At 43.2% G+C, this 72,089-nt stretch overlaps 1 protein-coding gene across 2 annotated transcripts; it reads right to left on the reverse strand.

The window, feature by feature from the left end:
* Positions 1 to 31,144: 31,144 nt before the first annotated feature.
* On the reverse strand, positions 31,145 to 35,882 carry SIX1 (SIX homeobox 1). 2 transcript variants are annotated; one of them, XM_064571137.1, is made up of 2 exons: positions 35,081 to 35,882; positions 31,145 to 32,997 (listed from the first exon to the last, which is right to left on the reverse strand). In XM_064571137.1, exons 1-2 carry the CDS (start codon positions 35,579 to 35,581, stop codon positions 32,977 to 32,979), a joined length of 522 nt encoding a protein of 173 aa, XP_064427207.1. In that variant the 5' UTR covers positions 35,582 to 35,882; the 3' UTR covers positions 31,145 to 32,976. The 2 variants fall into 2 exon arrangements, with proteins under 2 accessions (XP_064427207.1, XP_045756940.1); XM_045900984.3 differs by having other exon boundaries at positions 35,022 to 35,882.
* Between the last annotated feature and the right edge of the window lie 36,207 nt (positions 35,883 to 72,089).

Consider the following 72,089-nt stretch of genomic DNA (forward strand, 5'->3'; position numbering starts at 1 on the left):
AGGAAGAAATTGAGCTGTGATGTAATCACAACTGATGTCTTAGTCCTGCAGGAAGCTCTAGAGTCGAGATGGTCCTCCAGAGTGGTCCTAAATTAAAGCAAGAAAACCAGGCCTTTTTACTCTGTAAACAATCAGTCATTAGATGCATGCTGTGGGTCTGGCAGCTACTGGAATGACTACTTTGGTCGTGAAGGGGAGACCTGGGCAGCACACCACAGCATCCCCCACATCAAATTTCTACAAGAAGCAATGGTGTGGGGGGAATGGAGGGGGCCTATGACAGAGAAGAGGTTTAAGATTTTATTTATTTATTTATTTGAGAGAGAGCATGGGAGGGGGGAGGGTCCGAGGGAGAAGCAGACTCCCCGCCGAGCAGGGAGCCCGATGCGGGACTCGATCCCGGGACTCCAGGATCATGGCCTGAGCCGAAGGCAGTCGCCTAACCGACTGAGCCACCCAGGCGCCCCAGAGAAGAGATTTAAAAGGCAAAAGGACCAAAAGTAATTGTGGGCTTTGCTTTGATCTCCATCCACACAAACCAACTATAAAAAAGCATCTTTGAGATAAGGGGAAAAATTTGCACGTGGAAGGAATATTAAAGGAAATTATATAATTATTATTGATTCTGTTGCACGTGATAATGGCATGATGGTTATGTAAAAAAAAAAAGTCTTTGCCTACTTGAAATGCAGACTGAAATAAAGGTGAAATGACAGGATGTCTGGAATTTGCATGAAAATATTTCAGGAAAATAGTGGAGGAGGGAGGAGATATAACAAGATCGATAAAATGATGATAACCATTAAAGCCGAGTGATGGGTCATAAACATTCATAATGCTATTCTCCCTACATTTGCTTAGAATTTCCACAATGAAAGTATTTAAGGACACGTAATTGGTAGTCGTGGTGTACCACCAACAATTGCCCACGAGCGCAGCAAGATCTATTGTTGCCACTTGAGCCGCAGGCTCCCTTCTGTGGTGTTTCTTGATAGAAAACTCGGCCCAAACTTAAAATACTAGATACAAGTTGCAGGGAGATTCTAACTCTTTAGAACACAACTGTAACTATCAAAGGCTGCTAAAGGCAACACTTTGCTGTGTATTGGTCATCAAATGATACCCAAAGCCTAGCACACTGATTGGCCCAGCATAGGTGATGAATAAATGTTTGTGGAAATTAAGATGCAAGAAATATTCCCTGGCTTCTCCTTCCTGTCACCACCCACCACTCCCTTAGCTTGTTTCTATCCTTTGGACTCTGGATTCTATTAAGAATCTATGCCCAATGGAACAGGGTCATGAGTCCTGCTGTCTTGTTTTTGGCCTTATGTGAACAAGCATTGATGCTTCGTATGCAACCCTTATTCTCATTGCTGTTATCAATAATGACCTCCCCCTCTTCAAAAACAACTCCCCTTCCAAGTGGGTGTTCCACATAACTGAAATGTTGGAGAGGAGCAGTAATAGGTAAAACATGTTTCAGAAAAAGCAAGACAGCAGGAAGTCGGGGAGGGGAAAGCGGAGCTCCACTGCAACCAGATAGAGAAACAGGCAGCGAAGAGAAAGAGAGTGAAATCTGGGCAGATTCAAAAATCCTGAGGAACTGCGGGAAAACGCGTCAGACTTCTGGCCAGGAACTGAAGTGTACGTCTGCAAAATAAGTATAGCCAAGCAACGAACTGCTCCAACCTCCCAATCGCCTTTCTCTAGGCCCTGTAAGAGTGGTTTTCCCACACCTTCCACCTCCTTTCCTCAGCAAAGTCCAAAATCAGCAGTCAGTGTTGACATCAATGTGCAAAGGGCTAGAGCCCCAGGTAAAACAAAAGACGCCTGCAAAAGGCAAATGAGAAAGGAACTCAAGGAAAGTTCACGATGGAAAAATAAACACAGGCAAAACAAACATCCACAGAGAAGACAGAGAGGGAAACCAAAGAGACAAGATCAGCCAGAAAAAATAAGAACAAAAACAATGAGAAAAGCCAAGAACGGGGCGGGGAAGGATGGACTAAAATAAAATACAGACATAATCCTCCAAAGAAAAGTGGAGGAAAAGACAAGGACAGAATTAGCACTGGGGTGGGGGGCAGAGTTAAAAGCTTTTACACACATTATCTCAATCTTCACATCATTTTGTAAAGTGAATGTTGGTAATATTCATTGTGCAGAGGTAAAAATAGAGGCTTAGAAGCTTAGCAAGTTATTTGTCTAAAGCTTTACAGATAGAAAATGGAGCAGAATTTGAACACAGTTCTGCTAATTTCAAACTGTACACTCTTTCACAGGCTATCTTAGGTTTGAAAATATGACAAATATGACTTCTAAATTTGGTTGACTGCATTCATTAATAGTAATAACCTTATGTCCAATTATTCCTTAATTTGGGATCATTTCTGAAAGAGATCCTGAGCATTTTTATTCCATCAAAGATATTATCCTTCACGCCTCACCCAAACTCCTACATTTGATGTAGAAATCTTTCCCCCCCAGGTGCCTGGATTACTCAGTCGGTTAAGTTTCAGCCTTCAGCTCAGATCATGATCCCAGGGTCCTGGTACTGAGTCCCACAGGGAGCTCCCTGCTCAGCGGGGAGTCTGCTTCTCTCTCTGCCCTCCCCTCTGCTCGTGCACTCTCTCTGGGCGTGCAAAAATAAATTTTAAAAAATCTTGAAAGAAAGAAAAGAAAGAAGAAAGAAAGAAAGAAAAGAAAGAAAGAAAAAGAAAAGAAAGAAAAGAAAGAAAGAAAGAAAGAAAGAAAGAAAGAAAGAAAGAAAGAAAGAAAGAAAGAAAGAAATCTCTTCCCCCATTGATAAACCATCAAACTACATCCTAACAGCTAAGGTAAAAGGAGACAACAATACCCACACCTGTTCAGGTCACTCTAAAGCTGTTTTTTAAAAAAATTCCTTTAAGTCCACTCTGAAAAGGCTTAAAATTGCAGAGGTCAAGACTCAGGGGCAACAGGTGAAAATGTCTCCCCTATGAAAACATCCTTGAAGCTGATGATTTAAGAGTAGGAGCCACGGATATGTGGATCTGGTGTGGGTGTTGGGGACCTGAATGCGAAGTATCTTATATCCCCGTTAGATCATAAGCTTCTAGAGGGCAAGGTCACATACTGCACCTTTATTTTGTCCTTAAAATTTATAGGTACTCAGAGATGAGTCAAATAACTAAATGAATATTGGGTGTTACAGTCTTGTGCATTTGGGCAGTATCAGGACACCCTTTTCCTTTTGAAACAAAGTTACTCTTAAATTTTATTTTTAGTTCTAGAAGAAGGAAGTCAGGACATTGCCATGACTAAGTTCTGGAACTAACCCAGCTCCTTTTTTAGCAAAAGGGAAAGTAGCGAAGGTCTGGGGCACTTAGGAGATACCAGGAAGAAGTGCTAACCTGACAGCAGTCACGGGATGTTGAGTTCCCTTTATCCCTTCGAGTTCTTCCCTCCTGGGTTTTCAGTGTGTTCTCCCCTCCCCCCATTGGAGTTCTTATATTTCACATTTAGGGGTAAAGGACACAGAAGCAGGATACAGAGTCAGTGCAGACAAATGACTAGCAAGTCTGGTCTTCCAGTGGGAATTCTTGAGCCTGTGGAAGTTTAGATCCTTCCACAAAGAACCCCTTCTCCAACATGACTTTACAGGCCCCTCAGATTTACTGGCTGAGCTCTGAATACAGTGTTGATTTTCCTGGTTCATAAAGCCAGGCAGAGTTCCTGTTGCCAGACAGGTGTATTTGTTTTTGAATGATGAGGACACTCACTTGCTCTCAGTTTAGCTAATAATAAACACTTTAGACATCCTTCTAAGTCTGAAAGAGGAAAGAATAAAAAACCCTCAGGGGACAAAGTCTGTTAATAGACTCCCATCCCTTAGAGAACATATGGCCTCGTACAAGAGGTGGGTGCTTGCTGGCAAGCACACCCTCTGAATATTGCTTTTGGAAAGCTCTCTCTCATCAGTAGAGGCCTGAGGTTAGTCTCACCTGATTAAAAAAAAAAAGGAGATTTCAGGAGTCAGGAGAAATAGAATAATTAAAACAAGAGTATATTAGCCCCAAAGAAAGACCAGAGGGAGTCAGGGCCAGCGCAGAAACATTTTCACCACTTTTAGCCTCACAGCCTATACACACACTGCCTGTGAGAGTGGAGGTTTGATGAAACCAACCGTAGCAAAAGCAGACACAAGTGCGGTGACGAGGGAAAAATAAGAGTGACAAAGGAAAATTCAAGAAGAAAGAAAACAGTTTCGCTTGTCCTTCAGGCAGCTTAAAAACCTAATCTTTCAGGCTCCTGGGTGGCTCAGTCGGTTAAGCGTCTGCCTTTGGCTCAGGTCATGATCCCAGGGTCCTGGGATTGAGTCCCGCCTCGGGCTCCCTGCAGGAGGGAGCCTGCTTCTCCCTCTGCCTCTCTCTATGTCTCATGAATAAACAAATAAAATCCTTGAAAACCTAATCTTTCAAACAAGGTGGTTTAGAAAGAGATATACATCCATATTCACAGTGGTAGCTCTCTGTGCTTTAGCTATCAAGCTAACCTCTTGGATCAAGTGGTCTAACAACTTGAAGAGGGGGAGAAAAAAACCATTGGCATCCTGGCCACTGATGCTGTAATCCATTCTTAGGTGGACTCAGCTTGAGCCACTCATCTCACTTTTCACCCTTGATTCTCAATCTACCCCACTGTGGGTTTTGTTTTTGCTTTTACCCCCACCAATCACCCGAAAGAGCTTGCTTTGGCTGGAATCTGATGGGCCCAGGGCACCACTGGCTGTAGATTGGTTCCCTCACAGCTCTGGATAGGCTCATGGTTTATCTGGTGAAGGAGGAAGGAACAGCTCTGTCCCTGGAAGAGGTGAGAGAGGTAGAGCGCACGCATCATCTCCTGCGCTGTCTGCAACTGGCCGGAAGCACCGGCCACCAGTGAGACTTGGGCTTTTCTGCTGAGCAATACTTCAGGAACTCTGACACCAATGGCAGGAAGAAATGGCAGCTCTTTTCATGAGATAGGCATGAAGGTGCCTGAGACCAATTTATCTTCTTTTATCTCATCCTTTTCATGTAACTTCATTCTGAGGATTTTAAAGTCTCCACAAATCAAACTAACCCTTCTTTTTCTCCATTGTTCTACCTTCTTTTAATTCACAAAACAACCCTTCTCTGGAATATTTTACTTACACGAACTTCATTTCTTTCCCTCCAGTACATTTGCACTTGAAGATTAAGATTTGTTGTTCTCCTTTCAAAAGACAAAGTTACCCCTAAATTTCCATTTTACTAAGTTTTTTGTTTTTGTTTTTGTTTTGTTTTTGTTTTTGACTGAGAGAGACACAGCAAGAGAGGGAACACAAGCAGGGGGAGTGGAGAGGGAGAAGCAGGCTTCCTGCAGAGCAGGGAGCCTGATGCGGGGCTTGATCCCAGGACCCTGGGATCATGACCTGAGCCGAAGGCAGACGCTTAACGACTGAGCCACCCAGGCACCCCTAAATTTCCATTTTAAATTCTAGGAGACACATACATGAATAGTTATTTTAACAACTTTTCTCTAACTTTTAATGTTTTCATAGTTTAAAAGGAAAGAAAAGGGTAGTAGAAGAAGTTGAAAATGTTTCACATTCTGACTTTTTTCTCTTCCTTAAAGTTAGAATATAGTTAGAAAAATTACTATGTAGAAAATTGAGTTTATGTTTCTGAGCCATGCCTCTCTCTGATGGGAGCTTTACCTACAGAGAGTACAACGCTTTTGGCAGGTATGGCTAGAGTAATATCATCTTTAAGGATGAAGCTGTATGGACACACCCCATTCTGTGCATACTTGCTTCATGGATTCCTCTTGCCTCAGTTTCTTTATAAATCATATTTCTTTTTCTTTCAGTCTTTTTATCATAGCTCTATGTTGCAATTACACAACCACATAGAAATATCTCCTTAAGAGATATATGCTCAAGTATTTAGGGGTGAAGACTCTACAACCTACTTAAATAGCTTGAGGTAGATAGATAGGTAGATAGATATGTGTATATATGTGTATGTGTATATGTATATATGTAGATGTACACATGCATACATATGTGCATATGTGTATATACTCATAAACGTGTGTTTAATGATATTGTATATAGAATGAAAGAAGATAAAATATGTAAATAATAATTTATCGAAATTTAATGGGAGGTATGTGGGGTATTAATTCTTCTCTTTTTCTGTTTGCTGAGATTTTTCATGATTAAAAACTTAAACATGAATAGAAGGAAAGAAGAAAAATGGAAAGAAAGAAGCAGAGTGGGGGAGGAAGGAAAGAAAGGGAAGGAAGGAAGGAAGGAAAGAAGGAAGTCTTCCTTAAGACCCTGAAAGATGTGGGTTCAGCTGGTTTTCTCATTCTGAAAACTTTAATGGTCAACAATGGCTCATAACATTACGTTTTAACCATCCCATGCCCAATTATTGTAGTTTACACAATCATTTTGTGATCACCTGATATCATCTCCCCTGGACTTCTCCATGAACTTTCACAGAGAACCTTCTCTTTGAGAGTCCTCTCAAGTTTAGCTGTAAGGCTCTCTACTGGCTGTTATTCCATGGCTCTGATTTGTAGGTAAGACCTGCCTCAGCATGTACTCAGCATGAGTTCTTCACACCTGCTCTTTTGTGCAGTTACAGGGTATCCTCTTATTGTTGACCACCTGTCTTGAGCTAGTTAAGGTAGGTATTATTGACTGTATGACCCAGTCAACACATGTGAGAATCTGCTGGGGTAGTCCTGTGGATAAGCTCTTGTTTTCTGCATGAAATGGGCCTTTTCACCATTTTGCCCTTAAGCCTTTGCATTTACCCTTCAGCTCCTTTTCCCTTCTTCCTGTATGGAACACAAACATCATGTCTGGAACCACAGCAGCCATCTTAAGATCCTAAGGTGACCATAATAAGAATGTGAAATGGAAAAAAAAAAAGTCTAGGTTCCTGATGGCATCAGTGATCCACCATGCCATCTCAAAATTCCTATTGAGAAAAACAAATTAACACCCTATAGGATTGAAACCTTATAGAAGGGTTTTCCATAATTTGCAGCTGAAAACATACCCAACTGACTTGATGGATTTGCCACCTTCTAGTATATTTGGTCCTGGCATAACGAAAGTCACTCCCAGCCTCATATTACTCACTGATAATGCCCTAATCAGAACTTGGGCTGCCCACAAGTTGCCAAAGGAAAGAGTCTTTCATGTGTCACATTTCCCACACTCCACCGGGGGACAGGTATTAGGCTCTGAGCTTGACTGTTTCTTTTGTTTTCTTCGAATTCTTATTCTGAAAGTACAACATGATTTTTTCAGATTATTGGGCTGGGCCCAATTCTTTCAGAGTAGGCAACCTTGTTACTTTTACCCCTAGAGAATTACCCAAATATTGAGCCGAAGAAATTGAATACAGTCTATGAGTGCTGGTAAATGCAGGCATGAAATTTTTCAAGAAATAAATCTTCCTGTGGTCTGTAGAAACATCTGGAGACTTTGGGAGAAGAATCCTGGTCTTCTTATTAGGCAGGAAGACAGAGAGAAAGGACATACTTTGGTTTTTGTAAACTTCCAAAGAACAGTTTAAGTAAATAAGGCTCAGCTAGTAACTGAAGATAAAATCCCTCACCTTGGCATCACTGAAGTGCAAACCAACACAGAACAACTTTCCCTTACCCTTAGTCCCTAGGCCTCGGCTTTGGACTGGGCCCCAAAATGCTTTCTGTTTTGGAAACCCCAAATCATACAAAATTCAGTAGGTCTGGGGTTTGAACATATGAATAAAACAAGCCAAGTTTCCGCCTGACCTTAGCTAACCTTGAAATCAATCATTCTTCCAGTGCTGGTCTGGCTAACAGTGAAACTTGTGGTTTCATCTTGGTTTTACCACAAAACTTTGTGATGAAACACTAAAACCCACCGAGATTTGCACTTCCATTCCTGTCTTGTTTCAAACTCTGTTTGCAAAATCTGATGACTTCTATAGCATATAACTGTGTAAATCTGCCGTTTCTCTTCTGTTCCACAGGGGGCCAGAACCAAATTTCTGCCCAGCAACATTTTTGGAGAACTCAATGATGAAAAAGCAGAGAATATTAAAATCCATTTAGTGTAAAATCAAGAAGGTTCTAGGTATGATGCAAATCTACATGATAACACTATTAGACCAACTTTAACAAAACTCAATTTGAAAGTCACATTTGAAAAAACTTCCGGGGGTTGCATATCATGGGGTAGAATTGCTGGATGATAGAAACCCAAGCATTGATAAATGTTGTCCCAGACTAAGAGTACAAGAAACATAGAACTGGTAGCATCCTGAGAGGTCCTGAGAAGCCAAAAATCTGAGCATGCAATCACTAGCAAGGACAAAATACCTCAATCTCATGAGCTGATTGTACCATTGTAGGTATAAGAAGTAACATTTCCATTCTGTGTTCTGGCTTGCCATTGACGTAGGTACAGACAAGAGTGCTAAATGTCATGTAATCTCATATGCTATAGTTCTTTTTTTATTGAGGTATATTTGACATATAATATTATATTAGTTTCAGGTGTTCAACATAATGATTCTATAATTGTATGTATTTCAAAAATAAGTCTAGTTAACATCCACAACATAGATTCCTGTAAAGGGTCCATTATTTTCCATCAAATAATGAATTCCAACACCATCGTGTTATCATGGTCCTAAGCTGCACATAACCAAAAATAAAAACAGAAAGCTCTATGTGCCTTGAGCCCCTTCCAAATCTGAATCCTATTTTGTAGTTTTAGAAATTTTAGCCACAAAAATCCATTAACCAACTTTGGAACAAAGAAAGAAAATTTTTGCTTAGCCCAAAAGACTCTTGTGAATTATGCATGATGTTTTTCAGTGCTAGGAAAAGGGAACCAGGGCAGGAGAAATATATGGTACCAGCTTTTGTAAAATCCTGAAAGCAGATAACTGGTCTCCTTATGTCAAGAATATACTAAAGACAATCTTTGGGTCAGTGATAACCTAGGGACAACTTTTTTTTTCTAAGAGCTCAGCTTTTTATTGAACAGGTTACAGAAGAGGTATGGTCAAAAAAACCAAAACCTGGGGCACCTAGGTGGCTCAGTCGGTTAAGTGTCTGCCTTTGGCTCAGGTCATGATCCCAGGGTCCTGGGATCAAGCCCCGCATCGGGGCTCCCTGCTCAGTGGGGAGTCTGCTCCTCCCTCTGCCTGCCACTCCCCCTGCTTGTGCATGCTCTTTCTCTCCCTTTCTCTCTCTCTCTCAAATAAATAAATAAAATCTTTAAAAAAAAAAAAAGACCAAAGCCCATGTCATCCTCAGACTCCTCTGATTCTTCTTCTTTGCTTCCACTTTCTTCACCTCAGCTGGGGCAGCAGTGGTGGAAGGAGCAGGACCTTCTGCTGGTGCAGCACCAGCAGCTGGCCAGGTCCACCAGCCCCTACATCACAGATGAGGCTCCCGATGTTGACATTGGCCAGGGCCTTTGCAAACAAGTCTGGCCAGAAACGTTCAACATTTACACCTGCTGCTTTAATGAAGGCATTGATCTTATCCCCTATGACTGTCACCTCATCATCATGCAGGGGAGCTCCTAGACAGAGACCACGGGCTGGCGAGTGCTGAGCAGGCTCTGTGGGGCACAGTGCTAGTCGCTGAATAAAGTGAGGGCCTCACCCCAATGCGGCCTTAGCTTCCTCGGAAGCACAGAGCACCTTAGCGGCAGCTGAGGAAAGGCCCAACTTAAAAACTTTCTGCAAAAGCGATCAAAATTTTTAAATTTCTGCAAAAGTGATCAAAAATGACCCAAGGAGAAGAAGGCTAGATGATTGTCTCTTTCCCACTACCTCCCCTAGGTAGCTACCACACAAATAATGCTTTGCCATTTTCGTGTCCTTCCCAAGGATCATTCTGGCAGAAACTTCATGAAGCTCCTGATAGACCAAAATGTATTTATTTCCCTTAAAGAGCCATTTGGACCTCTTGCCCTCAATGGAAATCACAAGTTGTCCCAATGTTACTATGAGCCCCCATCTACTGAGTCCATAATTCACAGATGAAGTTATCTTCACAGAGCTCATTAAAGTGAAACAAAGAAACACTTTCCCCCTAAGCCCCAAGCAGTGAGTATGGCACCAAAACTAAAGTTGAAGAGATTACCTATTTAGTACTGAAGCCAACACATGGTTATAGTCAAAGGGTCCCTAATCTCTTACCCTTCTGCAAGATATAGGTACAGTCTCCTTAAGGTAAAAAGCCACCCACCAACTGCCTATGTCACCGATGTATAAAACTCAGTGAGCTCATAATATAAACAGAGAACTATTTACTATATTCTTGGCACTGGCAAGCTTATAAACAATAGCTCAGTGGAATATTTTTGCATTGGATTTGTTTCCTGAGTGTGTTTTTCTTATAAAATCTGCACGTTTACTCAAAGATTACATTACTCCTTAGGCATTACAGCTGTCCTTGTGACCTAAAATCAAAAGGGGTGTTGCCTGGGCATTTTCCCATTAAGAATTGAAAGGATTGGCCATTCTTGGGTTGAGGGACAGGAAAGTTTTTGTGTACAGCATCCAGCAGGTGGCGCTCACATCCAAGGCTACAGGGAGCTTTCCCACGGGCCCCGGAAATCATTGTTCACAAAAGATGGGTTCGTTACTACTTACTAACTAGTAGAAAGATGGCTTCTTAAAAGATCATGAATTTCACTCCTAGCGTCTTCTTAAATGAAGTTTTTTTAAAGATTTTATGTATTTATTTGACAGAGAGAGACAACACAAGCAGGGAGAGTGGGAGAGGGAGAAGCAGGCTTCCCGCCGAGCGGGGAGCCCAACGTGGGGCTCGATCCCAAGACCCTGGGATCATGACCTGAACTGAAGGCAGACGCTTAACGACTGAGCCACCCAGGTGCCGCTTCTTAAATGAAGTTTTGACATGGATGTAAGCAGCCAGTCAATTTATGTGTTTTTTGTTTGTTTGTGTAAAGTAATCCAAGACAGGAGAAATTCCATACTGAAAATATAGCTTTGTAGACATTAAGCACTGAATGTTTATGCCCCCCCAATATTCATATGTTAAACTTTAATGCCCCAATACGATGATATTTAGTAGTGGGGCCTTTGGGAGATAATAGGTTACAAGAATAGAGTTCTTGGGGTGCCTGGCTAGCTCAGTCAGTGGAGCATGCAATTCTTGATCTCAGGGTTGTGAGGTGGAGCCCCACCTTGGATGCAGAAATTACTTAAAAATAAAATCCTAAAAAAAAAAAGAGTAGAGCCCTCCTGAATGGGATTAGTTCCCTTATAAGATGAGGCCAGAGAGCTAGCTTTCTGTTCTTTCTGCCAAGTGAGAACACGCAAGTTTTACAGCCCTCTCTAAAACTGGAATAGGGCACTCACCAAGAACCTGACCATGTTGGCATCCTTTTTTTTTTTTTTTGAGATTTTATTTATTTATTTGACAGAGAGAGAGAGCACAAACATGGGAAGTGGCAGGCAGAGGGAGAGGGAGAACCAAGCTCCCCGCTGAGCAAGGAGCCTAATGTGCGACTCCATCCCAAGACCCTGAGATCATGACCTGAGCCGGGGGCAGACGCTTAACTGACCGAACCACCCAGGTGCCCTGCATGTTGGCATCCTGATCACAGCCTTCCAACCTCCAGAACTGTGAGAAATAATTCTTGTTATTTAAGTCACCCAGTCTATGATAATTTGGCCTAAGATATTTCTGTTGACCCTTTCCTGATTTGACAATATTTGGAACAGGATTAAGGAACCACATACCCCTTTGAATATTAAAAAAGCAAGCCAAAACCATTTTGAATAAGAATGAATTGAGCAGAGGGGAGCCTGGGTGGCTCAGTCAGTTGACCAGATGCCTTCCACTGGGGTTATGATCCCAGGGTCCTGGGATCAGGTCCACATCGGGCTCCTTGCTCAGCGAGAGCCTGCTTCTCCCTCTGCCCGCCGCTCCCCTTGCTTGTGCTCTCTCTCTCTCTCTCTGATAAATAAATAAATAAATAAATAAAATATATTTTTTAAATGTCTTATTGGCTGTATAAGATGGGGAAGACTAATACTACCTAACAATGCCACTCGCTGAGCACTTATTATATATACAATGAAAACCTGCAACATAAAACAATTTAATCTCTACAGCAACTCTATGAGGCAGGTAGCACGATTATCTTCACTTTGTAGGAAAGAAAAATAAAGTTTATAAGCAAATTTCATAATCCATTTTGCCCCATCTGTAAAGTGAGAAAGAAAGTACAAGCTGTTTCTTAGGGTTGTGAGAATCAAATAAAAGAATCCATACAAAGCACTTAGCCTGGTAAGAGTAGATCCTAAATATCTGATTACTAACACTGTTGTTGTAGCTGCTATTCTGTTACTCTCGCTGCTGTGATTACTAGTACTGCTACTATTAGGTTATAATATGATACGATGTTATACTATTTTGTTATACATATTATATAATTACATATAGTATTAACTACATTAATATTCTGTATTATATAATTTTATTATTATTATTATTATTGAAGTTATTTGTTCAGAGTCACACAGACAGTATGTGGCAGGGTCAGAATTTGAACTCAGGTCTTTTTTGACTCCAGAACTTGGGTGCTTATATGTAGGAGGCAATGCTTTTGAATGACTAAACCAGGGTAATTCTGAGAATAAAGTAACACTTCTGGAAATATGGAAGTTACTCCCTTTTATGGAGAGAATATATAAGAATCATCACCAGAAAATAGCCATCTCTTCAAGTTTCTCCATTCAGGCCCAAACACACACATGAACAAGCAAATGCCTTGCCTCCCCCAACTCATCCTGTAGGTCAAGATGAACTTTTATCTAGTTCTGACCAAAATATGATATCTTAATGGTCATAAAATGACATCCTCCTATTAAGGGAGGACGGTAAGGAACTAAAATTTAATGAAGAACCATGACTGGTGTAAGCTAGAACTACCCAGCATTGAGCCAAGGTGACCACACCAGAGGATGCAGAGCCAAGTCTGGTTCCTGGCTTATCCAGTATCAGCAACATGGCAGAGTGAGCTACAATCCAGGCATACCAATCACAATGGATGGTGGTGCCAAACCATGGCATTAAGGGACAAATTCTCTGGCTAGTAACATTAATAAGCTTGGCGTGGGGGCACCTGGGTGCTCAGTCAGTTAAGCCTCCAGTTCTTGATTTCGGCTCAGGTCATGATTTCAAGGTCCTGAGATTGAGCCCCACGATCAGCTCCGTGCTCAGAGGGGAGTCTGCTTGAGATTCCCTCCCTCCTTCTCCCTCTGCCCTTCCCCCTGCACATGCTCTCTCTTTCTCTCAAATAAAATAAATAAATCTTTAAAAAAATATAGGCTTGGGGCGCCTGGGTGGCTCAGTCGTTAAGTGACTGCCTTCGGCTCAGGTCATGATCCCAGGGTCCTGGGGTCGAGCCCTGCATCGGGCTCCCTGCTCTGCGGGAACCCTGCTTCTCCCTCTCCCACTCCCCCTGCTTGTGTTCCCCCTCTCACTGTGTCTCTCTCTGTCAAATAAATAAATAAAATCTTAAAAAAAAAAAAAATATATATATATATATAGGCTTGGTGTGGTTTTGAATATTTCTTGATTTGGTTCTAGTCCATCCACCAAGTTAGTTTCACTCATTTGCCACTCTTCTTTTTTTTTTTTTTTTTTTTTTTAAGATTTTATTTATTTATTTGTCAGAGAGCGAGCAAGCACAAGCTGGGGGAGCAGCAGGCAAAGGGAGAAGCAGCCTCCCCAGCTGAGCAAGGAGCCCAATGGGGGACTCGATCCCAGGACCCTGGGATCATGACCTGAGCCAAAGGCAGACGCTTAGTCGACTGAGCCACCCAGGCATCCCTCATTTGCTATTCTTCTAACTGCCTTGAACGTATATGTGAAATTGTTTGGGAGTAGTATATTTTAATATATTGCACTGAAACCCCATCCCTAGTTTATAAGGATAAAATGAAACGATTTAAATTATATTATTTTGGGTTTTGTATTCCCAAGATTTCTGTGTATGTCTGTGTTTTAAGCTACCATTTCTTCAACACCTATCATGTACTAGGCATTATACTTAGCACTTTACATACATTACTATGTCATTTGATCTTCAAGTGATTAGTGTAGGCCAGGAGTTCTTTCCCCCACCCCTCCCCCCACTCATCAGCTCTTGCAGATATCTCAAAATAAATAAATCTTAAAAAAACAAAGAGAAAGAAATCACAGATATCTCAAAATATCACTTATACTAGACACTTGAAGGGGTCTGTGGGTGTCACAAGACTGTTCCAGGTATACTAGGTACAGAATGGAATAAGAACCCCAGGTCAAGGGGCACCTGAGTGGCTCAGTTGGTTAAGTGTCTGCCTTCCTCTCAGGTCATGATCCCAGGATCCTGGGATCAATTCCCCCATCAGGCTCCTTGCTCAGCCTGCCCTCTCCCTCTCCCTCTGCCTGCCACTCCCCGTTTGTGCTCTCTCTCTTGCTCTTTTGCTCTCTGACAAATAAATAAAATCTTAAAAAAAAAAAAAAAAAGAACCTCCGGTCAAAGCTAATCACAATAACCCCACTCCCTCCCACCAGTGATTGGTTTATAAATTAGCATATGACCCAATTCTGGCCAATGAGACAAAGAAAAATCTGTTAGGGAGAGGCTTCCTCCTTCCCGAGCGCTCCAAGAAGAGAAAGTTGGTCTGGCCCCTCTGCTTGCAGCTGGGCCTAGATGAGATGGCTAGAACTGCTGGAACCATCCTGCAACCAATCTAGGGATGGATGACATTGACCCAGAGAAGATGGTCTGCCAGGGAGGGCTGTCCTGCCTGGAGGGCCCTGCCTGCAGCCTGCCCTACTGTTTTAGCCAGTTTAGGTTGTGGTTTTCCGACATTTGCAGTCATAGGTACGTACCTTAATTCTGCTGCCATACTCAGAGAAAAGACCTCTCAGAGAAGGTAACACTCAAGTGGCAGGAAGGATTAGGCAGAAGAGGGGCAATCCTGAGGGTTAGAGGAAACAATGTCTGCAAAGTCTTTAAAGAGTGAATGACTTCGGCTTGTTTGATACACTAAAAGCTCATAGGACTGAAGTATGGTGACTGAAGGGGAGTGTGAAAAGAGATAAAATTAACAAAAAAGGGCCTTCAAGAAGTTTGGACTTAATTTTTTTTTAAGATTTTATTTATTTGAGAGAGCGAGACAGAGCAAGAGAGAGAGAGAGAGTACAAACAGTGGGGAGGAGGGAGGGAGAAGCAGACCCCCCACTGAGCCCGACACAGGGCTTGATCCCAGGACCCTGAGATCATGACCTGGGCCGAAGGCAAGTGCTTAACCAACTGAGCCACCCGGGCACCCCTAGACTTAATTTTAAGTGTAATAGAAAGTCACTGAAGGACTTAAAGCAGAGCAGTGACATGATTCAGGCTCATTCTGGCTTGGGGCTGTTTGAAGAATATACTGGAGAGGGAGTATAGCTGCGGGGAGATGTGGGGCTACTGTAGGAATCCAAGTAAGAGATGATGATGGCCTGAGCTCTATAATGGAAATATTAATTGGAACCATTAATCTCAAATTTTAACTTGTGAAAGAATCACTCCTTGTATTTGTTTAAAATGCAAGGACGCACACCAGTGGATTCTGATGCAAGTGGTCTACAGTCCACACCTGTGAAACACCAATATAGAACATTGGTTAGGACCTTTGACTCTCTAGATAGGACCACTTTCCAAAAATAACCATCTCCTATTCTTTAAATGATCCCAACATAGGGGCTTACAGCTTTCCCAAATAAAGCATTCTTAAGTCCCAAACTCCTTGGAGTCGCATGGTTTTTCCTATAGTCTCCCCTCAATCTTGCCCAGCTGAGCCTATCTGTTCCCTCTTGTGCTGTACATAGAAATGTTCCTATCATTCGCTGTCCCTTACATTCCTGAACATTATTCTTTCATCCACTCGAAAAACATCTATTAAGCACCATCTAGGTACTTGGCACTGAACTGGGCACTGGTCATACGAAAATAAATAAAACACACCCTCTCATATGAGAGATGTTCAGCATTTTCCCTATCTTCCCTTGGATGCGATTCATGCTATAAAACCTAGCATTATGAAGGAGAAAAGAAAGAACACGAAGGGAAAATAGATTCAGTAGAAAAGAGGAGCAGGGGAATAGTCAAGAACAAGACTTTGGAAAAATACAGACTGATGAGAGACTGTCCTCAGATGCCGCACGTGGACCAGGTCTTATTATGAATATCTTACCTGAACCTTAAACAAAGAACAGGCAGTCTCTAATATCAGGACAGCATCTGACAACCTGAGAGACATGGACTGAACACGGAGAAGAGAAAACGATGTGTCTAGGTTGTTTTATAAATCACTAGGGTCAAGATTTTCTTGTCAAGGGAAGGAAGAAATAAAAAGGAACTCTAATGCCATCTTCTGAAGTTGTCCAAGACAAAGTCCTCAAATCACCCATCTGAAAGGTGGACAATTTGAGAATCCATGAAATATGTTTGGATCTTTAGCCCCAGTCCTAGACCCCTTGATGTCTAATATACTAGGCTCTCTAACCCTCTCCTGAATAAGACTTGAAGGGGTTTATTGAGAGCATAATTACTGCTTCTGGAAATAATACCAGGAATTCTTTTCTAAAGGATAAATATTGAGTTGTTTGGAGTAGGCATCAAAGGTGACAATAAAGTTTTAAACACCAAGAGCCTTAAAAGCAAAAATCATTCAGTAAGTAACAGCCTGTTCTCATGAGTTATCTAGAACCTCATATTTTTTTCCTAGCCACACTGAACTCTTAACAAGGTGACAGACAATAGGTTAGACATTGGCAATAGAGGAAATTATGTATTGTATATAAGTTACACTCTCAATAAATTGACTTTGCCAACATGCTGGGCACAGTAAGGCTTTTGGGTGGCTGGCATATCTCTTTAAAAATACAGAAATAAGTTTAAAAGTATAAAAATATGGGGGCACCTGGCTGGCTCAGTCCAGAGAGCATGCAACTCTTGATCTTGGGGTCGAGTTCACGCCCCACTTGGGGATAGAGTTTACTTTAAAAATATTTTTTTAAAGATAAAAATAAAAGTATAAAAATAGAGAAACAGAAACCTGGCAGCTTAAAAGCTTTATTGTACCTTAACAGATCTATGGCTTACTACGGGGTGGGGAAAAGAGGGTGAGGAAACTGCCTGCTTAAATTTACAAACTATTTATAAAATTGGAGCATTCAGTTTAATAAGCATTTTGCTTTCTAGGCTGCCAAATGGCCAGTTTCACTGGGTTTGGGATACTTAGTGTTTTGTTTTGTTTTACAGAATTGTGATGCTAGCTTTATGTAGACACAAACTTAGGCACTTGGAAGAATCTGGTTTTAAAAGTGTAACTGCAGCTCAGGCACATGCTTATACTTGTTAACTTATACAACTACAATTGTTCCCTAAAGGTACTCGGTTTACAGCAGATTTATTTTCCTGGCTTAATACATAGTTAAACACCAATAAATTCACCAAATCTAGTTAGATAAAAATCTTTCTCTCATTGCCTTATGAATATTTACTATGGTTAACACCATCCTGGGGTGCCCTGGCAGCATTTTTGTTTGGTTTTTTTTTTTTTTTTTTTTTTTATGAAAACCATTCCTAGAAAAAGTCTAGTAGAGTCACATTTAAAGATAAATATCCTCTTTTTAAAAATTTTTGGAATAGAAGTTTTTATCCTCCAAACATGAGTGCTAATGTAGGTTAGATGCAACTCAGTGAAACCAGTCTATACTTTTGTTATAAAATATGTGACACTACCATGATGCTTTTCTATGTGATTATGCTTCCCATTTCTCAGGAACAATCTGTCTCAAGGACAGTCACTCAGCTACCAGAACAGTTTTCAGTTTCCACCAGTACAAGCTCATCAGGAGAGATTGGGCAAAGAGATAAGGCTATCCTATATACAGTTGCATCTGGAGTCCAAGGCCAAATCCCACCGTTAATGGTACATTTGACTCAAGAACCATTTTGTGGATTGCTCATGAGTAACATTTTTAACCATAACTCTGCACTCATTTTTAGAAAGAAAAGCTTTCTTTGTTTTTAACTGGTCAACTCTCTAAAGTAAATGTGACCTCAGTTCCACGAATTAGCTAGTGGCCATGGGCAGATTCTTTCTGAGACAGCCACTTTAAATCATACTACGAGCAGGAGAGAGACCTTTCTCGATGGTGGTTTTCTAACTACTGCCAAATTCTCAAGGTAGAAAATCTTTCCTGTAAGAGCTAAATGCACATCCCTCCACCCCTTTACCTTGTATCCATCATAAACAAAGACAGTACTGAGTTTGAAATTTCATGAGAAGTTTATTGTTTTAAACCTTACTTTTATTATCATTTCTTGGATATACATGGCTACAAATTTCACTTTTTCTAAGATTTCATTCTAGGCAAATTTTCTAATTTAATTGTAACACTGAGAGCATATCTAAATATTTGGATTCATTTCTGGTGAAAGCAAAGGGGCCAGACGTTTAGCAGAGATCACTGTGCTCACATGTCTGCTTTCTATATGCAAAGCAATTGGCTCAACCAAGCAGCACAAGCCCAGAAAAGTTCACTCAATCATCTAATCCCTTCTAGCATTACCTTTTTCTGTTTTTAAATCTTTGGCTAATTAGAAGCACAACCTTATCATGAAAGAAGAGAAAATATTTCCTCTTATCCTTTTTAATCCACCTTCATTACCAACTGAAATATCTCCTCCCACCAGCCTTAATTAACTACCCACTGTTGATGAACAAATCATCATTCAATAAAGATAATGCTTATTTCTATTTGTAAAGGCAAGTGCATCAAGTCTACCTGGAATGTTTATGAAGATGTTTGCAAAAGGAAGAGATAATGAAAAGGATACAGGTTTTAAGAGATGACTACACGAAGTCGAATTGCTGAGAAAATAAATAAGTTACAGTGATCTCTCACTTCCCATATGTTACCACTAGAAATTCACTGCTGGTCTTGTCTATTTTCTCTAAATAGCTGATCCAACATAAGACCTTTTTTGACACTGAGTTGAGACATGGATGTACTTTATCTGAGATGGTACTTCATTCATTCTAATGATCCATTGATTTCTATAAAATCCAATAACTGATTTTTTCCTTACCAAAAAAATTTAGCAATCTGGTAGCACATATAGATATACATATGCACATGTAGCCATTAATATCATAGTCTCAATCATTTACCAAAAATTTGGAAGTTTTTATATTTTTCTCCCATAAGAATTTGTAGTTATAATTATTTGTTTAGTCTTAAGAGGTTAAATCAATTAAAATATGCCTAAACTTTGGGGCGCCTGGGTGGCTCAGTTGGTTAAGTGACTGCCTTCGGCTCAGGTCATGATCCCAGGATCCTGGGATCGAGCCTCGCATCGAGCCCCGCATCGAGCCCCACATCGAGCCCCACATCGAGCCCCACATCGAGCCCCGCATCAGGCTCCCTGCTCGGCTGGAAGCCTGCTTCTCCCTCTCCCACTCTCCCTGCTTGTGTTCCCTCTCACACTGTCTCTCTCTCTCTCTGTGTCAAATAAATAAATAAAATCTTTAAAAAAAATAAATTAATTAATTAAATTAAATTAAATATGCCTAAACAGAAAGTCTTCAAAGCTTCCTCAACCATCAGCTTAACAGCCACCCACAAAAAATAATAATAATAATAAAAAAATTTTTTTAAATACCACACTAAAGTCTAGAACAGGAAGTAAAGAATAAATACCACTTCCAGTTATGGCTGGAACATAAACGACCATGGGGAGGTCTTAAACTTGAATTTCAGCCAGGATACCAGGATTGTTGATACCATTTCAAGAGAACTAAAGAATATTAAAGGGAATTATGTGGTCAGGACTTGAGGTTTTCTTTCTCAGCTAAGAAATATGGCATGTTAGAACTCTCTTCTCTTAATGGATGAAAGATATAATTTCAACTTTTAACCAGTTGGTATGTTTAGTCAAAGAAGGCCAGTGCCAGAATTACAAATAATAATCTGCATCAAATTAGCCTTCACGATATAGACTGGCCTGGGAGCCAACAAGAAGCCATAGATTAGGCTCGGGACCTTCTACCTCTTCACCCTCTCTTTAGAAGGGGATGCAATCACCAAAAGAATTTCCCATGGGAAACCACAAACCCCAAAACCTCTGGTACCACCTGTCCTTTTGCACAAGGGTTGGCCCACCCTAACTTTGTTCAATGCTTGAGAGCCAGTGGGCATACAACTGTACGAAAAACCACTGAATTTCACAACAGACCTTGAGACAAACTGAATCTGAAAGGCTATTTTATGGATATTTTGCCTCCACTCCTACAGGTAATACAATCCACCGTACCCCCACTGGCTAGCAGTATCTGACTCTCCTAATCCTGATTACCATACTTCCGTTGGTATACTTCTCAAGGGAAGTATGGCTGAGAGCACCAGCAAAGAAAATAAGCCTTTCTTAATCATTTGTGTTGTTCATAAGAAGTATAATGGAAGATTAGAATCAACCTTGAATCTTGTTTGTGAGTTTTGTTCATATCTTCACAAAAATTTGGTACTTTTGTTTTACTAAACTTTATCCATCTACTTTAGGTAATGATTCAAATTCAAGTCTTTATAAGTCCAAAGTCATGCATGGTTTGGTTTTTAAAAAGGAGAGAGGATCACAAATTATAACATTTGTCATATGCATGTTTTTACAGTAAATTTACCACCACATAATGCTAAAAACCTGAACTTTGAAAAATAAGGTATTTGTATTTCATTTCATTCCTTGTTTAGCTCAGCTACCAAATGCTGAAATCTTCAAATTTTATAAGAAATTTACTTATTTTTCCATTGTTTTGGGCCTTAATCAAAAGGAAAAATAATGCTTTCAAGAATTAAAGGACCAGTCAGGTATCTGAAATTGATACCTATAATTAAAATCATAAAATGTCATGCATCATGAAATATAGTTGAAAATATCCAGAATGTCATCTTCTGAGTGCTCCATGCGTGCGAATTCATTTTAGCTGTAACTGATTTCCAGTGGAAAGAAAGTTACTATACTTCTGAAAGTATTGACAAATAAGTCTTTCAGCTTCGTGGAGGTTAAGTGGCTGGACAGGAAGTACTCCTCAGCACATATATATCAATCCTTTAGAGAAATTCTAAAATCCAGGGGCCTGGATTTCCACACTTATTTTATTCCACTATGATACATCTGTAAAGCAGAAATAAGACTCTCCTCTTTATCCAGCCTTCAAGTTCAGTCATATATTTTTTTATTTGAAATGAACTAAAGCTGATTTAGAGTGGACATGCTTTTTGGAATGCCCTGAGGCCTTTCATTTCTTGAATGATATGCTAAACCTTGGAATCTACCCAAACCTCCGTGAAGCACCCTCTGCAAAGTTTAATCTAATTTAAATTAACTTATTCCTCGGCATAAAATGCTCTTACTTATTTCTCCTTATTTTTTGAGTGAGCACAGGCACATATTTTTGCTTCTAAACATGTAGATGTTGAAACAATTTAGAAGGAAAAAAACCCTACACATTTCTTTCTTTCAGTCATGTTAAAAGCAGTGACAGAAAGTGTAATTTTGAGAACTCCTGGCAAATTCTGAGAACACTATGCAAATCGTTTCATAATATACAAATGATCTGGCAGCAATATAGTCATAGTTCCTACCACATGTTTTCTGATTATGGGACACATTCTTAAAAGTGATGGGCCCGAACTCTCGCTTTTTCTATTCATTTCTGTGTACTGCTTACATCCAAATCTTTACTTTGCAAATAAAAGTAATGCTAGAACATGTATTTGCCAAAAATAAGCATTTTGGTGGACAAGTGCAATTCTGCAGGCATAAAGTAGAGTGAGTACATGTATATAATAGACCCTTTAGGTAAATTTCTAAAGACTCATCTACTCCCTCTACCTCTACCTCAAGGAAATTGTAAGTGGAATATAGGGTTTACTAAACAAACAAACAAAAATTGTTGAAATCTTCCTGAGTGTGTATAGTCATTGACTACAAATGGATGGACTTTTTTTTTTAAGATTTTATTTATTTATTTGAGAGAGAGAATGAGATAGAGAGAGCATGAGAGGGGAGATGGTCAGAGGGAGAAGCAGACGCCCTGCTGAGCAGGGAGCCCGATGCGGGACTCGATCCCGGGACTCCAGGATCATGACCTGAGCCGAAGGCAGTCGCTTAACCGACTGAGCCACCCAGGCGCCCCATGGATGGACTTTCTTAAACTAAAAACTTAAATATGTACAGTTTTTAGTTGGCTAGGATACTTGAAAAAAAAATGAAAATGCTGGAGGAAAAGATGGTGTTAAAGAATTGAATACAAAATGCTTCTTCCAGTAATGACAATGAAATCATTGTGAAGGGACAGCGGGGGACAGCGGTATGTGAGGATTCACCCTTAAAGACATCTACCACATGTTTGCTTCACCTACTCTCTGGGCTTTATTTTTATTTTTGCTGGGGTTGTTCTGCCTATCAGTAAAAGTAAATCATAATCCCAGAAGACAGTTCTCTCTCTCTCCCTCTCTCTCTCTCTCTCTCTCTCTCTCTCGCTTACCCATGCAAATTCCAGCTATGCACTTTGCTTTCAATAATACCTGAATGAGAAAGTCCTTGAAATCAGAGAAGGATGTACAATATGTCAAAATGAGCTATTTATCCCTGGTGATTATTAGAGTGTCACAAGAGAAGAAATGTACCCAAGAGGGTCCTGCACAATTCCAACTCTGGGAATTGTGTTCTATCTAAAGACTCTCTGTCATTTCAGCAGCCCATTCATTTACTCAAAAAATATTTATCAGGTGCTATTATTTCCAGCACTGCGTTAGCATCAGCAAAGCATTAAATCTTCAAAGTAGTTTCTTACTCTACACTTATGTTGACACATTTAGGTGGGGCCTTAAATTCTCTACTCAGCTGAATGCTTTAGTTCCCTCCTAAGTAATTTGTCATTTTCAGGCACATTTAAGTGGGTTTTATTTTTCATCAATGGAATTCTACTATATATGATGGCATCTACATAAGTGCTCAAATCATGAAGAATAGGGATGACAAAATCCAAGCACTGTAGATATAAATATCATTCCAGAATTAAATTACTGGAGTTAAAATCGAAGATTCTAGACTCAGAGCTTCAAGAAATAAGTTTCAGCTTTGACTACCCGCAAAGGCTAATCAGACCTTACCTCTCTATTGCAGTAACTTGTGCCTCTTTCTGTGTTTCAGACAAAAGGAGGAAAGGGCCATAATCTTCCCTCACTGGAAATGCTAGCATCATGGGAATTTTCCCAGGCGGCTTTGTGCAAGTCTAAGGAGGGCTCAAGCACGTTATAATTATAGCTACTACTCATTAAATGCCTATTGTGCCAAGCACTTCACATTTAATACTTCCGTTCATTTAAGCTTCACAGTACCCCTGCAGGGTAAGAATTATAGTTCCTGTTTTCCCTGTTGAGGATCAGAGAAGTTAGGTAACTGGTGCAAAGTCACACAGTTTGCAAGTGTGTCTCAGTGATGGATCTGTGACAACGCGTCACTCTCCTTCCCACGTCAGTTCTCTCTGTAATGTCTTTCTACTTCAAAGACAAAAACAAAAACAAAACCACCTGCCTTGCCTCCATGAAGGCTGGGGAGAGAGATGGGGACTGATAATGCTGTCTGAACTCGCAGAGAAGAGAAAATTCTGTAAGAGAACAAGCAGTCGCTGCTGTCCAGGCTAAGGAGAAAAACGCGTCTTTGGGGGCCTTGGGCTTCCTACCTTCTCCCAACCCTGAGGTTGCGCGGGCCCAGGGCGCGGTGAGGGACAGGAGAGTACGCCCCAAGGATGGTTGGCCGCGTGGGAGTCTGAGCATCAACTCCTCAGCTCGCTTCTCTCATTACCCCCACCCCCGGCCCCTCTCCCCACCGCGGCCGGGGAGCGTCCCCTGCCAGTGCGGGCGAGGCCGGGAGGCGGCTGGATGCTGCTGACTGACGGGGGCGGCCGAGCGCAAGGGCGCTGAGTGAGGCCCGCGCCTTGTCGCCGCTCGGCCTCAGGATCGCCGCAGCTCCTCCGGCCTGGGCCCCGGGTGGGTCGGAAGGGACACCTCTGCCCAAGAGCTGGCGCGGGGTGCCAGAGCCTCCGCCCAAAGGTTGGGCCGGGGCCTGCGCTGCCGCCGGCGGGAGGCTCTAGGCCCCGATGCAGAGGCCGCGCTACAAAGCAGGGGTCTGTGCTGGGCCCGAGGCCGCGGTTTCCCTTCTCACTCGGAGTTGACCTCACGACAGACGCGGCCTGGAGGCGCAGCGCCCGGGGCGCGCCGTGGAAGTCGGCCCCGAGAGGCGCCCGGGCCGCTGGCGCCCTGCGCTCCCCGCGCCCTCCTCTCCTTCCGCCCCTCGGAGAGCCTGCCCGCCGTGGCCCCAACCCTCTCCTCTCTCCAGCCCCAACCCTCTCCTCTCTCCAGCCCCAACCCTCTCCTCTCTCCAGCCCCAACCCTCTCCTCTCTCCTCCCCCAACCCCGCGCCGGGCTCCGCTTTCCCTCCGTCAGCCCTAGGCCGAATTCAACCCGAGAAGGCTCCTTTGAGCTTTTGTGTTTGCTGGGGGAGATGTGGGCGCAGGAGGGATCGCGTTACAACTTTCATTTCCTGAAATGTTTGAGGGAACATCCAGGGTTTTTATCCCCCCATCAGGCCAGGCGATGGGCTCGGGTTTCAGGTCTTGTCACTCAGCTGTCACCAAACAAACGAAGCTCTCAGAGCCCTGGAGAGGGAGTGCTACCTGCTATTCATGACCCCTGGAGCAGGTGATCGCTCATGGGAAAAACAGGTAGAATTAATCATAGGGCTGTTCTCTGTTTCCTCTCCTTTTTGGCAGACCTGCCCACAGTGTGAAACCTGTCAGAAAACAAATTAACTCTTTCTTGTCCCCCAGGGGAGCTAAAAATAAGCTTTCAGAAAACCCAACGCACATTCACATCAATGACCTGAATGCGAATTGGAGGGAACATCTTTACATCTGGCTCAACTTGGCAATTTCTTAGTTTGTGGAGTTCCCACCTTAGCGGGACTTGGAACATGAAGGAACCAGGAGAAAATGGGGCATATTCCGCTCACCCGGTTCTACCTACTGAAAGGAGCCCCAGGTGTGGTCTCTGAACTTAGGTAGATTCATCTCCTTCCTTCCTGGTGTCAGTGCAGTTGGGCTTAACCCTAGTTAAAAGAAAACCTTTACCCTACCACAAGTTTCTAAGAAATGTCTGTAAATGGGTGTTTTCTCTCCCCCAGACTCTTCCCTAAATCAACCTTGTTGAGCATCCATGTTGGGCTCTATATTAGAAAATCCAAATTATCTCAAAATTTCCATTTATTTTATTCCTAATTCAGAAGTAATTTTTAAAAAAAAAATTACTTCTTGCCTTAGTTGCTCAAAAACAGAAAAGTTAGCATACTAGTGTTCTTTGTTGTGTGGATACTGTTTAACTGCTACTTATTAAATACTATAATACAAATTTTGAACTATACCTTTATTTTCTATTTCATTCTTTTTTTTTTTTTTTTTTTTGTCCTATAACTCCCTCCCTGGGGAAAAAAAATTTAATTAGAAGGAAAGAGGAAATCCATACAGATTTGCTTCTAAGATACATTAATGTTAGAAAAGTTAACAAGGACAGTTTGGGAGCCTTAAAACAGACTGATTTTTGAAAACAGGAGTATGGTAAGGGGACTGCATTGTCATTCAGCCTTTTAGTTTTACCATAAAAGATTTTTGTGTGTGTGAGAAATCAGGAGATATATTGTATGTAAAAATAATCCTCCTGGCTTTCTTTATGAAGATTTTGTATGTTTATTTTGAAATCAGCCATTGCTTCCAGATTCCCAGAACTGATTTTCTTAGATTAGCTATTTGTACTCAGAGGTAGAGCCCTGAGCAATATTATTCTTCAATTAAAATCAAGAACTTGACTTTAAGAGGAAGCATGTTATGTTTATATAGCATCAGCAACGCATAGAAAATATTCACCACATATCTGCAGACAGACAAGGCTCCAATTGTTTAAATGTTCTTTTTACTTCGTAGATACTAAGGCACATTGACTTTCTATCTGGCTTAATTTTTTTAAGCTTGTTACCTACTTTCACATTCACGGCATTCTAAATAAATACAGAGCTAATGCTTCTTCCATGTAACTATCCCCTTGACTTAGAGGTAAAGTTGCCTTTTGCAAGGTGTTGCAGACTATGCCACCTCCTCCTCAAAAATGGGCATTTTCTGTACAAGCACTGTAAGTGTTTGCTCCCCTCCACCAACCACATCAGTCCCCACAACTATCCCCCCCCACCACATAAAAACTGCAAAAGTTAAGGGAGCATTACTGCATACTGATGCTTCCAGTTTAAATATAATATCTCTGTGAGAGCTAACTAAAGATGTCACAGCTATGTGGGTTTGTTTTGTTTTGTTTTGTTTTTTCACAGTCCCATTGCCTTTTCCTGGTATTTAGATTATTTGGATAAGTGGCAACTCAAATTAGAATTGAAGTGTTGCAAAGCAGCTGAAGTCATGCCTGGGGTAGGGGAGCAAAAGAGAGTAGTTGAGTTTGTAAAAAACAAAACAAAAAAAAACACTTAATATAAGTAAAGAACACCTAGAAAGTTGGTTTTGCAGGCTTGCTGACAAGAACCTGCAGATTTTGTATTAGGGGTGCTGACTGACCAGCTCTATGAAATGTTAAAGGTTTCAATGTTCTTTAAGAATCCTAAAACAGTTTAATGCCCTATGTTTAGTAAAAATATGTTGTCTAGGGCTGTTCTTTCCTTTAAGATCCCACATCCATATCAGCTCAGGTCCTGAACCACCACTCCCCCAAAAAACCCATGTATCTATTATAAATAAACCATGATATTTTAAGTCATAATCAATTTTAAATCCTAAATTAAAATAAATTATATAGTAAGTTGAAATAAACTTGACTTGTGTTAATTCATGAGTGCTTCTATTTGGGTCTGCCTATGTCAGTCATATAAAAGATTTATCTCTAATTTGGAGTAGGAAGACCAGGGGACCAGATGGAGGGAGCTAGTATGCATTTCCATGCCTCCTTACTAAAGTAAAGGGCCAGCATCTATCTTTCTACTTACCTGTCCTTTTCATGACAGCCACTAATGACAGTGAAGGAGAGCAATCAGTATCACCTTGTAGTATTTTAATTACAAGTGGGTAGCCACTTCAGGTAAGCTTAAGCGTGTGTTAAATCTGAAGTTAACCTTTTTTTCTCTCAATGATGATTGTTGGAGGTTTGGTTTTCAGTTTTTTGGCTTTGTTTTTCTTTCTACATTTTCCTGTTGGATCCAGAAGAAAAAAGTGATTTTAAGAATATTTTAACGTTATGGCAAAGGAAAACAATAAATGAGCATTTTCCCAAAAGGAGAGGGAGAACAAAAGACTCCCATGCAGCAAAGAAAAAGAGGGGAGCAACTTCTGGTTGGTTGTGCTCTACCTGCTGAGAATAGGGTCTCAGCTGTCCATTAACAAGTTAAAAGGAGAGAAGCTGAAACTCAAACTGGAGAGCTCGGCGTCCACGCGCCTCAAGCAGTCTCCTTCTCTTTGTTTTTAAATGCTACTGTAGTGTTGTTTTTCGCTGTCTGAAAGTACCACAGCGTCTAAAACACTGATTGTCATCCTCAGTGGGAGGACAGGTTTCCAATTTCATCAGCTGGAACGAAATTGTGTGTGTATACTCGGCTTAAAACATTAGAGAAAACGCGGCCTTCCCAGGGCAGCGCTTTTTCTGGGTGGACAGTAAGCCAACAATTCGCCCAAGATTTTGACTTTTTGTTCCTGGCTGGCTCCTCAGTCTCTTTAGAGAACCTTCCAGGTGGAGCTACTGGAGTCAATCAGACTGGGGGAGGGGTCACTGTGATCTCGAGGGGCTCAGAAGTTCCCACCTAAGGTCGCAGAGCAGACCTGCTGGCTAAGGGCCCGAGCCCTCGGGCAGCCTCCGTGCGGATTGCCCTTTGGGGGCGAAATGGGCACAGGCACTGGTTCCGCTGGCTTCCGGCGGCTGGAGAAGGTAGCTGGGGAGAGTGTTAGTGTTCCTCTCCTGGGGAAAGCTCAGAAAAAGGGGAAACAGCTCAGAGAGAGCACGTGGGCCACCAACGACTCTCCTCACCTTACCCTGATCCCGCTGTCCCTGTCAACGCCACCTACCCCACCAGGGAAGGGCAGAATGCGCGCGGCGATAGCCCGGCGGCCCGAAGCGCCCCGCAGGCCTCGGCTGGTGCCTTCCCTGCTGGGGCCGCGGGCCATGCCTGGAGAAGAGGCTGCTGCCCGGCCCAGGGCCACCGGCCCAGGGGAAAACGTCCCCCCGCCGCAGAAGGGGAGTCTAGATACCAGGGCCGCTCTCCTCGACCGACGACGCTCTAGCGACGGGCGGGGGGAGAGACGCCCTCTCTGGCTGGCACTCCTCTGCCAAGGGCGCGGGTGAGAAGCACAGATCCGAAAGCCGAGGCCGAGGCCCCGGGAAGCAAAGGAGACGGGGCACAGCTGAAGCAGGAAGGGCAGTAGGGAACAGCGGCGGGGCCTAGGCCGCCTCCCGACTAGGCTCTGCGGCCCGAGGCCGCTGCCCTGGACCCAGAGCGCGGTGTCGGAGAACCCGAGAGCGTGCACACGTGCGGCCCGGCCCGGCGCAGCCCGGGGCCAGGACTGCCTGACCCTGCCGCCGCCCGGCCTGCTCCAACCCCGCAGCAGTGCGTCGGCGGCCACCCACGCGCCTCGCCCAGAATTTAGCTCGGCTCCACGACTCAAAGCGGGAGACCGGGACTTGGGCCGGAGAGGTGGCTCCGGGGTACACAAGACGACGGCTGCTCCTTGTCCCGCGAAGCTCAGGCTCCCGCCTGGGTGTCTGCCCCTCGGGGACAGCCTCGCAGCCTCTGTACTCAAGGTCTCCGCGGGCCGGCCCACCAGGCCGCTGGAGCTGAGCTGGGATGCGGGACCCGGGCGCGATTGTCTGTGAACCGGTGGAGAAGAGGCCCCGCCAGGGCCGGGAGGAGAGAGCTGCGGCGCCCGGACTCCCCGCGCCTCGGGAGGGCAGAGAGTGGCAAGGAACTGCCTCTGGAGTCTGCGGGTGGCGGGAGGAGCTCCCCCAGTTCTCTGCAGCCCGAGTGGCACGGCATGGACGCTTCTGGATTCCCAGGACCTGGAAGTTCTGCCTGCAGACGTTACCAAAGGCCTCCAGGTGGGGGAGGCGGTAGGAATGTAGCCCCCTTCAGCCGCAGCCGCTGCGGGAGTCGCGGCGGCAGCGGCGGCCGAGCAGAGCAACCGCGGCTCTGCGTGGGTTCAGTGCCAGGTGCCCGACTGGCCGTCAAGGTGCGGGGCAGAGGGGCGTTCACGAGGGTCACCGCTCAGCAAACAGAGTTTGCCCATAAACGCCAAAGCCAAAGCCTCTTCCTGGAAGTTTCCACTTGAGCTCGGGGTCAAGACCAAGCTGTCCTTGCCTGCAGAATTGGTTCAAGACCCGCAGCGCCCGGCCCCGACGGCGCCAGTCTCCTTGCCTGCAGCTCGTGGGGCTTTGAGAGCTAACCGCCGGCCACGTCCCTTTGCCTCCGAATACTTAGGAAGCTTCGTTCTCAGCCAAGAGGTCAAGGCGAGCAGGCAGCTGGGACCCGAACAATTGTGTGTTCAGATTTAAAACGTCAGGGAAAAGAAATCGCCCTAATATTTGTGTGGTTTGTTTGTGTTGTTGTTGTGTTGTTTTGTTTTTTTTCATTTTACTTGGCAAAAGGCTGTAAGGTTTCGTCCTAAAAACACTATTTATAAGCCGTTGTTCATTACTTTGGCTATCATTAAGAAACCTGCAGAGGAGAAACGAAAAGTGGCTTTTGATTCAGTTAAACTGCGGCGCCGAGAAGATAAATTGGAGGTCCCTTAACAGCTGGTCCTCGAAGATTTCCTCAAGGAAAAAAAAATGTGGTTAGTTCCCCCCAATGATCGCTCTAAGATTGCCAAGAAAACTCACAGGAATATCCAGCTTTCTCGCCTCCTCCTGCTTGTCCCTAGTTCAGCCAGACTGAGCCGGGGATGGCGGAGGAAGGCATATTGTGCAATTTCTTATTAAACACATCTGGAATATGCACACTCTGAATCGAGTGCCAGGGATTTTACAAAGAGTTTATGACTGCGACAGAAAATTGTCCTTTTAACGAGTTTACAAGCAGTAATCACAGGGGTTTTTACAGGACTGGCCCGCTCTGCTCCTCGCCAGATCTGCAGACCTTTCTTTCCAAGATTCACCAACTGAGGGAGCAGGAAGTGGGCCCCGGCGCCCAGGGAAACAGACCTTCCACGAGTCTAAAATTATTCCAAGCGGAGCTGGAAGAGTGGGGGGTAGTCAGCGGAGTAGGAAGAGAGGGCATGTAAGAAATTAAAGTAATTGGCCCTTCCTTATTTTCCAGGGAGATTTCCGCGGTGTCCTTTGAAGCCTGTCAGGGTCATTGAAAGCTATCTTTGTGCAGGGTGTTTGTTTTGGGGAGTGAATGTGAAGAATGTGCGGAGATCCCCTGTGAGAGCCCCTCCTGCAGAGGGTGGCATTTCTCCGTGGCCCAAGACATGGAGAATAAACACCCTCGTGACTTAAATAAACACCAACTTAATGATCCAAAACACTAACAAGGGAGATTGGGACCCTGAGCTCCCAATCCAAATGATGGTCTCCCAGCGGCTGTGTGCACATCTGTCCATCACTGAGGGGGAAAAAATGACTTTATAAGTAAAAGTGACTACAGTTAAGTACAGTGATCCTTTCTCCTTTGAACTCAGTCAAAGCTATTTGACATTTAAAAAAAAAAAAAAAACCAACTCATAATAAGGCCTAAATTCCACTCCCCACCCCATACACACACCTCAATCTCCTAGATCAGGACAGGAAAGATAGGAAAGAGTAAGAAAAAAATGAATATATTAATAGTGACACGGATGAGGAAAAATCAAAATTATGAAACTGTCATGTCAGAAAATAAATAGACTCTCTCTGGGGAGCAATATTTTTACAAAGCACAAGCAAGCCAGTCCTGTTATCCTGAGTAGAATTTTAATAAATAATGCCATTTGTTTCACTAATTTTAAAAGCTAAATACAAAGATACATCATTTTTGCCCCAGGCAAAAATAATATGGAGCCTACATGATTACTGGGATTTTTCTGGACACTATCCGGCAGCAGCGCAAAGAGCTCTGGTCCTACTGGTCTGCTTTCTATTTATACAGATTAATTCACAATGTTGTTATCCTTGTTCAAGTGCCCCCCCCCTTTTCTTTCCAAGCAGATAAATTATTTTACTTTCACAGTCTTGTCATAAACCCATTAATACAAAAGAGCGGGAGTTAACATATGAACGCTGTGGAGAAGAGCTAGTGGTAAACAAAACTTCATACCTAAATAATAAAAAAATAAATACCCCAAAGCTAATTTCACTCTTTTTCTGTCACATAATCAACTCAGTCACCACTCCTGGCTCAGGTGGTGGCCTTCAAAGTACCCTGCAATTCACAACCACCATTAAGTAAGAAAGCAAGAAAACTTCAAAAAAAAAAGAGGGGGAGGCCAATGACAGCAATACACAACTCACCTTTCAGAAACAGAATCATACTCCTGGTGTTCTACTAAGTTTTAATTTAGACTGGTTTAGGTACAATAGAAAAGAAACCTGAAAACACATGCTGTTTTAGTAACAAATACCAGGTTGCCAGATTTGTCGTATATTTTTGCAGGCTAGAAACTAGAAACAAAAGAAACCCTTAACAGGAGTAGGCTACAGATATGAAAGCTTCAAGGGCATGAGAAGTAATGGCATTCAGGAAAGTGTTTTTTTCACATTGGTACATTTTTAAAGTTTGCCATTAAAAAAACCCAAGAAAACAAACAACAACCAAAAACCCCACTAAATTTGACAAAAATAGTTGTATTACTAATGGTCACTGCTATTTCTAACTGCCTTACACAGAGAGCATTAAGACGTTTAGGCACTTTTTTTTCCCCCTAATACTGTTCTTTCATTTTAATCTACATAAAAGTGTTTAACACTAAATAATGAAAAATGTAAACTTAATTTTCCCCATCAGAAAGTTATAAGATCATATTTTTTCTATTCACCTTAAGAATGCCACCAGTTCCTCCTGGCTGGAGGCTCTTATTTTCACAATTTTGACTTCTCTCTCTCTTTCTTCATTTCCTTTTCCTCTTCCCCAAAAGACTTTTCCATAAATAAATTAAAAGGAAATATTTAAAATCCAGTTGATTTGTAATTCCCATTCACTGAAAAAAAAAGAAAGGCTACTGAAGCTGGCACATGGATTGCCCAGAACCAAGACTGGGTGACTGGGTGCTTTTGTTTGTTTGGGTTTTTTTTTTTTTTTCCTGATCTCTGCACTGGGATGGGAAATGCAAGAGTCGGAGAGAAGAAGAAGGCAACTAAGCTTGAGATTGCTGTTGGTTTTGAGTTTTAAAAAGATATTTGTGAAAGTTCACCATTCCTTTATATGCAGAGAACCCCAGAAACAAGCTGCAAAAATGTTCCTGATTTCTATTTACAGGTGTCCCTAGTCACTGCTTCCAGGCCCAGCCCCTCCCCACTTAAGACCCCAAGTCCACCAGACTGGAGGTGAGGGGGCCCAGCAGGGAGTCCTGGAGCTGATGTTGGTGGGCTTGCAGGCTGTGGCTGGGCTGCGAGGAGGTTAAGCCAGGGAGAGAATAGTTTGAGCTCCTGGCGTGGCCCATATTGCCCTGCAGCAGAAGTACCGAGTTCTGGTCTGGACTTTGGGGAGGTGAGAATTCTTCTTCTGAGCTGGACATGAGCGGCTTGCCCCCTTCCAGAGGAGAGAGTTGATTCTGCTTGTTGGAGGAGGAGTTATTGTTTTCGGTGTTCTCCCTAAGAAATAGAGGACAACACCATATGGTTAAAAAAAAAAAAAAAAAGTAGGTTAAAAAAAGTGTGAGTGGAAGGAGGGGAGCTGGAAGAAGGAAAGGGCCATTGTGCAATCAGTCATATACCCGAATGGAGGAGCTGTGCCCTCCCACCCATTCCCAAGGGTCCTGGGGGAAGTAAGGAGGCAGAGGAGTCTGGAGAAATGGGGAACTACGGACAGAGCTTGTGGGGAGCCAGGTCCTTTCCTCTTCCAGATTTTAGAAAGCCAGATCAGTAGGACTTATGTGAAACACAGAAATTACTTTAAAAATTTTGTTCAAGCAGTTATTTTTAAATACCTCTCAACCAGCACCACATTTAGAAGTAATTAAGTTTGAAAGTCTTCCAACAAATAGTTGTTGGTGATAAAGAAAATGATCAGAGGACCAACAGAGCCCCACGCGCAGATGTCTAGGGTGAATCAAGTCAATTGCCCTGTTCCCATCTGAGGAAACAATTAAACGTCGAGTTTCCCTGGCCCTGCCCGGAGGTTGCGGTTTCAGAAGCACAGGACAGGTCATGGGAAGTGGTGTCCGGAGCAGCCCAGTGACCTGAGTAAACACAGGGAGCGAAGCCGATTTCAGCAGGGAGTGGGCCCTCGGGCCTGGCTTACAGGACGACCGTTTTGTAACTAAAATCTAACTGGAACCGTATTGTCCCTGGCCCCGTGTTAGTCGCCCAGTCCTGAGTCCCTCAGAGCCCCCCTCTCAAACCCCCTGTCGGACACCCACAGCAGCGCACCGTTTCCCCGCAGAGGAAACTTCGAGACCCCGCTCCGCCCGAGAGCCGGTGCGGCATGCCCGGGCGTCGGTCCGGATGCTCGGTGCTGGTAAACTTCAGCATTTCGAAGCCCTGACCGCTTCCGCCTTCAGGCCCATCCTCCTCGGCCCCAGCGCCTGCCTGGCTCCCTCTTTCTCTCCCCGGCCCTCCCAGTCTCTCGCCCAGAAAAGCCACTGCAGCCGAGAGGATCCAGGCTCCACGCTTTTCCACCCAGAGGGGAACGCAGAGGCGACATGTGCGGCCCCCAGGCTCGGAAGCGAACAAAGGAAACCCAGCCCTCCCGGGCGCTTAGGTTTCCCCAAAACTCCTCGGCTTCCCGGAGCGCCCTCGCCGCCGCCGCCGCCGCCTCCCCGCGCTCTTCCGAACCTCGTCCGGAAACTGCACAGCAAACGGATGGAGCGGGGCCAGGTGGACCGGGGTGTTCGCGCGAGGAGGGCGGAGGCGGAGACAGGTTAAAATAAGATTGCCTTCTGAGCTCCAGAGAGAAGTCTGCGACTGGGGACCCCTTCCTCATCCGGGCCGGCGGCGCGGACCGCCAGATGCACCCGCCGAGGCAGCGCGACACGCGCGAGGCAGCCCCGAGAGGAGCAGGCGCCAGATAATGAAGCGCCAACTCTTCCAAAGCCCTCTTTTCTGTGGATTTCTTTTTAAAGTCTCCTCCCTTTGTACAGCTAGTACGGAATGAAGCGGCGACCTCTCGCCCAAAAAGCCTACCAGGAGAGAGCGAGTACGGAACGCGGCGGGAGTGGGGACAGAGCAGATGTCTCAGGCCAGCTCCACCCCTCTGGGGAGCAGGAGCAGAGAGGTTCGCTACCCTCAGCCCCCACCGAACCCCTTTCCTGGAGACACCAATCAACACTTCCCCTGTAGTGGATCTCGAAACGCACTCCGCACCCCCCACCCCCACTCGTCGCCCCAGCCAACCAGGGAGGCATGAAAAACAAACCTAGCGCCAATATTTCCTGACACTCACACCCCCAAGAAGCCCACGCGCGGGCGCTCAAATCAAATGACTCCCCATCCCTAGCAAGCGATCTCAGAGTTCATGAACTTTCGCTGCAGTACCGCGGAGGCCTGGGCGCCGCCCCGCGGACGGGCTCCAGCCGGCCGGGAGGACGCGGTGGCGGGTGCCAGCAGGGGCGAGAAGGGGCGGAGGGGAAAGGAAGGCTTCCCGGGGTCGCCCGAGCAGCGGGAAGCACGCCGCGTACCTTTCCTTGGCCTCCGCGGCCCGGTCTCTTTGCCTCCGGTTCTTAAACCAGTTGCTGACCTGGGTGGTGGTGAGCCCGGTGGCCTCGGCCAGCTCCCGCTTCTCACGAGGCGAGGGGTATGGGTTGTGCGCGTACCACTCGCGCAGCACGCCCCGTGACTTCTCCTTGAAGCAGTAGCTGGTCTCCTCGCCGTCCCAGATGGTGCGCGGCAGCGGGAATTTTCGGCGCACTCGATATTTGCCCACCGCGCCCAGCGGCCGGCCGCGCAGCTTCTCGGCCTCCACGTAGTGCGCCTTCAGCCACAGTTGCTGCAGCTTGGGATGGTTGTGAGGCGAGAACTGGTGGCTCTCCAGGATCTTGTAGAGCTCGCGGAAGTTCCCGCGGTGGAAGGCAACCACGGCCTTGGCCTTGAGCACGCTTTCGTTCTTGTGCAGGTGGTCGCAGGCGGGGAGCGACCACAGGAACCTGCCCAGACGCTCCAGGTTCCCGCCTTGCTGCAGAACTTCGCACACGCACGCCACTTGCTCCTGCGTGAAGCCGAACGACGGCAGCATCGACATGGCTGGGGCCTGCCGAGGTGCACTGCCCGGGCGCACGCGGCAGGGAGCAGCGCCGAAAAAGCAGGGGGCGGCAGCCGCAGGGAGGGGGGCGCAGCTGCTCCTAACCCCCTCCCTAGGATTTCCGTAGGCGAAAAAGCTGGTCGAAATTTAGGGCTGGGCGGCCGAGGAAGAAGGACGAGGGGGGGGGCGGGGCGCTGGACACCGAGCGGCCGGCTCACTCCGCAGCCTTTTGGGCCTCTCTGGCTCCGGCCTCCCGCCTCCCGCCGGGTTGATGCTGCTCGTTGCCGGGGAACTTGGTTTCTGTTCTCCCCGCAGCGGCCTTAAAGCGCGCAGCGTCCCCCGGCGCGCTGATTGGCTGCGGGCGGCGCCTATCCGGGGCTGGCCAGCCCGCGCGCCGCCGGGCCAGGCAGCGAGGCCGCGCCGCCCCGCGCGGGGAGGGCGCGGCAGTGGAGCCCGGGATAGGGAGTGGTGGGAGGAGAAGGACCCGGAGAGGTGGGAAGAAGGGTGAGACGGGGGAGGAGGGAGCCGCGCTGCCCGGGGGCGGGGGGTGTGAGTGGGTGAGCGCGTCAGGACCCTGCAACGTGAGCCCCCTCTCCAGTGTCACCTAAGGGCAGCCGTGCACATCTCTGCACAAATCAATGACTCCAGACCTTATAATTCCTCTCCTCTTCCTCCGTACCCCTGTCCCTGTCCCTTGCAGACTTGCCCTTTGCCGGTGAGCTCATATTTAATTACCTTAATGTTGGAATGAATAAATAATGGATTGATGAATAGCTTAGGGAACGCGATAAATAATACAAGATCAGAACTGGGCTCCGGGCTGCAGCCTCTGGAAGAGTGGCTTCTCCCCGGCTGACTTCAACTCTAGGAGCCTAATTTCCTCCGCCGTTCTTCCTTCGCCCCCACCGCCCTCCATAGGGCACAAGTATTCCCAGCTGGATAGCGCTTCCCTCATTTTCAAGAGGCCACGACTATTTGGGACCATGCGAAGAGCTGTTTAGAGCATTGTTGCTGAGCAAATAAAGATTCTGAGGGTTCATTTGTGATTTGGTATCTTAACGTTCTGTGGTTTAAGCGGGCAGCTTTCTGGACTCAGTTTCCCCATCGGCGCGTTTGCGTTTTCCATTCCTCTGCTACTGAGGAATGCCGAGAAGCTTTACTTGCTATTAGCAAAAATGCTTTGGGAACCTCGAACGAAAGGCGCTGGATGGGGTGTAAATTAAATAAAACTGTGTCCGGCTCCAATAGCCATCTGATTGTAACCTAATCCTTGCCCTGCTCTGAGAGGGACACTGCCCTCAAAGCCAGGACGACAGCGGCTCCAAGAAGATTAAATAAAGAGGGGTGTGTGTGTGTGTGTGTGTGTGTGTGTGTGTGTGTGTGTGTGTAGGTTGCAACGCAGGCCTATTTTACAGCCAGGGAATGAGAGATGTCCTGCAATTTCAGTCCCACCATCTGTTATTTTGTGTATATGTGGAGAATGTTTAGTAAAACTGTACAAACAAATGAAGCTGTAATTATCTTAAGCCTCATTTGCACACCTTGTTCCAAAGCAATTATTAAAAAGATTTTGAAAACAATTAGTGTCTCTAAACAAAGATAATCTATTGTCAGTAGCTGAGACTGGCAGCAGATAAGAACAATGCGGGAAGATAAGGGGAGCAGAATGGTAGAAGGAGAGTGACTTTATAACTATACTTATCTCTGATTAGATAAGTTCAAAACAGAATTTTAAGTACACTTCAAAAATGCTTTTGATTTAAATGCACCCTCTTAGTGAATGTGAAGAACAAACTCTAGGCTCTTTAAACTTGCTTGTCTTCTTCAAATATGTTTTGATTACATTAGCCAGAGCCCAGCTCCACAGAACCATTTATGTATTAAGACATAAGTGGGAGAAGGAGCACTGCATAAGTTTCCCCTGGTATTATTTATATGGTTTCAAAATAATGTGCCCAGTTCAGTGCACCCTGCAATGTACATTTTAAACTCATGAAGGGTTTCACCCTTCTGTCCTGGCTGTCTCTCCAGAGGTACCAAGTAGAGAGAAGCTGCTTCTCCCCTGAACTCCCACACAATGCATTTTTGCATCCTTAAAATTCTGCAGTATCCCATGCAATTAGACCTTGGAAATAGATGCTGATATTTCATTACCTTTAGAGTTATTTTTTTTAAAAATCCATGTAATGGGTGCATAATATTTCTTTTCTTTCTTATTTTTCTTTTCTTTTTTCTTTCTTCTTCTCCTTCTTCTCCTTCTCCTTCTCCTTCTTCTTCGTGCGTATTATTTCAAAAGGGCCCCTACCATATGGTGTGCCCAATGACTTACTTTCTAAACTGGAAGCCTGGCACGGCTGAGCCCAAGCCCATGTGTCTGGTAATTTTCCCTCGCCGTCTTATTTTAGTGCTCATGGTGTTTCAGATGAAGTCTTAAGGGGCTGCAGTGTCCTGCCAGAAGGAACGTCTCTTCTTGGAATAGTCCTTATTGACATGGCAGCTGTATGAGGACCAGAACGGAAGCTTAAACTCCGCTCTAAAAATCAGTTAATACCCTCAAGTCTGGAGCAAGTGCGCAGAATTAAAATGTGTGTGTAGGGGGTGGAGGGTCTGTAAGTCCAGCCACGTCTCTTAAAAGACAAACGGTAAGTTGAGTATGGGGTGTACTTTATAATTAACAATTTTGTATAAGGAAATGAGGCGTAGCTTGGACAAATAAGGGCAGGTATAAATTTACAGGGGATGACGAGGAGCAGAAAGATGGCAATTAGACACCAATATGACCACCTTTTTTTCTGCTTCCTCAGACCTCTCTGCCCACTTCTTTTCATCTTTCTTCAAAAGGAGCAAGGACGTGAGAGACGTTGGCGACAACTGGGGAGATGACCGCGTGGGTGCCGCGATTGCGGCACCGCGATGATGAGCTGTGGTGCTAGTCCTCAGAGGCCGGGCCCGGGCCCACCAGCCTTTCTCCTTGCGTTTAATCCAATAGATCGCGGGACTAGAAAGGAGAGGTGCTATTCGCATTGTACCAATGAGCCTACCTACTATTTCGATTCCTTGGTTAGGGAAACCAATTGTTATAAATGTTAATTGTTGGCTCGGATATATAAGGTTTCCCAAAATGGAGCCTTTCAGTGAAAACCACTAAAAGAGGTAAAATGACATGAATTTACAAACCACATAAACCAAATGATCCATTTTAAATCGCACACAGAAAGGTTTGAGTTGTTCTAGTAACTTAAAACCTTTGCTGTCAATGCAAATCACACGAAAAACAGAGATGCGTCGGAGATTTAAAGGGAACGAGCAACTATAGCTGCTGCCCTTGCTGCTTCTCGGCGGCTCCCGAGGGTAACGCGGCTGGCGACCGTCGCCCGACGCCTGGTTTCGGCTCTTCTGTGCCTCCTCAGTGCAGGTAACCGCCGGGTGCGCACAACCGGTTTCTGGAAAAGGCCAATGCACTAGCTGCTGGTGGGGTTTCTCGGCTGGGTCGATATATAAGGCCTTGGTTTAAAAACCTCTGTGTGGAACCCACTTGCTTCCCTTCTGGCTTGGAGAGAGATGCTTTGGGGCTCCCGGCCCGCTTTCTTGGCATTCCTTCGCCATCAAGAACTACAGCGGGGATCTTACTCTACCTACAGATATTTGGAAGGGAAGAGCATCGGGAGGTGTTCCTTCAATAAATTAGCGTCGTCGTTCTGGGGCAGTGCGGAGACTCCCCAAATCCTGGCTGCAGTGACAACATTCACCTTTTTCCTCTGCTTGGTTGGAAACGCCGGGTGCCCTCGACCCTTGGGATCCCGGGCTGCGACGGCCAGCACGGCGCCGGAGCAGCCGCCCCCCTGCCTCCTGGGGGACCGTGCTCCCGGCGAGGTCTGAATAGGCCGAGGACTCAGGCAGGGAGATTTGCGGACCCCGAGAAGAGAAACTCAAAACCAGTCCATTAGTAAATGAGTTTTGTGTTGTCAAGGCTCTTTCCCATCCACTTGCTGTTCTGAAAAATAGATCGCGTTTCGTTATCTTTAGTGGGAATCTGCAACGTGACACCGGATCCGCGCGGCCCCCGCCTCTCTCCCTCCCTCCTTTCCAACCTCGTTCGGCAGGGCCAAGGGGAGCCGGCCGGCCTCCGCAGCTTATTTCTGAACAATGAAGATTTGTCTGTTCCCCTAATATATTTATGTATGTATGGAAAGAGGCAGTTTTCTCCTGGAAGCGGGAAGCTGCGAGGAGAGCCTCCCACTTCCTTGGTGAGAAAATCCAGCGCCAGCCCAAGACGCCAGGAGACCGGCGCCCCCCGCCCACACCTGGACAAACAGAGCGGGCTGCTAGCCCGGCTTGCTGCTAAAAACCCTGCCGCCCCGCGCGGCTCCTGAAAATACAGGCTCCGCATTGTCCCAGGGGCGGGGAAAGGAGACGAAGACCAGCACTGAGAGACAGCACTGCGAGGGAACTCAGATTGGAGGACAGGGCTGGGCTGTGGGTTTGGAGAGCCTATCCTCCCTTGTGTGTGTCCTCCCACGTCTGGTCTCTCTCTGTGTGTCCCTCTAACTTCTCTCTTTTCATTCTGAAAGAGGAAACTCGTTTATTTTGTGTGCAAACCTCGTTTCTCATTTCTCATTTATTCTCTTATCTCTCTCACCCTCTCTCCCTCACTGTCTCAGTCTCATTGTTCTGTTTCTCTCTGTCCTTCTGTCTCTGTCTCTGTCTCTCTCTCTCTCACACACACACACACACACTCACACACACACACACACACACACACACACCCTCGGGATCTCTTTATTTCTCTCTGGCGGGTCCCCTCCCTTCCGCCAGGCTCCGGGCGCCTGCATCTTTCTGCCGCGGACCTGAGGTTTCACAGACAGAGGGTGCTGGCGCGGGGCAAGTCAACGCTGAAGTCCGGGCAGGGGCATCGCGCTCAGCCTGGAGACCAGCTAAGCTAAGCGGTGGCGTCGACAAAACGTGGGGGAGCCGGTGGGTAGGGCGGAGGAAGAAGGTGGGCTGGCCACCTGGACGGAAAGGGCCGCCTTCAGCTGCGTTCTGAGAAGGCTGTGGCTGAGGGACTCGCCAATGACCATATTTGAGCCAGAAGATGCCACTCGACACCAGATGCCAAGCACCTTTCTAGAAAATGAAGGGGAGTGTTATAAGAATCCATTCTTAAGAACTGAAGACACTCTTGTCACCTTTTTATTAATATCATCTTAGGGCAAATTTACCAAAAAAAAAAAAATCTTCAAGAGTCCTTATCTTCCACTGAATTTCCAATCAACTTTTTTCTCAACTAATGTACATCCTGAATACCGCATCTGTCTAAGCTAAGAAGAATTTCCTTTTGGGAGGTGAAAGCCTGCAGCTCCTCCTGTTCAGAGGAAAGTGCTAGTGACGGTAATGCAGGGTGACACTAAATAAACAGTTAGGGTGGACTGGAAAGATGGAGTTAATTATCCAGTGAGCTGCGTTTCAGCCCAGACCATCAGGGGCTGATTTGTTTTGGCTCACAGTCCAAGGAAGGAGACAAACACTCTCTTCTCTACATCTCTTAGGGATCCTGATCACTGGTGTCTCAAACAAAACAAAAAACAAAAGCCACTACTTAGGTATCACTATTTCAATTAAAATTTGGGTTATTACACCTCTACAGACTCTGCAGAAAATGTCTACTCCACTACCCCCTAGCCCTGGAGAGAAGACCCAAAGTAACCCAAAACTGCACTCCCCAAATCCTTTTTTAAGAGGCCCCCTGGTAAGGAAAGTGTACATCCAGCACCCCCACCTCATCTTTTCCCTTAGATTCTTACAATTTTATATAACTACATGTTCATAAAAACTAAGATGTTGGCCTGGTTTTCACGATGGTTTTACTCCTCCCCCACCCCCCCCCAAAATCAGGCTTCTTGAAATTTAAGATGCAATTAGATTTATTGTTTGCGTGATTCAGTGACTATCCAGTTTCTTCAGGTAAGCCTGCACTTATATATAAATCCTAGTAACTTAAAACTTCTTCCTCCCCACGTTACTCTTCCCTCCCTCCCCTCAGCCCCCTCCCACCGCACTTCCCCGGCACATTCTGATATTAATAATCCCTGGCTGCCCCTCTTTCCGGGTCATTACGGTACTGCTGGTCTCTAATCAATCCTAATGCGATGGCAATTGGAGTCCCTGATGACTGCGGCTCGGGTTTCTTGTAATGGCTCTACCACATTTTCCTGGACCTCCTCCTTTAACCTGAGATGCCAGGGGGACGAGTCCCTTCTCGGCTGCTGATTACTTCAAGATGTGGGGGCTGGTTTGAGCAGAATGAGAAAGAGACACGCGCACAGCGTGGCTACCACTGTGGGCTGGGCGGCTGGGGCTAGCAAAGGCGTCTGCACACCCGGCGCCGCACCCGAACGCCTTTTGCTACTCTCTTTTTTCTTTTCTTCCCATTTTCCAGGCCCAAACTCACCCTGGCGGACAGAGATGAAGATTCTTAAAAGCTTTTTTTTCGTCTTCTTTTTTTTCCTTCTCCTGATAATGGCGATGCTTCGTGGTCTCTGGGCCTCTGCCGTTCCCGCGGGTTCCCAAAATGCAGCGTCTGCCTGGGCTCCCAGGCCAGGCCTGACCCTCGTTCAGCAGTGAAAGCCTCTCCCCATTCGTCAGAGCCGACTCTCTTTGCTCGTATCTTCTCCCAGTGCAATTCCCTCCTCCCCAATTTTAGCGTACTTGTACCTAAGAGGAACAGGAGTTTTATCCATCTTTTCTCGCTGACCCTCGACGTCTCTTCCCTTCTTTACTCCAGTAGTGCCTGAAACTCTGCCGAGGCCCGGTCATGCCAGGATATGACCCTCTTCTCTTTCAACCTCCGAGGGTCCATCGCTCAGAATCTTTAATCACTAGGGACAAAGGCCCGACACTTCTTTTTGGCTGATGCCATTGGGAGAGACAACCAAGAGTTAGAACTTGCCCTAGACCTCCTTCCTCCACCCCTACGAAATCTCCCTAGCTTACCCTACCCTGGTCCAGGCCCCGCAGCGAGGCGATCAGCACGTTCTCGGCATTTGTATTCTTCCATTTCTCAGCCTAAAGCCATTTAGCGTAACCCGAGCCTAGGATAATTGCCACGTTTCTGCCGCGATACTTCTAAAAACAAGATAATGCTTCTGAATTGCGGAAGAAAGTGCTGTGGACAAATTGGGCGCTGAGCTGCCGAGATGGATCGCTTTGTTAGGGCGGCGGTGGTTTGCGACTCAATTAGTGCATTTCTGAGAGCTGCTTGCGCGCTGGAGCCGGGTCAGCTCGAGGGGAACTACCCCTGTGGCTCCCAGGCGCAAGGAGAGTTTGGGGGAAGGAGTGTGAAAGTACTTCAGGCCTGTACCTGTGTCGGTGAAAATCCACGCCATAGGAAATGTTTTTGCAGTCCCACACGAATACATTGGGTTCTAAAGGATCCAGATGTTTGCGGACAGAAGCTTGACAGCCTCCGCTCTGAATGGGCCGAGCGGCATTTGTCTGAAGCGCTAGTCCTCTGAGCTGTGTGGAAAGAAATACTGGGTGGAGCGTGCTGGGAAGATGCCCACTCATGCCCCTCCGCGCGTCTCGCCCACCCGCCTGGGTTTGGATTTTGCAACAACTTTTCTAACACCGCGGCTGTGCCCTTCTGCAAGCCCGCAGGGTGAGGCTTCCAGAGCTGGCAGACCGCGAGGGACGCGTTTAGGGCTTGGAACAAGGCTATAAGAACTTTCCTTGCCTCCACTCAAGTTCACTCGCCACCCTCCCATCACCCGGCTTGCAGATCCAGGTCCACTTTTGGCCGGCGGATCTTGCGGACCGGGATAAGCCGCTCTGCCAGGTGCGCGCGCGCGTCCAAGTCGCCGCGTGCGCGCTCGCGCGCGGAAAAGAGCTCGCAGCCCCGCCCCCCCGCCCGCGGGCAGTGCCTAGGCCGGGGAGCCAGGCCTCGCTCGGGTCCCACCGCCTGCGCCCGGAACCCCTCCCTGGGGCCACGCGAGAGCTCTCCGGCGCCGCGTGTGCGCCGGGGACAGCTCCGCCCAGAGCTGCAGCCAGAGGTCGGGCGCTCCGGCCCCGCCAAGCGCAGGCCTCGGACCCCGCCGCTGTCGTGGGTTGTTCCCCGAGGCGATTATTCGCGGGGGCGTGAAGGAGGGGACCGGGCTGAGGAGGGCAGGGGCAAAAAGCAGGCGCGCGGAGGTCAGCGGAGCAGGGAGGGGGTCCAGGCGCGGCGGGCGCGGCCGCAGGAGAGAGAGGGCGCTGTCTTCCTGGCAAAGGATCCCCGGGCTGGCCGGCAGGAACTGAAACAAAAAAGAAAAGAACATCTGCCGGCTGAGTCCCGGGGGGGAGGGGCGCGCGGGGGGAGGGGCTAGTTGGCCCGGCGGATTCTCGGCCCACCGCCCGGGAACCGCCTGGCCTGTGGTGGCCTTGCCAGCGCCGAGTAGCCCCGAGCCGGACTCGCAGGAAGGGGATCTTCCCTGGGTTCCTTTAGCTTTCCCCACAGTTGCCTTCTTTCAGGGCCATCCTCCCCTCGCTTTCTTCCTCAGAGAACTGGAGGTGTTGGGTAGGGTCGGTCTCGCTTCACTGACGATCGAGGTGCCCCAGTTTCCCCGAGGCGAGCAGGGAGCGGAGCGATTCCGGATTCCCTTGCCCGGAGCGGGGCCGGCTTTTCGGTTTCGTGAATTCTCCAGAAGGAAACCCGGACGCCGACCAATCTTCAAATCGAAGCCTCGCAGCAAGTGGCCTCACCTGGTTTGGCCGCGCCTTGCCCAGGAACAACGAAGAGAAGACCCTCTTATTTACCGTCACCAGTTAGCCGGGGCGCACACTCAGAGACCAGAGGGTCCCGAAGACAACTGCTGTCAACCATTCCCCACCCAAACCCACAAATCTAAAAACTGAATTTATATGAATTCAGGAGAAACTGCTATCCCTCCATTCCAAAAGTACATACTTCTCCTCTGCCATCTACAAAGGAAAATGTGTTCTTGTCTTTCCGTGCTCGTAATAAAGAAGGCGAAGCAAAGCAAAAGGATCCCAAAGTCCCTCATCTTCTGTCTTGAAAGGTCCCTCTGTATTAACGGATGTGGTAAAAGGCCCTCCTGGTTTTTACATAGATGACCAGAACCGAACCTCTCCTTACACGTCTGTCACCAGAGAGTCTCAAGCTCCAGTCTCCATGTGAATTTTTTGGGGAGTAGAGACTCTTCCATAGCCCTTCCGGTAGAATTTAGGTGGCCCTGTAGTTCCGCCTTTGGCAAGAGAGCAATTTCCTAGGAGTAACTGGGTGGCCTGGCTGCAATCCGCCTGCCTCTTCACATTGAGAAACACTTCTCTTGCGGGAACGTCTGTTTCTATTCATCCGATTTTCTAATTTCTTTGATCAGCTTAAATATTTTCTTGGCAAACGGAAATTGACCATGCCATGAATATGATAACAACCTGCTTGGAAAAAAAGCTATTTTGTTTCCAAGCAGCAGGAAAAAAAGGGTGGGGGTGGGGGGAGCTGGCTGGTTAGGAATGCCTATAACAGATTTCTGCACAAACATCTTTGCAGTCTGAAGCAGCCTTGTGAAGCTGCCTTTTCCCTCAATACAGTTTCTTCCCTTTCTCCCCTCCCCTCAGATAAACACACACCTGGCCTCCTAAAAGTCTTTGATAGTCTTTATAAAAAAAATAGAACTTCAATAGACGCCTCTGGAGAATTTCCCTTTAAAACATAGATGAAAGGCAAGGTTAATACAATGTTCTCTTAATCCCTTTGCCTTCTGAGTCAAAATAAATATTTTCTTCTGCATATGATTGTACATCCTGTCATTTGGCTGTGGCTATAAGCAAATCGACCTGTAATAAAAGTGTTTTGAGGCTGTGTATTAAATGCAGTTCGCTTGAAATCAAGGGGATGGTGAGGGAGGGAGGGAGGAGTCTTACTTCACAGGCAAGAGTTGGTGGGTTTCTGAAAAAGCTGCAAGAAAAGGACCTTTCACCTCTCATTAGTGATGGCATCAGTGCTCGGGCAGAGTGGAGCTGAGGTCATGTTACATATGGCACACAGTCTGCTCTGCACTTGAAACGTCAGCTTTGAAATTTTAGAGAGGGGAAAGGTCATCTTTAATAAGCTAAAGTCTGGGGCTCCCATTGCCCTCCTCACAAACTGGGTGGGTGTCCATATGCTTCAAACCTTCTGCACAAGTTTTGTTGTTGTTGTTGTTTTAATTTGTAGTTTTAAGCTGATTTTTTTTCACATCTTCAAGTTGTAATGTTTTCAGCTGTTAATACTCCAAAAGGACTTTCATTTTTAGAATGACTCTGTCATCTTTCCTTTTCTTTTTATGTAATCATAAAACCGTCTGTTCTGAGTGATAGCTTTTAGAACTCAACTTCCCAGGAGAAATGAAGTGTATCTGTCCATCTGCATACATGGATCCAGACATGTGTGCTATAGGGTTACTCTTCCGAGTGGGTAATTTAGACTTCACTCTTACGCACTACATAATTTACTGAACCTTCAAAACATTAAAACTTCCATATTATGTAAAAGCTCTAGTTTCTGAAAACTTCCTGGGTACTACCAAAATTTTTCATGCCAGTTACTGAAATTCCACATTTTATTTTTACCATGTGGGGGAAACTCTCAAATCAGAATGTATTGGTTCTTCCATAAGGCTTAAAGTTAAGGCTAACTGACAGATGCTATAATGGTAGATACAGCACTGAAAAAAAAAGTGCTAATATCTTACTTCCTTGTTCAGAAAATATTAGGAACATTTGTGAATGTTTAATCCTCAGATTTGTTCAAGAGGTGAAGTCAACCAAACCCAAGCCACTGAACTATACCCAGATCTCTTTGTGCCACTGTCAAGATGGATATAAATATTTTTCTTTCATGTAACTCTGCAAGGAACTTCTCAATAGGGACTCAGTTCCAGAAACTTTTTCTCCACATGGGCCCACTGTCCAAGAGGAGCAACCTTACCACACCATCACATGCATTCCTCGCTTACTGTTCTTTATATCTGTCAATCCATTTAGTCTGTTTATCATAGATCCCAGATTTGGGTTGTTTTTCAATTTTTCAGTTTTTTTCTTCTTTTGCATAAAACATATATTTTATCCTTATAAAATAAACTTTTTAAAAAAGTAAACTCTACACCCAAGGTGGGGCTCAAACTCAGGACCCCCGAGATCAAGAGTCACATGCTCTAACTGACTGAGCCAGCCCGGAACCCCTTGTCCTCACAAAATAAACTTTAAAATATAAGACAACTATGTATGGTAATCAGGATCAGATAGTAGACTCAATTTTTAGAAATTTCTTCTCCCACTCTGCAAATTGAAAACATTGGAACTATCTTCAAATATCCTCTTGAGCCAAATAAGGTTCCAGAACATTACTAAAGAATTTAATGATTGTGATATGCAGATAAGTGTTAGTTTTGCTTTGTTTCTAGCTAGAGTCTCAAAAATCTTTAATTTTGGATGAGCAAAAATTTAAAAGAACAATCCACAAACTAGCAACTGAAACTATAGATGGTAGAATGATTTCATAACCAAGATGACAACAAGTAAATAATTTATTTCTAATCACTTTCCTACATTAGGGTTTACTGCTAATAAGCTAGTGGACTTTGTAATACTTCAGCTAACCCAAAGCACTTGAGGCTTTGATGGCCCAAATGGTTTATTAAGTTCAATCAATCTAGTCGATAGAAAGTCAAGATAAAGATGTAAACACTAGATAGTCTTAGGGAATGCATGTGTGTTTGGGAGGGAGGTAATGTTGCTTTTTCTGTTTGTTTGGGGGTTTTTTGACTAAATTTTAAAGCTTCTAAAAGTAGTACTCCAGGAAAATTTAAGAGCTGATTATGTCACCCAGTTAGCCTGAAAAAAAAGAAGTGAAATATTTCAAGAGGCAGGTTCATCATTGACAGGTCGATAACTCATTAAAGGCCTATAAAAGGAATACTAATAATTTACACTTTTTATGGGATCCCTCACTCAAGAAACTTTGACATTTTACAAGCCTGATCTCACTCATGTTCTCAGAACTTTGGGAGATAATATCCTTATTACAAAGAGTAATTATCCCTATTATAAAAATACGGCAGAGAGGTTGTATAATTTGCCCATGGAATTATAATTTAGAGGCAGTGTGAGGGTGAGAGCTATGAATCTCAGTTCCTTCCCAGTTTATTTAAAAAGCAATTTTCCAGAAACAGCTCAATGATTAAAGTGATTTAGATTTAGTGAGTCCTTATAAAATATTATTCTCCTTAAGTTAGACTCTAAAATTCAGATTCCAGACTTGTGAGAAATTTCATAAATGTCTTTAAGTTATCAAGAAAAAGAAAATGTAACATGAAGTGGCATCAGTCCACATGGGCCAGGTAGTTCTTCCATCCTGTCTGGAAATACGCAATAGTCTTAGTTGGTACAAATGACATGTGGGAGGAGACATACAGATTACAGAACCATGAGGTAATTACTACAGCTTAACTGTCCCACAGAGAAACTATTAAGTGTTCATAAACAGGGTTACAATAGAATACATATTCTGTGACAAGATTGGGTTGTACTTTCAATGCTTATCATTGTTTTCTTTGGCTTATTTAGGAGAATATTAGAAATTCCAGAAAATTAAGGATTTAGTTAATCTTTTTTTTTTTTTTAAGATTTTATTTATTTGCGAGAGAGACAATGAGAGACAGAGAGCATGAGAGGGAGGAGGGTCAGAGGGAGAAGCAGACTCCCTGCTCAGCAGGGAGCCCGATGTGGGACTCGATCCCAGGATTCCAGGATCATGACCTGAGCCGAAGGCAGTCGCTTAACCAACTGAGCCACCCAGGCGCCCCGGATTTAGTTAATCTTAAGGGCAGTGTTTCACAAATTTAGTGGGCAAGCAAATTACCTGATGCACTTGTAAAAATTCAGCTTACTGAACCCTACCCCCAGAGCTTCTGATTCCTTAGGTTTAAAGTGAAACCCTGGAATCTGCATTTTAACAAGCACCCTGGGTGATTTTAATGCAACTGATTAATGGGCTATTCTTTGAGGATAAACATTCACTCTGCCTGAGGTAGGAGTATTTAAAAAATGAAGGTTTTATCAGCAGGAATAAAGTTTAAACTCCAAATTTTGATCTAACCAGAATTTACTCTTCTCTGTATAATTTCAAAAGAGGAACTTTAGGTTTTTGCTGGTGGGGAGGATCTTTGGGTTTCTGAAGAATTTCGTCGCCATTAAAATGTGGGGTGCCTGGGTGGCTCAGTCAGTTAAGTGGCTGCCTTTGGCTCGGGTCATGTCCTGGGATCAAGCCCCATATCAGGCTCCCTGCTCCTCGGGAAGCCTGCTTCTCCCTCTCACTCTGCCAGCTCCCCCTGCTCTTACACCGTCTCTCTCTCTGTCAAATAAAGGAATTTTTTAAAGAATTTTTAAAAATTAGGGGCGCTTGGGTGGCTCAGCCGTTAAGCGTCTGCCTTCGGCTCAGGTCATGATCCCAGGATCCTGGGATGGAGCCCCACATTGGGCTCCCTGCTACGTAATAAGCCTGCTTCTCCCTCTCCCACTCCCCCTACTTGTGTTCCTGCTCTCGCTATCTCTCTCTGTCAAATAAATAAATAAAATCTTTAAAAAAATTTTTTTAATTAAAAAAATTAAAAAATAAAATCCGCTGGTAATCAGGTAGAAATTTCTATCTATTTTAGCTAGTAATTTCTAGCTAGTAATTAGATAGAAATTGTCCTCTTTAAGAGATTGCTTCTGCTGAATGTGTTAGCAGAGAAGTGACAACAGACCAGGAGAATGAGACAGGAAGGAAAAATTTTTGAGGAAAACCTAAGCACCAGTCACAAAAATAAAGCAAATCTCATTGGCCAAAGAACAGTGCCTAGGAGTGTGACAGAGAACAAGGAGTCACTATTGTCTCCCAAATGCCACTTGAAAAACCAAAAGGCTTTTTTAAACATCTCTCAGTGTACATGACACCTTTAGAATAGTGTAATAGTGTAAATGGGCTCCAATCCCTTAAGATCTGCAAGAAATGAAGATGTTCTGGAGAGTTGGCACACTATAATACAAGGAATGGAAAATAAAATTTAGGAGGAAACGAAAAGTGGTTGTCTACACTTCAAATAGTGGTCATTTGTTGCTTATGAAGGTATAGAAGAGTTTTATAATAAATAACACAACCACATAAATCATGGCTTCTTGCTTATAAGAGGGGGATTAACTATTGGAAAAGGTTAACAATCATAATTTATTACTTTTCTCCTTTAAAGATCATTTGAAAATGAGATCATGGAAACATAGACACCAGACCCTTTGTTCATCAGTTGAACCTGACACTTGACATAGAATCCCTCAAAAAACGTTTTTGATGGGACGACCCCAACTCTGCTTAAACACTTGAGTAATGGAGAACTCACTACCTGACATTTGTTTTGGGTGTTTCGAGAGTTGCCAAAACAGGAAAGATACAAATGGTGGTAACAAAGTCACTTGGAATCCATGGTCCTGTACAAAGTAGATACAATGTGAGAGAAACATGAAGGGGATCTTCTCATTACTCGTTGGCCAAGTAGAAAGAGTAAACTGTACTAGCTGAACTGCTTTCTCCAGTTTCCATTTCAGGCATTTCTGCTGTTTGCCCACTGCCTAGTAGACTGCCGGAGTTCACTATAGGAAAAGTAAATATTGTCATTTCAAATAAAGAACTGTTTATTATATAACAGAACAGAAGCTGCCTTCTATTTTTGAGACTCTGCTAAGTTAATTGGGGACAGTAGCCAAAGCAGCTGCCCAGGAGATGGTGTTTCCCAACAGCTACAGTCCTTCAAGCTAAACTGGGTTCATGTTTGTCTACAAAGTGGCAATCACATCGTTCTTGTCATTGAATGTTCTTTGACTCCTGTTGGGATCGAGTAAATGGGGGTACCATTTGTGCTATTTTTTTTTTTAAAGATTTTATTTATTTATTTGAGAGCGAGAATGAAATAGAGAAAGAGAGCATGAGAGGGGGGAGGGTCAGAGGGAGAAGCAGACTCCCTGCTGAGCAGCGAGCCCGATGCGGGACTTGATCCCGGGACTCCAGGATCATGACCTGAGCCGAAGGCAGTTGCTTAACCAACTGAGCCACCCAGACGCCCACCATTTGTGCTATTTTACCAGCCCATTTGATGCCTGCCGTGAGAGCAAAGCGTAAGCCAAGACAGATCAAAGCTAAACCCGATGGCCTGCTACCATTAATGGGATTTAGCCCAGACTCTTCTTAAGGAACGGGGAAAGGTTGACTTAATGCCTATATCCATCTAACTCAGGAGTTCCAAAATTTTGGTAGATTTGGGTCTGAGCTCAATTATTTTGATAACTTCTCCACATCCACTTTGATAGAGATTTGTCTGCTGCCCACACTTGGAGAACACCGGTTTAAGAGCATGATAGGGAAAAGAAATGTGGACTGAGTGGTGATTTAAGATAAACACAAAGTTTTGGTTAATGAAAGAATGTTTTTCAAGAAAAATACTTTGCACATTTATAATGCTTTCTGTTTTTCAAAGGGCTTCTTACATCTGATCCTCACCTGTGAGATGGACAAGGAAGTGCAATATTGTTAACTCCATTTTACAAATAAAGAAACTCAGATAATGAGTGTATAAGTGACTGGATATGTGGTAGAATGGAGGCTAGACACCTGAGTTTTCCCATTCTGTTTACCCACTTTGTAGTCTCGTTTCTAGCAGGTGAAAATATGTAGATATTCCTCATACTTTTTAATGGATATAAGACATTTCATGAACTTAAAAAATTTATCTAATTGTTCTCTTATGAATGGACAGGGTTTTTTTTTTCTCCAACCTTTTTATTTCATAAATAATGACTCTGTGACTATCTTCACACATATACCTTTGAGTATTTGTGTGAATATTTCACTAGGGTAAATGGCTAAAAGTGAAATTGCTGAGTTAAAGAGTATAAACTTTATTTATTTTATTTATTTATTTTTTTTTATTATTATTTAAAGATTTTATTTATTTATTTTTCAGAGCAAGAGAGAGAGCACAAGCAGGGGGAGCAGCAGAAGCAGAGGCAGAAGCAGACTCCCTGCCGAGCAAGGAGCCCGACGTAGGATCCGATCCCAGGACTCCAGGATCACGACCTGAGCAGAAGGCAGATGCTCAACTGACTGAGCCACCCAGGTGTCCCAAGGGTATGAACTATAAAATTTAGATGTATATTGCTAAATTGTCTTTCAAAATGTATACCATTTTGCACTCCCCTTGACAGGATACAATAGTCTATTTTTCCTCAGATGGCTATCAATACTATTTAATCTTTGCCAATCTGATTGGGAAAATGTGACTAATTTTTAAATTTTCATCTTGTTATTAAAGTATAGCATATTTTAAATTATGTCTAATATATATATAATTAGATAGGAAAATGTACAAATCTGAAGTGTACAGCTCAATAACTTTTTTACATAGGTATACATCTGAGTAACCACCCTCAGAAAGTTCTTTCTTACCACTTCACCTACCCATCTCAGGGATAATGACTCTTCTGACTTCCATCAACACCCCAGTTCATTTTCCCTGCCTGTTCTTGAATTGAATATAAATGAAATAACAGTTTTTTGATGTCTTCCTTTGCTCAGTATATTTGTGGGATTCATCCTTGTTGTATGTATCAGTAGTTTATTCTTTTTTGTTATTGTTTTATTTTTTTAATTAAAAAATTTATTTATTTGAGAGAGAGAGAGAGAGCTCGTGTGCACACAGTTTGGTGGGGGACAGAAAGGGAGGGAGAGGGACAAGCAGACTCCCTGCTGAGCTCTGAGACCAACTTAGGGCTCTATTTCATGACTCTGAGATCATGACATGAGCTGAAACCAAGAGTCAGACACTCAACTGACTGAGCCACCCAGACACCCCTTTTGTTATTGTTTTATATTCCATTATATGAATATACTATAGATTAGTAATCCATTCTCCTGCTGATGGACGTTTGAGTTGTTTCTAGTTTTTTACTGCGATAAATACAGCTGCTTATGAACATTCTTGAACATGTCCTTCATTCGATATATATACTCATTTCTCTTGGTCGTATACCTAAAGTAGAATTGCGGAGTCATAGAGTAGCTTTAATAGATACTGCTTAATAGATTTCTAGTTACACTTCCACCAGCAATTGTATGAGAGTTCCACCTTCTCCATATCCTTCTCAATTCTCAGTGTTTTTATGCTTTTATATCTCAGACTTCCTGATGGATGTATAATAATAACTTGTGTTTTTAATTTGCATTCTTCTGATGAATAATAATGTTGACCATGTTTTCATATGCTGATTGGCTACTCGGATATTCTCTTTTGTGTGGCATTTGTTCAAATCTTTGCCCGTTCTTTTAATTGTTTGTGGGTGGGTTTTTTTTTTTTTTCAGTCTTTTTTGATTTGTATGAGTTCTTTATACATTCTGGAAATAACCCTTTTGTCAGATGGATGGATAGCTAGCCAGCTAGCGAGCTAGCTAGCTAAAGTATTATTTTAGTTTGTGACTTGCCCCTTTATTCTCACATTGATAATTTTAACAAACAAAATATCTTAATTTCAATTAAGTCCAATTATGTTTTTATTCTTTTATCGTCTTTTGTATCTTATATAAGAAATCTTTGGGGTGCCTGGCTGGCTCAGTTGGGAGAGTCTGCAATTCTTGATCTCAGGGTCATGAGTTCGAGCCCCATGTGGAAGGTAGAATTTATTAAAAAAAAATCTTGGGGGCACCTGGGTGGCTCAGTGTGTTAAGTGTCTGCCTTCGGCCCAGGTCATGATCCTGGAGTCCTGGGATCGAGCCCTTCATCAGGCTCCCTGCTAAGTGGGGAGCCTGCTTCTCCTTCTCCCTCTGCCCCTCCCCCTGCTCGTGCTCTCACTCTCTCTCTCAAATAAATAAATAAAATCTTTAAAAAAAATCTTTGGCTACCCCAAGGTCAGAAGAATATTCTCCTATGTTTTCTTGTAAAAGTTTGAATATTTTAACACTTTTGTGCTTTTAATTTTGACACATACTTATGAGCCATCTTTAATTTTTGTCTATGGTCTAAGGTAAGAGTTAAGTTTGTGAGTTTTTTTTTATCCTCGTATGGTTACATAATAGGTCCAGCATCACATGTTAAAATAAATAAACAAACAAACAGCTTTTCTTCTGCAGAATTACATTAGCATCTTAGAGAGAAAATATTCAATATTTTACCACTAAATATGTTAGATGTGGCTTTTTGGGTTTTTTGTAGATAGTTTTCGTCAGATTAATAAAGTTCACTTCTTAATTTGCTGAGATTTTTTTCCCCTGAGTGCATGTTTATTTTATCAATGAATTTTTCTATATCTATTCAGATAATTATATGGTTTTTCTCTTTTTTTCTGTTAAGTGGTGAATTACATTGATTATTTTACAATGTTAAACCAACCTTGCATTCCTAGGATGAACATATTTGGTTATTGCATTTTTTTGAATCTCTGTCTTCAATTTGCTGATATTTTTATTTAGAATTTTTACATCCATATGCAGAAAGGATTTTGATCTTGGCATCAGACTTATGTTAGCCTCATAAAACAAGTAGATAGGTTTTCCTTTTTGTCTAAACTCTAAAAGGGCTTGAGAGAGATTATCATTATTTCCTCTTAAATATCTGGCACAATTTCTCTTGAAAGTCACCTGGGCCTGGATTATCTTTATGAAATTATTAATTTATTAATTAATTAATTTATTTATTTTTAAAGAATTTATTTACTTAGCGAGAGAGACACAGCGAGAGAGGGAACACAAGCAGGGGCAGAGGGAGAAGGAGAAGCAGGCTTCCCACTGAGCAGGGAGCCCGATGCGGGGCTCGATCCCAGAACCCTGGGATCATGACCTGAGCCGAAGGCAGATGCTTAACAGACTGAGCCACTCAGGTCCCATCATTTACTTCTTTTTGTATCTGTTTTGGTAATTGCATTTTTCAAAGAATTTGTCTACATTGTCAAATTTATTGGCATAAAGTTGTTCATTGTGTTCTCTTAGTATCTGTAGAATGTGTAGTAATGTCACATTTTGAAACTCCTGGTATTGGTCATTTGTGTTTTTTCTCTCTTTTATTTAATTTTTTAAAAGATTTTATTTTTAGGTAATCTCTACACCCAACATGGGACTCGAACCTACAACTCCAAGATCAAGAGTTGCATGCTCCACTGACTGAGCCAGCCAAGTGCCACCCAATTTTTGCTTCAAATGTGTTAGAGCTATGTTATTATATCCATACAAACAGGATTTTTGGTTTTTATGAAATGTTCTTTCTTATCTCTGGTAACACTTCTTGCCTGAAAGTACATTTTGTCTCATAAATACGGTCATTCCATCTTTCTTTTGATTAGTGTTTTCATGCTATGTCTTTTTTCCATCCTTATATTTTCTTTTTTTTTTTTTATTTGAGAGAGAGAGAATGAGAGAGAGCACATGAGAAGGGGGAGGGTCAGAGGGAGAAGCAGACTCCCTGCCGAGCAGGGAGCCCGATGTGGGACTCGATCCCGGGACTCCAGGATCATGACCTGAGCCGAAGGCAGTCGCTCAACCAACTGAGCCACCCAGGCGCCCCCCATCCTTATATTTTTAAGTTATCTGTATCTTTATGTTTAAATGTGTTTCTAATGAACAGCATATAATTTAGTTTTTTCTGAAAATTGACATCCACTTAACTTTTAATGAGGTTATTGATATAATGGGGCTTAAGTCTACCATCTTCTATTGGTTTTATTGTCTTTATTCTTCCTTCCTGTTTCCTTTTATAGTAAGTCTCTATTTTTTTTATTATGTTATGTTAATCACCATACAGGACATCATTAGTTTTTGATGTAGTGATCCATGATTCACTGTTTGCATATAACACCCAGTGCTCCATTCAATACGTGCCCTTTTTAATACCCATCACCAGGCTAACCCATCCCCCTACCGCCCTCCCCTTTAGAACCCTCAGTTTGTTTCTCAGAGTCCATAGTCTCACATGGTTCGTCTCCCCCTCTGACATCCCCCCTTCATTTTTCCCTTCCTACTATCTTCTTTATTTTTTTTTTAACATATAATGTATTATTTGTTTCAGAGGTACAGGTCTGTGATTCATCAGTCTTACACAATGTAAGTCTCTATTTTTTTAAGATTTTATTTATTTATTTGAGAGAGAGAGTGAGTGAGACAGAGAGAGAGAGAGAAAGAGAGAGAGAGAGAGAAGGAACAGGAGGAGGGACAGAGGGAGGGAGAAGGATAAGCAGACTCCCCGCTGAGCAAGGAGCCCAACCTGGGGCTTGATCCTGGGATCATGACCTGGGCCAAAGGCAGACACTTAACTGACTGAGCCACCCAGGCGCCCCAATTTGTATTTTATTTTATCCCCATTTAATTTTTGTTATTTAGTATCCTTTTTTAAGAATTACCAAATGGTATATATGTCTTTTTTATTTAAATTTTTATTTATTTATTTATTTTTTTGAGAGAGAGAGCATGTGCATGAGCAGGGTGGGAGGGGCAGAGGGAGAGAGAGAATCTCAAGTAGACTCGCTGCTGATTGCGGAGCCTGATGTGGGGCTCAATCACATGACCCTGAGATCATGACCTGAGCTGAAATCAAGAGTCTGACACTTAACCAACTGAGCCACTCAGGCACCCCTTATTTAATTTTTTTAATGTTTCACCAAATGGTATATTTAAAATATTAAGTCCTCCAATTTAAGAATATAGTATATGTATTTATTCAGGTTGTTTAAGCTTATAATGAGTTGAACAATGTCCCCCTAAAATTCCTGTCTATTCAAAACCCACAAATATAATCTTATTTGGAAATAGGGTCTTTGCAGATGTAATTAAGGTAAAGATTAAGATGAGATCACATTGGAATGGGGTGGTCCCTAAATCCAATGAGAGTCCTCAGAAGAGACAGGAAAGGACCGCACAGATACAAAGAAAATGATGTCAAGATAGAGGTAGAGATTGGAATGAGGCATTTTCAAGCCAAAGCATGACAAAAATTGCCAAACAACCACCAGAAACTAGGAGGGAGAGAGGGGACAATATCTCCCTCAGAGCCTCCATGAGGAACCAACACTATTAACATCATCATTTAGGACTTCTAGCATTCTGAACTGTGAGAGAATACATTTCTATTGTTTTAAGCCATCCAGTTTGTGGTGATTTATTACAGCAGCCCCAGGAAACGAATACAAAGCTCTTCAAGAAAGTTTAAGAGTTTATTAAGATAGATATTGTCAAATTCTTAATACATCTATTCCTAGGTTATTGGAGTCTGTACTTATATTAAACATTTATATTATTTATAAAATTTTTAAAATTTTATGTTTTAAAATAGTTATATGTTTTTATATAAAAATGTTTTTAAGATTTTATTTATTTATTTGAGAGAGAGCACAAGTGTATGGAAGGACAGAGGGAGAGGGAGAAAGAGACTCCCTGCTATGCAGGGAGCCCAGTGCGGGACTTGATCCCAGGACCCTGGGATCATGACCTGAGCCGAAGGCAGATGCTTAACTGAGCACCCAGGTGCCATAAAATTTTTTTTCTATTTAAGTAATCTCTACACCCAACTTGGGGCTCAAACTCACAATCCTGACATCAAGAGTCACATGCTCCTTGTTGGTGGGAATGCAAACTGGTGCAGCCACTCTAGAGAACAGTTTAGAGGTTCCTCAAAAAGTTAAAAATAGAGCTACCCGATGATCTAGCAGTTGCACTACTAGGTATTTACCCAAAGGATACAAAAACACAGATTCAAAGGGATCCATGCCCCCACCCCTCGATGTTCATAGCAGCATTATCAACAATAGCCAAACTACAGAGATAGCCCAAATGTCCATCAACTGATTAATGGATAAAGAAGATGTGGTGTGTATATATATATACATATATATATGTGTATATATATACAATGGAATATTACTTAACCAACAGAAAAGAATGAAATCTTGTCATTTGCAACAGCGTGGATGAAGCTAGAGTGTATTTTGCTAAGTGAAATAAATATGATCTCACTCATATGTGGAATTTAAGAAAAATAACCATGAACATATGGGAAGGGGGAAAAGAAAAAAAGGAGAGAGGGAAACAAGCCATAAGTGACTTTTTTTTAAAAGATTTTTTATTTATTTATTTTACAGAGAGAGTGAGAGAGCACAAGCAGAGGGAGCAGCAGAGGGAGAGGGAGAAGCAGGATCCCACTGAGTACGGAGCCCGATACTGGATTCGATCCTAGGACCTGGAATCATGACCTGTGCCAAAGGCAGACGCTTAACCAACTGAGCCACCCAAGTGCCCTTGTAGGTTGCTTTTTTAAAACTTTATTTATAATAGTTTTAAAAATGTGCTACTAGGGGCGCCTGGGTGGCTCAGTCATTAAGCGTCTGCCTTCGGCTCAGGTCACGATCCCAGGGTCCTGGGATCAAGCCCCGCATCAGGCTCCCTGCTCCGTGGGAAGCCTGCTTCTCCCTCTCCCACTCCACCTGCTTGTGTTCCCTCTCTCGCTGTCAAATAAATAAATAAAATCTAAAAAAAAAAAATGTGCTACCAGATTTACTTTTTAACCTTTTATTGTTACAGAAGTAGTGCATATTCATGTAGTAAAATTAGAAAATAAACCAAAGCAAGTATAAGAAAATAAAATGTTATATTCCTACTACCCAGAGATCACCAGTGTTAACATAAGTAGATTTCTTTGTGCTGACCATCTCAAATTCCTGTGCAAAACCTCCTAGGTCGTGATATAATGGTTTTTAATACATTACTGGATTCATTTCAATAATAGTTTATTTATAACGGATTTATTCTCATTGGTGAAATTGCTCTACTGTCATGGTTCTTTTTGTAGGTCATGGACATGTTTGAAAATCTGATGAAAGCCTTGTACCCTTTCTTCAGAACTATATATATGTGTGTGCATGTGTGTGCATTTGTGTAACATATACACCCAATTACCCATTCAGCTTCAGGGATTTATGGACCTTCTTGAAGTTCTGTCATTAATATTCCAATGTCTAGAGACTCCAGGTTAAGAACTATGGTCTGATTTTCTTTTAGAATGCTTGCTTTGCCAGCTATTGGTATAAGAATTGTGCTTAAATTGGAAGCTCTCGTTTGTTTCTTTTTCTCCTTTGCCTTTCTTTTCTTTCATTTATTTATTCTAATTTTTAAAAATTTTTAAAAAATTTTATTTATTTATTTATTTGAGAGAGAACGAGAGAGGGAGAGAAAACACAGAGGGAAAGGAAGGAGAAGCAGACTCCCTGCTGAGCAGGGAGCCTGATGCAGGGCTTGATCCCAGAGTCCTGAGCTGAAGGCAGATGCTTAACCAACTGAGCCAACCTTTTCTCTCATTTCCTTTGAAGATTTGAAAGGATTTGTGTCTAAAGTCCTCTGGGCCTTTGACAATCTTTTACTTTTTAAATTGTTATTACACTATGCAGGCTCTTTCTTTTTCTTTTTCTTTTTTTTAAACATTTTATTTATTTATTTGACAGAGAGAGACACAGAGAGAAAGGGAACACAAGCAGGGGGAGATGAACCATGAGAGACTATGGACTCTGAGAAACAAACAGGGTTTTAGAGGGGAGGGGGTGGGGGGATTGGTTAGCCCGGTGATGAGTATTAAGGAGGGTACGTACTGCATGGAGCACTGGGTGTTATACGAAAACAATGGATCGTGGATCACCACATCAAAAACCAATGATGTATTGTGTGGTGACTAACATAACATAATAAAATTAAAAAAAAAGATTTTATTTATTTATTTGACAGAGAGAGACACAGTGAGAGAGGGAACACAAGTAGGGGGAGGGAGAGAGGGAGAAGCAGGCTTCCTGCAGAGCAGGGAGCCAGATGTGGGGCTGGAGCCCGATGTGGGGCTCCATCCGGGGACCCTGGGATCATGACCTGAGCTGAAGGCAGACGCTTAATGACTGAGTCACCCAGGTGCCCCCAGGCTTTCTTTTTAAATCAATTTCAGTCGTTTGTTTTCCTAGAAAATGTCTATTTTACCTAGAATATTAAATTCTATTTCTTCTATCTATATGGGTTATTAAATCTATATTGAGGACAATTTCCTTTTGGAAGATGAGTCTTTAAATCAAAGCACTTTATTATATTTTTAATCAATGCGTTTTATAATGAGACTTAATTAATTTTAAAGATTTATTTATTTATTTTAGAGGGGGAGGGAGGGGCAGAGGGAAAGGGAGAGAGAAACTCAAGAAGACTTCGTGCTGAGCATGGAACCCCAGGCAGAGCTGGGGCTCACTCAGTCTCATGACACTAAGATCACGACCCTGAGCCAGAACCAAGAGCTAAATGCTTTAACCAACTGTGCTACCCAGACGCCCCTATTCTGAGACTTTTTAAAAGTAATCTCACTGTCTCCTAAATTAGTTGAAGTCTATAGATCTTTTTTTTTTTTAAGATTTTATTTATTTATTTGACAGAGAGAGACACAGCGAGAGAGGGAACACAAGCAGGGGGAGTGGGAGAGGGAGAAGCAGGCTTCCCGCTGAGCAGGGAGCCCGATGCGGGGCTCAATCCCAGGACCCCGGGATCACGACCTGAGTGGAAGGCAGATGCTTAACGACTGAGCCACCCAGGTGCCCCGAAGTCTATAGATCTTAAAAAACAGTTGACTAAACTTGGTTATAATTGAGTAGTTTTGATTTAGGTTAAGACTTAGGCTGAAATGGACACCTGGGTGGCTCAGTCAGTTAAGTGTCTGCCTTCAGCTCAAGTCATGATCCCAGAGTCCTAGGATTGAGTCCTGCATTTGGCTCAGTGGGGAGTCTGCTTCTCCCTCTGCCCATCCCCCACCTCTCATGCTCATACTCTCACTCTCTCTCTCTCTCTCTCTCAAAAATAAAATCTTAAAAAAAAAAAAAACTTAGGCTAAAATAAAGCAGTGCTGTTGATTTTTTATCTATCATCTATTTAGCCATCCGTTCATCTATTGTGATTTCTTGGGCCTGCGTAGCCTGGACCTGAATGTCTGGATGACCAATAGAGAGATTTTGAGGACTGTCTCCCCAGGGCAGTTTGAGGCAACAGGACCCAGAGTTCTCAGGGCATTTCAACTGTGAAAGAACAACAATTTATGTTGAACTGGATGAGGACAGACTCTTTCCTCAGGAATTTCTTCTCAACTAGTGACAAACTTCTTTCTCTCTGATGGACTCCAAATCCTGAATGAAATGGGGGAGAAACTGAAACTTTTATCTGCTCTCTAGCTAAGGATCCTCCCCTTTGTTTTCCAACATAGCTGAGGAGAATAAGAAGTAGCATTAAAGATTGTTTTTGTTTTACTCATAGTCTTAAGGGTGTGTGAAGTCTCACATATTCAGAAGGGGGGGAAATGTACTTTTCTTTCACTTTTGAAATTAGAAAATTTGTCTTTGATTCAAGTTACAAACATCTCTCTTAATGTCTTAAAATGTCTCTGTCTTGAAAAACCAGCTATTGCTTTATCATTTTATTTATTTATAATTTCTGTTGTTATTTTTTTCTCCCTTATTGGTTTTTACTCTCATCTTTATTAATTCTGCCTACTTTCTTTGGAATTATTTTGTTATTCTTTTTCTGGCTTCTTGAGTTGAAATATTGGCCACCTATTATCAATCTTTCTTGTCTAATAATTATATAATTATTGCCATGGATTTTCCTCTGAAAATTTTTTTTAAAAGATTTTATTTATTTATTTGACAGAGAAAGACACAGAGACAGAGGGAACACAAGCAGGGGAGTGGGAGAGAGGGAAGCAGGCTTTCCACTGAGCAGAGAGCCCGATGCGGGGCTCGATCCCAGGACCCTGGGATCATGACCTGAGCCGAAGGCAGACGCTTAACAACTGAGCCACCCAGGCGCCCCTCCTCTGAAATTTTATCCTATAGGTTTTCCTATGTAGAATTCTACTTTTTGTTTATATATATATATAAAAAAAAAACATGGACATGGAAATAAAAACTCAACCTCCAGATTTAGGAGTGTGTAAACTGACAATCTAAGTCTCTCCTGCTCTCCTCCTTCCAGCCTACAACCATTAGTTCTGTGCCTTGGATTTAACTACTTGGGACCATTTTTGGGTTTGATCCTTCTTATGTATCTACCTAGAACTCTAAAGAATATGCTATGTCTCTATTATTTGGTTTATCAACTGTCAGGAGTGCTCTTGACTCCCTTCAATGAAAGATATGGAGTGCAGGGGTGCCTGGGTGGCTCAGTCTGTTAAGCGTCTGACTCTTGATCTTGGCTGGGGTCTTGACCTCAGGGTCATGGGTTTGAGCCCTGCTTGGGGCTCTGTGCTCAGTGAGTAGTCTGCTTGTCCCTCTCCCACTGCTTCTCCCCCGTTCATGCTCTCTCTCTTTCTCTCACTGTCTCTCTCTCAGATAGATAGATAAATAAATAAATAAAATCTTTTTATAAATAAATAAATCTGAAATGCCAAAAAAAATAAAAAAGAGATGGAGTGTAGACCATTTAACACCCCTCAGTTCCCCACCCTTTCATGCAACTTTGATCATTTTATAAATTACTATAGAACTTATACTTAAATTTCTTTTTTCTTTATCCATCAACTATTTAGTAAAACTAAATCAACTAAGATGAAAAATGTTTTTAATTTACCTTCACTTATTCTTTCTCAAATGCTTTTCTTTTCTTTACATAAATCTGCATTTCTGACATATCATTTTCCTTCCCTCTGAAGAACTTCTTTTAATATTTCTTAAAAACAGGTCTACTGGTAGCAAATTCTCTCAAGTTTTGTTTGAGAATATTTTTTTAAAGTTTTATTTATTTAAGTAATCTCTACATCATTGTGGGGCCCAAACTCACCACCCCGAGATCAAGAGTCACATACTCTTTTGACTGAGCCAGCCAGGTGCCCCTGTCTGGGAGTATTTGTTTTTCTTTCACTGTTGAAGGACAGTTTCTCGGGATACAGGTTTTCTAGGCTGGTGGTTTTTTCTCTTAACACTTTAAATATTTCACTCCACCTTCTTGCCTGCATGGTTTCTGAAGAGGAATCAGATGTAATTCTTATTTTTGTTCCTTATAGGTATTTCTCCCCCCTCTAGCCTCTTTCAAAATTTTTTTCTTTATCTTTGATTTTCTGCAGTTTGAATATGATACCCCTATGTGTAATCTGGGGAGCATTTATCCAGCTTCCTGTTCTTTGAGCTTCCTGGATCTGTGGTTTGGTATGTTACATTAATTTCAGGAAATTCTCCTTCTGGTATTCCCATTATACCTATGCTATACCTTCTGTCGGCCCACGGATCTTGGGTATTCTTTTTCTTTTTTTCAGTCTTTTTTCTCTTTGCTTTCAGTTTTGGAGGTTTTCACTGGCATATCCTCAGGCTTCTTTCCTCAGCCATGTCCAGTCTACTAATGTGCCCCTCAAAACCCATCAGAAATCATCAAACTCTTCATCTCTAGTTACGGTGTTTTTGATCTCTAGCTTTCTTTTGTATTCTTTGTTTAGAATTTCCATCTCTCTTCTTACCTCTCTGTTCTTGCATGCTGTCTGTTTTATCCATTACAGTTCTTAGCATATTAATCATAGCTATTTAAGATACTCAGCTGCACGTGATGTGATGAGCACTGAGTGATATATGCCACTGATTAATTATTGAACACTACATCTGAAACTAATGATGTACAATATGTTGGCTAATTGAATTTAAATAAAAATAAATAAATAATAAATAAAATACTCGGCTCGATAATTCCAACAACCCTGACCTATCTAAGAAATGTCTTCATTTCAGTTTCATGGTTGATAGTATGGCTGCATATAGAATTCTATATTCAAAATATTTTTTCTCTAGCCATTTGAAAACATTACTCCATTGCTTGCTGGCTTGCTTTTCTGTGTTTTTTGGTTTGTTTTTTAGGTTTTTTTGCACGGATCATATCTTTGCTACATTGTCTGGTTTTCACTTGGAATCCGCTATCTCCGTGTTCAGTACTGCTTTAAGCACCTCTTGGTGTCTCGGCTAAGAATGCCGGTTTCAGTTCCATCTGGAAATCCATCACAGGTACTTTTGGCTGCTAGATTGCCTTGGGTACAACTGACACTCTCGGTGGCTCAGTGAGGCTGTCCTTCAATGTGTGACTTGGACTGTCACGTCTGGTGGGTGCTGCTCTGTAGTCTGTCTCAGGAGAAAGTGGTCGTTGGCTCTGCTCTGCCGCCCCACAGCCACTCCTCCAGTGGGAAAGTCGGGTGTCCCCCGTGACTGCCTCACGCCACTCCATCTCTGGAAATAATGGTTAAGTACTTCCATCCACTTAATGGCCCAAACCAGTTGGCCGTAGGATCCCTGAAATCATTATTGTTTAGTAATAAGCTGTTTCCTCAACCCAGCCCCAAATGCTTTTCGTGTGTCTCTTTATCCATGATGTTGTGAAATCTCAGAATGTGTCCAGGTATGAATCTTTTTTTCTATTTTTTACTCATCCTATTGTGTACCTAATAAGCCCTTTCACTCTGAAGTTTCACATCTCATGTCAACTCTGGGGGATATTCTTCTATGATTTTTATGATTTTTCCTCTGTTCTTTATTTCTGGAACTCCTGCTGGACAGATTTTGGTTCTCTTGGCTACTCTGTCTCTCTTCACAATTTTTTTCCCTTGTGTGATCTGTGTTTGGTCTTTTTGCTCTATGTTTCTTAACTTTTTCTTGCATTCCTTAGATTTATTTTTTACTTTGGGGATTGTATTTTTAATCTCCATGAACTCTTCATTGTTCTCCAAGTGCTCCTTTTTCATAGTAGTTTCTTCTGGTTTAAATGGATACAATATCCATGAGAGTATAATGCTAAGTGAGATCAGTCAGTCAGAGAAAGACAAATACCATATGATTTCACTCCTATGTGGAATTTGAGAAAGAAAACAAATGAACAAAATAAAAAAAGAGACAAACAAACAAAAAACCCAGATTCTTGAATACAGAGAACAAACTCGTGGTTGCCAGAGGGGAGGTGGGCAGGGGAATGGGTGAAATAAGTGATGGGGATAAGAGTACATTTATTGTGGTGAGCACTAAGAAATGTATAGAATTTTTTTAAAAGATTTTACTTATTTATTTGAAAGAGAGAGACACAGTGAGAGAGGGAACACAAGCAGGGGGAGCGGGAGAGGGAGAAGCAGGCTTCCCGCAGAGCAGGGGAGCCCGATGCGGGGCTTGATCCCAGGACCCTGGGATCATGACTTGAGTGGAAGGCAGATGCTTAACGACTGAGCCACCCAGGTGCCCAAGAAATGTATAGAATTGTTAAATCTTTATATTGTACACCTGAAACTAATATAACACTATATGCTAATTATAGTTGAATAAAAATGAATGAATGAATGAATGAATACAATACCTTCTTTTTTGGGACACTGATCAGAATTTCTTGTAGTTTATTATATTTTATGAATTATCTGTATTTCCACCATCTGGGTCAGGTCTTTTGATGTTTGTTTTAGTTGGTCTCACTTGAGCTACAGAAATTTCCAACCATCCATGATCTTTTACTTATCTTTTTGTGAATCAAGGACAAGTTTGATTAATATAGGTGGCTTGGGATGGGTTTTTCCTGTGTCCTGCCCCTGAATTAGAGCTAGGTTTTGTGTTTGTGAGTAGGAATGTGAATGATGATTCACTTTAGGGTGCTGGGGACATGTGGTCGGGCTGGGCTTCTCCCCAAATGCCAAAGAAAGTGAGTTCTTTCTGGTGCTCCAACCACTACTCTTGAGTTGCTAGTGCATGAATACCCTAACATACACTAAATTTCTTCAGAGATGGTGTTTCCAACTTGACCTGGGGGCAGAAGCCATTGCTGCATAGAAAGATAAGAGAAGGGGACCAAAGACCAAAGGCAGCAGGACTCCATACTCTGGCTGCATCAGTCCTGATACATGTACCCATCTTTTGAGGTGGAGGTGTGGGCACCAGCGCTCATAACACCGTGGACTGAGGAGGGAAGTTGTATTCCTCAGAGGAGATTCAAGTGCTTTTATCCGAAGATTAGGACAAAAGCAGTAACTGTCCACTGTAATAGACAATGAGTGCATTTGGTGAATGAATCATGGAGGTTAGGAATGATGAATGTAATCAACAACATCGCTGATCGTTGGTTGTGCTGGTCATTGAGGGAAAAGCTAGAGAGAATGGTTAAGTATTTCCATCCACTTAATGGCCCACACCAGTTGGGGGTGGAAAGGAAGAGACACTGAAGAGGAAGAGGCTCTGTAAATCATTAACATCATAGCAAAGATGCTGTAGGCTCCGCCTGAGACCATCTTCCAGTTTCTGATTCACCGAATATCTTTCCCTTAAAATGAGCATAGAGTAATCATGGGAGGAGAATGTGGCTGTGGAAAAGATATTTAGAATCTTACAAAATGTTATTCAGTCCATTTGGATTCTCCCTTCATTTGTATAGTTCCTATGCATTTCAAAGGCTATTCTCAGTGCTGACAGGGAAGAAAGTTCTGCCAAATTGGAAGCTTTTAAATAGATCAAGATTTTCAGCATATTCCAAACATGGTTAGATTTGATGCAGATAAATCTCAACCACATCACAATGTTGATGGGATTGTTCATTTCCTTTCTTCTTGGCAGAGTAACTGTCATTGCCAAACAGAGATCAGGCATTTAGCCCTCACAAATGTAGTAATCAAAATAGAGAGTGATGGCTTATCCAGTTTCCCATCTGCGCTTCAGCTGTGATGTTTAATTTTCATTTCCTCCTTTCCACTGACATCCTAACCCAGCCAGGGAGGTCTGATAGCCCTTTCCAGGGGATGTTGTTACTTCCTCATTCTTACATAAGAGCCGGAATTCCATTTGGAAAGAGAAATTACACTGGGCTTAATCAATAACCTCAAAGAACTAAAAGAAAAAAATTACCTGTTATTTGACTTTAATATGTATTTGATGGCCATGATTTGTGTTCTTGTGTTAATTGTAGGATCCAGAATTAGATTAACTAGTGTTAACATCTAAAATTGATTTAAATGCAAAAGGAATCAATACATAAGCTAAATGTTTAAATACCACGATGCTAAGTAGAGACTGTCTTCCTCATTGAATTATTCTTTGCTTTCTGCATTTTTTTTTAAGTAGGCTCCACGCCCAGTGTGGGGCCCAATGTGGGGCTTGAACTTACAACCCTAAGATCAACAACTGAGCTGAGATCAAAAGTCAGATGCTTAACTGATTGAGCCACCTAGGCGCCCCATCTGTATTTTGGAACAATGAGCTTATCGGAAGAGAGATGAAAAATACTGACTGTTGTAACGGACAATGTAAATAACTTTCTGTGGTCATAGAAATGAAGGTGGTGGCACAGGTGGGTGTAGCCGGGGCACAGGGTGCAAAACACCTGGCTCCCAAGATCCCAAAGAGACCAGGTTCAGCCACTCATCACTGATAAAATCCAAAGGCAGAGAAATGAGTGGTGGTGAAATAAGAAAGGGATTTACTTCAGTGAGGCCTACGCCTGGGAAGACAGCGGACTAGCATCTTCAAGACTGTCTCCAAAGTGCTGCAAATACTTCCAGGTTAATATAAGGAAAATGTGGGGCAAAGGTGGGTGGGTACCTGCAGGTACGCAATGAAGGTCAAATTGATATTTGTCTTGGAGTCAATCCCAAATAGGGTCTTACTGGCTTAGGGCAGTCCTTATGGCTTGAGCAGGTAGTTTCTGTTACCATCAGGAGATACTTTGCCCTCAGGGTCTTTCGCCTGAGCTGAGACACAAGCTGGAAAAAAGAACCCAACTAGAAAGTCTGAGGTCAAATTGGAGGCAGACGAAGTCTTATTTCAGTGGGAGGAGTAAGGAGTAAGTGTAAAAAAGTAAAAATCTTAGCATTAAATTTAGCAAAAGATTATAGTAATTACAATTGCTGATATATTTAAGAACTTACTGGATGCTCAACACTGTTATTTTTCTTTTTCTTTTTTTTTTTTAAATTTTATTATGTTATGTTAGTCACCATACAATACATCATTAGTTTTTGATGTAGTGATCCACGATCCATTGTTTTCGTATAACACCCTGTGCTCCATGCAGTACATGCCCTCCTTAATACCCATCAATGGGCTAACCAATCCCCCCTCCCCTCTAAAACCCTGTTTGTTTCTCAGGTCCATAGTCTCTCATGGTTCATCTCTCCCTCCAATTCCCCCCACCCATTTTTCCCTTCCTTCTCCTAATGTCCTCCATGTTATTCCTTATGTTCCACAAATAAGTGAAACCATATGATAATTGACTTTCTCTGCTTGACTTATTTCACTTAGTATAATCTCCTCCAGTCCCATCCATGTTGATGTAAAAGTTGGGTATTCATCTTTTCTGATGGCTGAGTAATATTCCATTGAATATATGGACCACATCTTCTTTCTTTTTTTTTAAGATTTTATTTATTTGAGAGAGAGAGAGAGAGCATGAATGGAGGGGAGGGGCAGAGGGAAAGGGAGAGGGAGGAGCAGGCTCCCCGATAAGCATAGAGCCCAATGTGGGGCTCGATCCCAGGACCCTGGGATCATGACCTGAGCTGAAGTCAGACACTTAACCAACTGAGCCACCCAGGATCCCCACTGTTATTTTTATTTTTCTCATTTAATCTTTGCAATGACCTTATGCAACATGAACCAAGAAGGTCTGAAAGGATCTGCCTCCACCAAGTTACAGATTGGGTTTATTAAAAATGATTAAAGGGGTGCCTGGATGGCTCATGCGTTAAGTGTCTGCCTTCGGCTCAGGTCATGATCCCAGGTTCCTGGGTTCGAGCCCCACATCGGGCTCCCTGCTCAGCAGGAAGCCTGCTTCTCCCTTTCCCACTCCCCCTCCTTGTGTTCCCTCTCTCGCTGTGTCTCTCTCTGTCAAATAAATAAATAAAATCTTAAAAAAAAAAAAGAAAAAAAAATGATTAAAGAAGACAATTTAGGTAACACAAACTTTATTTAACCCTTCATGAAGCCACAGTCTCCATTACCAAGAGTCCAGAGAACTGCAAAATGGGGTAGAAAGCAAGGAGCTTTTTATTAGGATAAAGAATAAAGAACAAGAAAGGGGAAAATGAAAAACAAACAAGAAACAAGGATATAAGTACACAGCCCCAAGCTGGCATGGTGTTTGGGGATTGGCTGATTGGATATACTTTGTTTCCGTCAAGCAGAGCATTTACAAGGACATGAGAGTTATCCAAGTTTCTGTTTCCCCATGTGGCATCCTGGACAAGAGTGACTCCATCTTGGGCCTGGAAATTTATTACAGTAGGGTTGAAGCCCAGGTCTGCTGACTGAAGATCCAGATCCCTTAACCTGTATGCTACATTTTAGCAATTGTGATTCTAGATATTCTAAACAAATGGAATCTTGGTGGAGGTTTAAAGTGTGGAAAATCCAAAAGAATGATATATTCAGAAAGATTTTGGAATTTGCCAATGACTTGCTCTTTCGAAACTCTCTTGTTAAATTTGATACCCCCATAACCCTAAATTTTGTTTGTTGGATTCTATAATTGAAATAGTGAAATTCACAAAATTTTTTAACATGTTCAAATCTTTAGACTCTTGAAAGTTCTCTGAGAACTATGAGAATGTATCTACAATCATAGGCCATAGAAACATTTATGGATCTGAGTTGGAGGTACTAAACCTAGCTCAGTATGTGTGCTTGTGTGTGCATGGAAGAGAATGTATGTGTGTGTGTTGTGTATGTGTGTGTGTGCATGTGTGTGTGTGTGTGTAAACACCCACATGTGAGCCTGACAGTGAGGTTGCCTGGTTAGATGGAACTTTGGCCAAATAAATTGGGTTTAAACAGTGTTTGTGTTTAAAAACAGCAAGACCCTTTGGTGCAGATTCTCTTTGTTCTTTTTTTATTCTCAAGTATCACTTGTAAAGTCAAACATAGTTATGCAAATGTATGTCAAGTAGGCCTCCTGGGCCCCTGGGGAAAGTGTATAACAGGATCTTTTGTTGCTTGACAAGGGCTAATCCTATCCAGGAGCCTTGGAGTTTGTCCAGTTGGACCCTGGAGAGTGAAGATGGAGTTAAAATGAGTATATTTTCAGAAATTCCCAAGAGCTAACATCTTTTCTCTGGGTCAATATTATTAGAACATCTCTGTATGGCGGAGATAACCCCAACCAAGGCCAATTGATAGGAGAAGACAGCCTCCCACTGTAAGTTATCCCAGGCAAGAAAGTCTGACCTGGTGGCTTTGTTCAGCAGCCACACTCAGAGGGCCTGGGTGGTCTTGGTACAGTGTGTTGGTGAGGTTGGATGGTCCTCTTGACATTGTCACCTCAACACAGAGGATGTGTTTAGTAGCAAATGACTGAGTATGTGAGGGTAAAACAACACGGTTGGTACCCTAAACCTGTGATGTTCTGGGCTGAACACAGCATTGGAAGGAGTGGTTCATCCTTTCTTCATCCAATTATTTTATTTTATTTTATTTTTTTAAAGATTGTACTTATTTGTCAGTGAGAGAGAGAGAGGGAGGGAGAGAACACAAGCAGAGGGAGAAGCAAGGCTCCTCACTGAGCAAGGAGCCCAAAGTGGGACTCGATCCTAGGACCCTGGGATCATGACCTGAGCCGAAGGCAGTTGCTTAACTGACTGAGCCACTCAGGCGTCCCCATCCAATGATTTTAAAACTAGATTTGTACCCCAAGCTACTGGAGTGTAAATAGCAGCATATTTTATTTTTTTATTTTTATTTTTAAAAGATTTTATTTATTTGACAGAGAGAGACACAGCAAGAGAGGGAACACAAGCAGAGGGAGTGGGAGAGGGAGAAGCAGGCTTCTTGCCGAGCAGGAGCCCGATGTGGGACTCGATCCCAGGACCCTGGGATCATGACCAGAGCTGAAGGCAGACACTTAATGACTGAGCCACGCAGGCGCCCCTAGCAGCAATATTTTAACACACACTCCAACTTTCCCAAACTTGGTATTCAGCTTCAGATATTCAGGTTTTGACTGCATTGACAATTATATTTTGAGTAAAATTTTCACTTTTAGATGAATATATACTTTACTTGGAAATATCTGAACAGTCTTAACATTTATTTCTTTTGAGCTCAATTTGCTTTGTCAAAGATTATTTCAACTTTGGAATCACTAATTCCCACCATTTTGTCAAAAATATTTGTGTTGGATCTATTCAGAACCTCAAAAACCTCTGCCCATCTTTTTCTACCTTTGCTGCCATGGAAAGGTCCTTCTGCAGAAGCATGTTTGCAGAAGTGTTTGGGTTGTAAGAATCACCGAAATCACATTGTGAGATAGGTAGGACAGGGATCACTCGTCCCATTTTCTGGCTGAGGAAAGTGAGATGAGTGTGAGTTAAAGATCCCACAGCTGGACAGAACTAGCATGGGAACGCGAATGGCTCTTCCTGACTTTTAGAGCAGCAGGTCCTTCCTACCCACTGTTATGTGCTGGTGATCCTTATAAATAGTTTTCTAGACTGAAATGTGCTCTTCCAGGTGGAGGCAGATCTGGGTTCAAATCTTGAAGTTTCCACTTCTCATCTTTGGTTGGGCAAAGTACCTAACTTCCGTGAGCCTTAGTGTCCTCATGTGTAGAATGGGGGGATAAATGATACTATAAATTTTGCATGGCTGTTAGGATTACTGAGCTTTAAGTTTCAAGTGCCTGGTACTGTAGTATTAGTATAAGAAACACCATGTGATCTCTCTTGATGGTCTCTAATCTTTGCAAGTTAGAATATATTTTGCCACTAAATTTTTGTGTGTACACAAAGGACTTCAGCAGTTTTTAGATTAGCATGGGGTGATACAAAGAATTCCATTCAGTAGACTAGTTCTAAGTACTGTCTACCCCTAATAAAAACAAGGGCTTAACTTTCATGCATTCATTGAAAAAATATTTATTGAACATGTATTATATGCCAGGTATTATATACTTAGAGCACTAAGCCTTAGGGAAATAGCAATAAAAAAAAAGGCAAAAATCTGTCCTTAGAGAGCTTACATTCTAGTGGCACTTATAATATATCAAGCATTTGTTCCAGTGATCAATTGTTGTGTAATTTAATGTCAAAATTAATTATGAAAAAATAATACTTGGGGAACACTTGGCTCTCAATTCTTTTGTTCCACGTGGTATTGAATGGGTTCACTCGTTCCTATTCAGCTGACAACTAGTTTAGTCTGAAGGGTCCAAACAGGCTCACTCAGATGCCTGACACCATGCCAGGATGGTGGGAGAGCAGAACTCCATGGAACCCCTCTTCACTCTGTGTCCTGTCTGGGTCTCTCCATGGGGCCTTTGCAGCAGGATAGTCGTACTTCTTACAAGGCAGGTGGCTTTGCTCAGAAGAGAGTGTTTCTGGAGCCCAAGGCAGAATCTGAAAGGCTTCTGACCCAGAGTTGGAAGGCAAGCAGCATCACTCCAGCTGCATTTCATGAGGGACAGGTGAGTGCCTATGGCCAGTGC

This window comes from Mirounga angustirostris, unplaced genomic scaffold (genome assembly GCF_029215605.1).
Source record: "Mirounga angustirostris isolate CCGP_5_RB_7025 unplaced genomic scaffold, mMirAng1.0.hap1 SCAF_9, whole genome shotgun sequence".
Lineage (NCBI taxonomy): Eukaryota > Metazoa > Chordata > Mammalia > Carnivora > Phocidae > Mirounga > Mirounga angustirostris.

Bases quoted from the DNA above. Each gene is read 5' to 3' on its own strand.
- SIX1 (XM_045900984.3), bottom strand. From the start codon at position 35,581: ATGTCGATGCTGCCGTCGTTCGGCTTCACGCAGGAGCAAGTGGCGTGC. The intron at 32,998-35,021 runs GTACGCGGCGTG...TCTATTTCTTAG, and splicing joins GCCGCGGAGGCCAAGGAAAG to GGAGAACACCGAAAACAATA.